Raw genomic sequence first — 72,089 nt, 5'->3', positions numbered from 1 at the left:
GGTCAATTTCTTTTGAGTCAGCCGAGTGCTGTCTCAGCTCAGGAGAGCAGGCATCAAAAATAGATTCTAGCAAAAAAGATCTCATTCCTTCAAAGGCGTGTACCCTGTATCCCTTAACCCAACCTACATTTTACAAACATTCACATACCCAGGTAGCCCATGGGGTACCATTAGTCTTTTTGAGGATCCTAAACCTCTTAAGGAACTGTCAGGAGTTTTCCCAAATCTGGCTATTAATGCCACTTTTACTGATTCATAATCCTTTCTCTCACTGGTACTAAATTCCATCACAGCCATTCAGGGGTAGTCTAGACATGAGCCATAGAATTAAATCATTCACACTTATTCCTTGAAGACCATAGGTGTATTCAAACGTACCCAGCCAATCCAACACATCAAGTTTAGGTTCATACATACTCACTGCTTCTTTAGGCAGACAAGGCCTCTTGGGAGCAGCAGACCTAGAAGACCCTGAAAGGGAAGCAGAATCAAGCGACATCTTTCTCATATCCATTTCATGTTGCATCTCTCTTGCTCTGTGTTTCACCTCTTGATGTTTGGTTTCAGGCTGGACATTTAGTTTCTTGAATTCCAACTCTAATATTATTCTCTCAAGAAAAATATATCCTGGGCTTACATGTGGACCTTGTGGGGTCTCAATGGGAAGTGACTGAGGTACAAAGGCAGGGTGTGGCAGAGGGGGTCTCTCTTCCTGAGACTCCTCTACCTCCTCTGATTCCTCTTGCAGATTGGAGCTTGACTCTAAACTAGCATCCCTGTCATTATCTTCCACATTATTCGGGTGAGTAGGGGTTAGAGGCCTACTACCCAAACGTTGGTGATTTAACAACTTTGTAATCAATTCACATTTTTTTCCTTTCAGAGTACGGCCCCTGGATTTACACATGTCTTTCAGTTGATCTGCTGTCAGGACAATCAGGGCTGCCTCATTAATGTTATCCATATTTGGCATGTTACAATTGCTTAACTTTTTGGTGGAGATTAGCCTTGTGGCTGGTTTACTTGGGCACAAGTACATCAAATAGTCAATGTAACCACTCTATACCAATCCCACCACCTGCCACCAGTGTTAGGCAAGAATTGATGTAGTAACACTGAGAGACTACACAACACTTGTCTACTTGGTATTAGGTAACCCACCTTTTGGTATAGGGCTGTATTACACAAGTTGGTAGTGTGACTGAGCAGCCAGGCCTATCTCAAGAGGGGTAAATGTGAGCTGTAGAGCTGTAGCAATGAAATGCGCAAATACAAGTAGCCAAGTAACACTTATACTCAAGGTTTCAGTTATAAACAGTTATTTATTTAACATCAATTTTTATATGAGCATTCTTTAAAAAGGGAAAGATATGTAACAATCAAATATACTTTAAAAATACTTTTCCAGAATCAGCACAAGTTAGTGGTATCCAGTCATTCCCGCGAATACAAAGCATTGAATGCACAACCATCGAATGCAAAAGCCTTGAAAAAATGCATTTTTTTTGTAGGTAAAAGGTTTCTATTTGAATTAAAATGGGTTTCAAGGGGTAAAAAACAGCGGTTGGGGGGACCCTCCCCCCATTAAAAAAAAATGCATTTTTTCAATGCATGTGTTTCGAGGCTTTTGCATTGGATGCTTTTGCATTCGATGCTATCACTATAAACCCAAGTTAGTGGATACTCTTTGGATATGCGTTTTATACATTTCCTAAACCTGGAGGTGACTTCATTCACAAGGACAGTAATGGCATTTATAGATCACTAGTTATACTTTTCAGATTCTGAGGTTGCAGAAAGGAAAGGTTTAAGGAAAGTGAAGGTTAAACAGGTTCTCAGTATATTTGAGGACAACTAAATCTTCCAAGGAAATCTAGACTATCCTTTTCCAGCAGTAACAGTCTAAAACAAGTTCCCCAGCGTGTATCGTATGCCGCTCGCCTATGCTTTAATATATGGATTGTGTAGTAATTCACTCATCTTTGCAAGATGTCTACTCCAGATTACATTTGAGGCAAATCCAGAATTATAGGTGAGCGTGGTTCTTAAGTCATAGCAGGATCCTTCCATAACAAATGAACATTTCATTTCTTTGTACTGTCTAAACAACTTTGTAAAAAAAAAAAAAAACGTTGCGCATTCATCATTTTTCTGGGCGGTAGGAGTATTCAAAACAGTATTTGAATCCTCTTTCCTCCGCACACGCCGAGGCCAAGCAGCGCACATAGCTGACAAGAGCTGCACTGCCTGAGCTGCGAACAACTTCTGAATCCTCTTGCCGACAGGCACTCCCGGGCCAAGCTGCAGGGACAGGCACTCGTAAGAGATCAGTATGTCTCCGAGAAGGCAAGGTAACTGGGAAGTAGAGGAATATTTTTTGCCACCGTTTCATTTTCTTCATGAGGGCTTTCTGATATTTGTAATAAGTTCCATGACTCGCTGTTGAAGCAAAGACATGGTGCACCGGAACTAAAAGTGCCCAAGTGTTACCACCTCCGGCCTCTGCAGCCGACAGCCATCGCAACCTACGATCTCAGACGGAGGGAGAGCTATATAGAGTCCCAGCCAGTGATTCATGACGTGTGCGTACGGCGGCAACCTCTATGGCACTTTACATATTACATGGCCCAACTGTAAAAAAAATGAAATGCACCAAGTTACTCCCTGTAGTGACCCTGGCGCGCAGCAGGCCTGCGGTGTCGCAGGAATGAAAAGGCAGACACGGATCTCTGCAATGAACGTCTTCTTTATTTCCTTTCTTCCCTGAACTCCCCGATCCCGCCCCCCCCCCATGAGTCACTTCCCTTCTCTTCCCTCCGCCCGCCCCAACGTCACGGAGACATCAACGTGACATCTCCCCCCTTTTTTAAACAGTTACCAGGTTCTTCGCAACAGGCGACGGCCTTGTGGGCTTCTAGTCCATTTCCTCTATCCACCTCCTAGGTCTGTTCCGAGCCCTTTGTGGTCGTACTTGCTTTCGCCCTGGTGATGGCCCACTCTCTTCCACTGCATCCCCTCCTTCATGTTCCGACTCAGTCGAGTCCCACTGATCAGCCTGATACGGATCATCCGATTCATAGGTGAGGGGGGCTTGAACTCGGCCACTCAGGCGCCAAGCTCCAGTCGGTGGGAGCTCTTTGAAATGGGATGAGTTCCTTGTGATTGATCCCTCGACCCCTTGAGCCATCACCATAGAGCCCTTCTTCTGAGTGACTAATAACGGTTCATCGCGAAATGCCGAGGTGTGCTTGTGTGTTGAAGGTTGGCGTACTGCCACGACGTCGCCTACCTCGAGGCGTGAGGGCTGCGCCTGCCGACGGGTGTCGGCATATTCTTTCATGCGAGCTTTTGCAGCTCCATCTTGTTCTCGTACCGCTTGATCCAGCATCGGTGGCGGAGAGATGTCATTGGTCTGGGGGATGCGTGTTTGTGTATTTCAACCGAACATCAGTTCTGCTGGGGTCATCCCAGTGGTGCTATGGGGAGTCCCTCTATAATCTCTCATCAGTTAGTTCAGGACTTGTTCATATGGCTGGCCGGTAAGCCTCGCTATCTGTAGGGCTCGCTTTAGGTTGGCCATAAACCGTTCGATCATTCCATTTGCCTGAGGCCACAAAGGGGTGACCTTCCTGTGATGAAACCCCAGATAGTCAGCAAATTGTGCGAATTGATGTCCACAGCAACAGAGCTCCATTATCTGTCTTCAACACCTTCGGCACTCCATAAGCTGAGAATATCTGATCTAATGCGGGGATGACATGGTGAGCAGCCGTCGACGATACTAGTCTCACATCGGTGTATCGTGAGTATTCGTCCATGACTGCCAGGACATATTTCCCCCCTTCGATGGGCCCAAAGAAATTGGCCGCCACTGCTTCCCATATCCTCTGTGGGAGTTCCGACATGAGTAGTGGCTCGGGATGGCGGTTTGGTGTGATCACACAGCACGTGGGGCACGCCTTCAGTGCAGCTTCAACCATGTTGTCCATGTGAGGGAACCACACCTTTTGGCGCAGCATGTGTTTCGTTGATACCATCCCTCAGTGCGTCTCGTGTGCCAGTTCGATGACTTTGGTTCTCATGGATTGGGGAATGACGAGCTTGCAGTCCTTGACGAGCAGGTGATCATCCGATATTGCGAGTTCCTCCTTTACCTGCAGTAGTCTTTCCACGTCCTCTCGCACCGTGCCCCCTGCAGCCCTCCCCCTTTCCTTTGCCCTTCGCCACAGCCCTGACTCCAGACCCTCACGAATGATGCTGCATGCTGCATCTTTCTCTTTTTCTGTGGCGAGCGCCTCCATGTTTATTCCTTCTGGCGCGGACTGATGGATTAAGTATCTTAAGTATCTGTCGGCTACGGACGGTTCCGGAACACTCTGCTCTCGAGGCCTCCTGGACAGGAAATCAGCTGGGTTTTCGCCCTTTCCTGGCCTGTGAACGATCTCAAACGCATAGTCTTGCAGTCTCAGACCCCATCTTGCAATGCACAGGGGCATTTTGGCCTGAGGGTTGCCGTACAGAAATAAGAGGGCCTGATGGTCCGTAACGACCTGGAATGGTTTGCCGTACAGAAACAGGTGGAAGTGCTCGCACGCCCATACCACCGCAAGCCCTTCCTTTTCTGCTTGCGAGTATGCTTGTTCCGTGGTGGATAGACTGCGACTGGCGTACGCTACGATGTGTTTCTGTGATGGATCTTTTGGATTAAGTTGTGCCAGAATAGCCCCAAGGCCCACTGGACTGGCGTCCACAGTAAGCTCAGTCTTTCTGTTGGGGTCATAATACAACATGTTCTCTGCTTTCGCAACTCGCTCTCTGATCACTTCGAACGATCTCTGGCAATCACTAGTCCATTCGAATTTTTCATCTTGATGGGTCAATCGCCGTAACGGTTCACTGACTGACGCAAAGTCCCGTATGTATCGGTTACAGTAACTGGCCAGGCCTAGAAAGGACCGAAGTTCCGACACATTAGATGGGGCAGCAGTGTCATTCAGCGCAGCCACTTTGTCCGGGTCCGGTGTCATGCCAGATTCAGAGAAAACATGGCCGAAGAATTTCAGTGTGGATTTCCGAAAATCGCACTTGTCTCTGTTCAGGGTGAGGTTGGCATCATGAAGGGCCTTCCATACTCTCATCAGGGTTTCATCGTGCTTGTTGACATCGGTCCCGAACACTAGTATGTCGTCCGAGTAGTTGAGGCAGTTTGGAATGTGCTTTATGATGTTATGCACTTCAGCCTGGAATGTCTCCGCTGCCGAGGATACCCCAAAGCTTAACCTTTTGTACCGAAACAGACCAACGTGTGTTACGAAGGTCGTAATGTTTCTGCTTTCAGGATGAAGAACTAGCTGGTGGTATCCTTTTTGCAAGTCAAGCTTCGAGAAAACTTTGGCTCCGTTTAGTAGGTGTATCATGTCGGCTATGCGTGGTGCAGGGTGCCTCTCTCTTCTGATGGCCTGATTCGGGCGTCGCATGTCAACACAAAGCCTGATTGCCTCAGAGCCCTTTTTGGGGACCGGAACAATCAGGGACACCCACGTGGTGGGGCCAGTGGCCTTCTCGATGATGTTTTGTTCTAATAATTTTTGAAGCTCATCTTCAACCTTCTTTTGGATGTTTACCGGGATCCCGCGGTATGGCTGGGCTACTGGCCGGATTGAATTGTCCACGTGGAGTTTTATTTGTCTGTTCCGAAGTTTTCCGATGCCTCTGAAGATTTTGGGGTACAGATTGTTTATCATGTCCACTGGATCTATGTATTTGTGGACCATGATGTTGTATAAGATGTGTATCAGTCCCATGTCAGCAGCCGCTTTGAAGCTGAGGACACACCCACTGTCCGTTTCCGTGGCCAAAACGTGAATGGGTATCCTCATTTCATGCCCTTTGTAGCGGCACAAACCACTGAATTGTCCCAGACACTTGAGCGGTGTTTTGGCTCCATATGCATATATGTCCACCGTCGCCGGGATCAGCTTCGGTTTTTGTAGTAGGTCAGTGTAGACTTTTTCGCTCACCACGTTGACCGTGGCTCCTGTGTCAATGAGAAATTATGTCGGCCTTTCTTGTAGCTTGATTATTAACATAGGGCTGTGTGCTGTCGCAGTGGGGTTGCCCAGAGCATACACGTAGGCCTTCTTTTTTTGGTCGCTTCCGGATGAGCTAGGGTCGGAGTCTGTGGGGGATTGCTCCACCAGGTATCGTACATGGCGTCGGGACCTGCGCTCTGGTTTTGCACGCATTACGAACCTCCTTCTGTCCTTCCTCCTCTGCCGATCTTCTCCCGAGTCGCGCTCTCGCTGATCACCTGTGGGCTGGTTCGAGGTGATTGACTTGTTGGGGGTTCGGTTGTTGCTGGATATTCCCCCGTATTGGCTTTTTGGGCGAGCCGTGCTGTCCCTGGGTCGGTCTCTCCCCCGGTCACGGAACAGCCTGCATACGGCTTTGAAGTGTCCCTCTTCACCGCAGGATGTGCATCGTTGTCCTATCGCAGGGCAGGTTCCTTCTTGTGGGTACTCAAATCCACATTTATAGCAGAAGAGTTCCTCTGATCTTTTCTCTAGTTGTAGTTAGTTTACACTTTCCCCGGCATTTGTGCTTCCAAAACTCTCTACCTGGGAGTCTATGGCTCTCTCGACTCTGGCCAGTGCTAGGATTTCCTCCAGCGTGCGCGATTTCTGCAACAGCTTCCGGCGGAAGGCCTGGGATTCGCATCCGGAGATAATTTGTGATCTTAAGGCCTCCGTATTCGAATAGTTCGTAAAATCACAATGTTTCAATTTGGTGCGCAGACGCATCACATATGCGTCCATGGTTTCCCCTTTGGCCTGCTTGGTGCTATGGAATAGATGTCTTTCGTAAACCACATTGGTATGTGGTGCGAAGTACGCAGCAAGCGCCTCTTTAAGGTCTTGAATTGAGTCGATCGAGTCTTGGGGCATTTCATCAATTATGTCTCGGGTGGCAGATCCTACAGCTAGTTTGAGTAGGCATACCTGTCTTGCATCGGCAATAGGTCCTGTGGCTCCCATGTATAGGTCAAAGTCTCTGATCCATTTGGTCCATCTCGGACCCATGTTGCTGGTGTCTGTTATGTCAAAAGCCCCCGGCATCTGGGCGGCCAGCGTGTCCGGCAGCTGGTAGGGTATGTGGTCTGTCGCTGGCACGCCTGGAACTGGCTGTGCATTTGCCTGCGGTTGTCCTCCTTGCCCACCATCTTGGCCTGACATGGCGCTGAGGGTGTTGCGTGCTGATAATGTTTCCTTGCGGGTCTCTGGTGGCGGTTACCTGCCTCCTCCTCTGGTTAATCTCTTCACTGGTCTGTGAGGGATAGCCGCCAATTTGGCACGAGCACCATCCGTTGGTCTTGCCCCTCCCCGGGTTCTAATGCCCCCTGCTGTTGCGGTCTTGGTGGGCCCGTTGGTCTGGGCTGCTGGACTGTGATGTTCCCTGGCCCTGCAGGGCGCGTGCAATGAGTGCCTCCCTCGCCGTGTCCCTTGCCGTGGGATATGAGGGCTTCTGAGGCACGCAGGCGATGTATGCCACAGCTGCGTGCTCAGCGCACGTGCGCTCGTGCTGCCGGCACCTATAGCTGCAGCCGGGAAAGCACGTGTTCTGTGGGCTCACCCGTTGGTTGTTCGGCGAGGTCTTCTCGCTCCCCACGTGTTTTCACCGCCGCGGCCCGAGCCGCGTAGTGGTCCAGCGTTCTTTGGGCCTTTTCGCGCTGCGTGCGCTCTCGCTCGTGGGGTCGGTGGGCGGGCTACAGCAGCTTCGTTGGGTGCTGCCGTGCCACCGATCCCATCCTCGTCGCCAGTGTAGTGACCCTGGCGCGCAGCAGGCCTGCGGTGTCACATGAATGAAAAGGCAGACACGGAGCTCTGCAATGAACGTCTTCTTTATTTCCTTTCTTCCCTGAACTCCCCGATCCCCGCCCCCCCCCATGCGTCACTTCCCTCCTCTTCCATCCACCCGCCCCCAACGTCACAGAGACGTCAACGTGACACTCCCTTTCACAGACTCGATTCTGGCACTATTTAACACAAAATACTTTGTTAGACAATAATATCAGGTTGGCCAGTCAGCATGGTAAATTCTTTTGCAATCATTCAGCGCTGTATGGAACGAATTTGCGATGGTCAGGGTGCAAGGGAAATGACTGTTTGTTTCACCTTGGGATATGATTACAAGGTGGCCTTGGCAATTCATCTTCTTCGTATGAGTGTGACAATTAGCACAAAGCTGGTAATTGTGTTACTGGTAAAAATTAATTTCCACACGTACTGACGGTTGCAGGTTGGGTTGTTACGTCTGCTTAGCTAGTGATAAAACGGAGTGTTGGCATAGCAGGAATTGTGCACTTGGATTACATCAATGCATGTGGGAGAATCTAGTTTTAGGCAGAATCCTCTGCAGTGCCCTTAAGGACCACTACACACAATTAAGACTACAGGTGGCAATACAAGTTGTATTACCTTTGGTACAAGCCTGTACTACTATGTTAAAGTGGTAGCAGTAGCGGAGCAGCTAGGCTTATCTCAAGAGTATATGAGCAGTAGCAGAGATTACACAAAGGGACCACAATTACTGTGACTCAAGCAAACACTGACTCAAGGTTTCAGGTAAAAAATATAAGTACATTTATTTTTAAACCATTTGTTATAAACACAACACTTCTATTAATTCGAAAACCACATGTAAAATACACTACAACTAAGCAATTCACTTTGTACGGTATACTTCAAGGTAAGTATCCTGTGTTTTAGCGGACCGGTGTTATGAAACAAAAGACGTTACCGGGAATACACTTGCAATCACTTTTTGACGGAAATGACAGTTCGGTCTTACTAAAGAAACGCATATAAGCGGCAAGAAATGTTACTGGGGCAAAAACACACTTAGCACCTGAGATACCCAGAGAGAGTTGGGGGCAAAAATCATAGGCAATACTTTTGTCACGCAGACAGAATCAGAGAACACTCGGACAGAAATTCAAGAGAGTCAATAGGCCGGAGCCAGTGTCAAGTGGAACCGGGTTCCTGTTATCGAGGATCACACAGTCAGATAGTTCACAATTCGGCGTAGCCAGGAGTACTTAGATATTATCAACATAGGACGCAAATGTTATAAGAAGGAGGGAAGACATGGGCAAGCCTTGGAGGCGAAGAAAAGGGATTCACCCAAATCCCTCGAGCAGAACACAGGACCTTAGTCAAGAAAGAAGCTGGTGCCACGGCAGTTGTTCCTGGTAGTTTCCTGCAGACCCTTGGTTCCTGGAGCTTCGATCCGAAGGACGACGTCTGGAGGGGTCTGCACCACGCAGGGCTGAAGCCGGCAGCAGCGGCAGTGAATAAAAGGTGCACTCCTTAAAAAAAGGAGAGGCTCTTCAGATGGCTATCCGGACCACTACAGCAGTGTGCAGCGATTTCGACCACGAAGAGGATCCTCTGGCTGTAGAAGAAGAGCTGGTTATCCCCACCAAGCTCAAGGGAAGAAGACTCCGGACTGGATCTTCTCTGGTCGTTGAAGGGTAGATAGCTTAGGACTGCAGCAGGGCTTCACCGGGACGGGATAGTTGCAGCAGTCGACTTCTTCTCTGCTTCTCTTCGGTTCCTTGTAGTTCCAGTGGCGACTCTTACTTTCAGACCAAGAGACCTGCCTTTTATGCGAAAATCCCCCATTCACACTTCCTGGCTGTCAATCAGGCAGCAGGGGTGTTGTCCGGCCCGGACAACCACCTCAGCCAATCATGGCAAAGTGTGACTTGGGTTTCCTAGGATACCCTGTGCAGGGGGTGACTACACCCTTCCCTCACATTCAGGCCACCTAGACACCCAGGCGCCTAGAGAAGGGCTTCTGGGCAGAAACCCGCCAAAAGACAGTGAACAAAGGAGACAAACCTGGTTTGCCGCGCAAAGTAAAACACAAGAAGGACTTTAACAAAAAGAAATGGCAAATAAACCCAACTGGAGCCAAAAGAAAAAGAATTTGGTCAAGCGGGTTTAAGTTCGAGGCTAATATAATAGCCTAAAACAATACTACGTTTATATAGTATAATCATGGTAGAAAAGTTAGGGTAGATACCACTGCCACCAGCCAAGTCTAAATGTTAAAAGAGCGAAACAATGCTCTAGGAGGTACAAATAACAAGGGCTAAGGATTAACCCTTTCCAGTACTCCATGTAAAATGGGGTGTACTGGATCTGTGGTTAAATGACCAAGTAAAGTTAATGGCAACTTTACCCTTTTCTGGGGGACAGTAGTCAGCCTCAGAAATGGAGTCGGTGGGAAGTCTAAAAGACAACCCTGTGTCACTGCACTGAAGGTGCTGTGTAACACACACAATAAGGGGGGTACTGAAGTGGTGTACTCCAGAGACCACAATCACAAAAACAGATGAAATACACATGGCAAAACACAGGTAAGAGTGGAAAGAAAGGGGTACACTCTTACCAAGTGGAAAAATGAACTCCAGAGATCCAGCAAAGCTGCCAGGGGACTCACTATGTAAGGGAAATTAGCCAATGAATGAGAATTCTCCCTAACATCTAGTTATGCTGCAATACCTGTTGTGCTAGTGTTAGCGATGGAATTGACACAGGCCCAATGATGCTTATTGTGCCAATCATAGATTTGGGGTAAAACTTCACAGTTCCAGGAAGGTAAGGGTGGGCACCAGCAAAAAGGTGAAAGCAAATTTGTCCTTCCCAATTTACATTGTCCAAACATATTGCATCTTTTCCTCACCTACTATGTTCAAATTGGCAATGCTGATAGTTACATTTTTGCGATGAATTGAGAGGTCAATGGATCCGTGGAGGAAGAAACGTGTCAGGGAATTCTCATGGGAATAAGGCCTCTGTGCACTAGAAATCAGGGGAGAGTGTTCTCAAGGAATGTACGGATTGATTAACAGTCTGAGCTCCGAGTCATCCTGTCTGGCTGAAGGAGGTATTTGTGTTAGTAAAAGTTACTTACTTGATTTAATTGGATGTGAATATGATTTAATTTGTTTGTCACATGGGACAATATGTTGGCCTGAAGAACATAATTGGTGTAGCAAAACAGCGTGCTAAATCCAGAATTAATGCTGTGTGGGTGTCTGGTTAAATGATAAAATGCATCGCAATGACTAGTTCTATAGAAGTGGCAAGTGGGTGATGCAGTCTAATGCAGCTAAGCTTTATCAAAACAGTTGTTTTGCCCTATCTGAGCAGTTAGCTGGAGACATGATGAATAATTTGATTTATTCACAGGAAATACCAGACTATTTAGTTAACTTTAGTTAATTATAGTTTAGGTCATCTTTAGTGCTATCATAGATGATGAGTAGTATATATAAAGTAAAAGTAACACTTACTATTTTCAATGCTGATTTAGTGGATTAGCTGAAGGTATGGGGGTTATAGAAAGGGGGCTTAAGGGAAGTGATTATATTTTAAGAAAAGGTTTGGCAATAAAATTCGATATATAGAGTTAATATACTATTTAATAACTGTGATGGATTTGGATCGCTTAAGCTCTCACCAATAACAAATTCAGTTTTTACTTTGAAAAGTGTTTTGCATAGACTTGAAGATGTGAAGAGGCACCTCATTGGTTAAAAGGCATGCATTGGTAATGGCCTATACTGGCGCCATAAATAAATAAAACAAAATCATAAATAAATAAGCTGGTTAGTATTGAAATAACAGTGGGAAAGTCACTAGTTGAACAGTAATAATAGAGGTGTGGACTAAAATGGTAATTGTGGGAAGTGGGTAAATTAGCCTAAAATGGGAGGAGGGAGATGTAGCGGGAATATAAGAGGTTGCGTTTACTCTTTGCAACTTTCAGATATCAATTGGGTGAACTATATATAGATTTTGGTATGAACTCAAGTGTGTGTAATATTAGCCAGATTATTAGGAAAAGGGGAATAAAGGGACTAATGAGTTGGTTCTATTAATGTAATATGAATAGTACAGGATGGATCAAAATATGTAGATATTCAGTAGGAAGAAAAGTATAGGTGAAATGGTGTGTTATGGGCACTGATAGTCGGGAGTCTAAGGTTCAGAATGGGAGTTTTTACATATCAGAGTGAAACCTTAATATGGGTCCGTCTGTGTTGGACTGACATGTGTCAAATCTGTAGCAATTCAAGAAATTGTGGGGCTTATTTGCAAAGTTGCTCACGCAGGCGACTCCTTACAATCCCTGTTGTTTACCACGTGTTGAAAAAGTAGATTCACTGATTCATGTTTAGTTGTCGCTGGTCACCAGATCGGACGGATATTAAGCCCATACCGTCCAAAAACATCAGAAAAACCACAAAAGATTCCAGGACTCAGCGCCAATAGTAAAGGTTGTTTACTAGCATGAACTGTATCAGTCGTAGCTATATATACAGAAAGAAGCCCTCTACTTGATAACGCATTTCAGCTCCCACGAGCCTTTGCCAAATCAGGGCTATGTCGGTTCAAACAAACATATTATTATATTGAAGTATTACCATTCACACCACAATTCAAAATTGCATATAGCATGTCAAGTTAGTAGTTTGCAAAAATGTATGCCATTGGCTTAGACAGAGAAACAAGGGTTGGTGAAGGGGAGGATTGATTGGGTTCAGAAAACATCACAGAAATCACAAAAATGAAAAAACAAACATGTATGGAGAAAGAAAATCGAAAAGTACCCATTAGTACAATTATAAAATTAAGGAGAATCCTGACTTAAAAAACTAAAAAACACATTTGAGAATCCGCTTACCCAATGTAATTCTGAAAAAATCTGTATGACTGTTGTCCGATATACAGTAATGGGGACAAATCCCAATGACAGAAACTCTAGAATTGAAGAGTTAAAAATAACCCCAAATTAGTCTAATAATATAATTGTCAAACGGTCACCCATAGTGATAGTAAGGCAACCTATATCAAATGTGGAGTGGATACCTATACGGGTCCTTTTAATACTGTGGGGTAGCTGCTAATATTATACTTTCATAGCCAAATGCTCTAACTTGAACGATACCAAAATCCGACATAAAAATAAAAATAAAATTGAGAAGTGACTATCCTCCATATGATCTAGTGCCCATTTTGTTTTGGTTAGCGCGGCATTCAAGCCCCGAATATTATACATGTAGGCACTCGAATAAGCGGTCCAATTTTAGAATGCCCAATCAAATTGCAGAATAGAGGACTGCCTTACCAAAGGCCAAATCTTGCCCATGGATAGAATCCAGGGAGTAGTGTTTGACAAAAGTATGGAAAGAGGCCCATGTGGCTGCTTCACAAATGTTACGAATAGGAACACCCCTCTGCAGAGCAGTGGAGGCAGCCACACCCCTAGTAGAATGGGCCCTCAAGCCTACCGGAGGGTCCTTACCCGCCAGACGGTAGCATTCCGAGATGGTCAAGATAATACATCTGGACAAGGTCTGCTTAGTAGCAGCTTCACCCAAACGCCTTCCAGCGTATCCTACAAAGAGTTGATCGTCCACTCTGACCCGGGACATGCGTGAGATGTAGACGCTTAACGCTCTCCTAGGATCCAACCTATGGAGCCTCTCCTCTTCCTTACCAGGTTGCGGAGGAGGATAGAATGCCGGAGGAATGACCTTCTGGCTTAAACGAAATTCCGACACAACCTTCGGAAGAAAAGGACAACGAACCCTAAGGACAACCCTGTCCTTATGGAACACTGTGAAGGGTGGCTTAGCGGATAGTGCCTGCAATTCACTCACTCTGCGAGCAGAAGTAACCGCAACTAAAAATACAGTTTTAAAGGTCAACAGTCTCAAAGGGTAAGAATGTAAAGGCTCAAATGGAGCTCCCATTAGGAATTTAAGAACCAGGTTCAAATCCCAACCGGGCACCAGGAAAGGTGACGGTGGGAACACATTAGTGAGCCTTTTCAGAAACTGAGAAATCAAAGGAATCTTAAAATAAGAACACTCCTCAGACGAGCGCTTAAATATGGACAGCGCCGCCAGGTAACCTTTAATGGTACCCACTTGCAGGCCCTTGGGGGCTAACGAAAGCAGAAAAGAGAGAACCACAGGAATTGCACATGAAAAAGGATCCACATTCTTAACCCTGCACCTGTCGCAGAACTTTGTCCAATGGCAACGGTACAGGGATTTTGTTGCGGGCCTTCTGGCCGAAAGCAACACCTCCATCACGTCAGGTCCCAATCCTTATACCTCAACCTTTCAGAAGCCAAGCATGAAGGTTGAGGGACTTGACCTCTGGATGGAGAACCTGACCCCCTCCCGTGAGAGCAGATAGTCTCAGTAGGGAAGACAGCGTGGAGGGCAGATGGACATGTCAAGAAGGTCCGGGTACCACATTCTCCTGGCCCATGACGGAGCAATGAGGATCATTCGGGAACCGAAACTCCGTAACTTCCGCAGCACTTGCCAAATGACAGGGACTGGAGCAAACTCGTACAGTAGCGGGAAGGACCACTCCACTACGAACGCGTCCCCTAAGGCTCCTCTTGGAGGAAATTCCCGCAAGCAGAACCTTTCGCCCTTCCGGTTGACACTGGTGGCGAAGAGATCCACTTGTGGGATCCCCCAAAGGGCAAAGATCTCCAGGAGAATCTACTGAGCCAGCTCCGTGCTCTGCCTGCTCAGGGCGTCCGCCGCCATGTTTTCGTCTCTGGCCAGATGAACTGCCGAGATCGAAATTTCCTGCTGGATGGCCCAGAAGAACCAGAGCTGCATCACCTCTCTGCACAGATGGAGAGAACCTGCCCCCCCCTTTTGTTGAGGTAGTGCATGGCCACTGTGTTGTCTGTCAGAATCAGGACATTCTTCACTCGCACAGACGGCAGAAAAGCCTTCAGGGCTAGCCTGTTGGCCCTCAGCTCCAACATATGGAGTCTGGACTCCGACAGAGACCAACGACCGGTGACTGTCAACTTGTTGGCATGAGGTCTCCATCCCGTGAGGGACGTGTTCCTCGTGATCGTTACCTCCGGCCAGGGTAGCCAAAATGGAGCCCCTTTCAACAGATTGCCTTTCGATGGCCCACCACAGAATATCCTGGGCGACCGAGGGCGGCACCTGAACGGGGTCCGACATCCTGCCGGAGGACTGCGACCGCTGGAGCTTGAGAGCCCATTACAGAGATCTCATCCGCAACCTGGCCTCTGGCACCAAAAAGAATGCAGGATGCCATGAGGCCGAGCAACCTCAAGAACTTGAACGCCGGGAGACTCTGGGCATGTTGAAACTTGTGCACCATCTGCAGAATGTGATGAGCCCTCACCTGGGGAGGCGAACACTGCCCCAGAGATGTGTGGAGCACTGCTCCGATGTACTGGAGCCGCTGGGTAGGTGTCAAGTGGGACTTCAAGTTGAGGGAGAAGCACAGCCTGTGAAGGAAGTGGCAGGTGACTGACAGATGATCCAGGACTTGCTCGGGAGAGCGTGCCCTGATCAACCAATCGTCCAGGTAGGGGTAGACGTGAATCAACCCTTTCCTGAGATACGCTGCCACCACCACCATGAGCTTGGTGAAGACCCTCGCGGGGCGGAGGTCAATCTGAAACTGAAAGTGCGAGTCGCCAACTGCAAACCCCAGGTACTTCTTGTGCTTGGAATGAATCGGCACATGAAAATAAGCGTCCTCGAGGTCAAGAGACACCAACCAGTCCTGAAGCTGAAGGGCCTGCGGGACTTGAGAGAGAGTAACCATCTTGAACTTGTCCTTCCTGAGGAGCTTGTTCAAACCGCGCAAGTCCATGATGGGACTCAATCCCCCGTCTTTCTTCGGGATCAAAAAATAAGGGGGAATACCATCCCTTGTTCCTCTCCGCTACAGGCACCAGTTCTATGGCGCCTTTCTCCAGCAGGGAATTGATTTCCTGCGCAAAGAGCGGATCCGGACTCTTCAAAGAGAGATTCCCTGGTGGATTGAGGTCTGCAACTTCTCAAGGCTCTAGTCAGCCTTGCTGCAAAAAAGATGTACACCATCAAAGGGCCTGTTGAGAAGCCGGGATTGTACGTCAGGAGCAAACCCCTACTTCCGCAACCCCGCAAATCTGCGCATTACGGTGCTCACCGCCATGGACCTGCTGACACAATCTGCCATGTCCAGACACGACTGAAAGGATTCACACATGGCATCCTTGCCATCCTGAACAAGAAAACCATCCTGTTCCTCCCCTTCGGGAATATGTTCAGCCGCCAAAGACACAAAAGTCCACAGAGTGTGAGTGAAACATGCTAAGGCACACACAGAGTTGGCTGCCTGTAAAGCCATACCCCCTGAAGAAAACACTTTCTTCGCCCAGCCATCTAAACATTTGTCGTTCCTATCCGGAGGGATGGTAGGGTACGACGCCTGCTTTGCTGGGGCCGTAGCCACCAGCACTACACCAAACTCTCCGGAGTGGGGTGCGTAGTCAAGTAGCAGGGGTCGCTACTGGCTGGACAGTATTTTTTCAGCAATGACTTGCTCACTGCCGGGAGACTCTCCGGAGCAGTCCAAGCCGCCGCCACCCTTCTCTGTAAAGCCATATGAAATGGCAGCACCGGGTCAGTGGGTGGACCTTGGTCAAGGATATTTGTCAGGTCATCCTGCAGAAAATCCACTGGTGGCGCAGACCACCACAAGTACTCCGTCACCCTCGACATGAGCCGCCGGTACTAAAGACTCAGCGTGCATGCCAGGCTCAGGCCTACCAAACTCAACCTCCGGAGAGGTGTCCAGACCACTGGCATCGTGCAAAGACTGACGCAGGTCTTCCAACTGGCTATGACCAGACAAGGGTTCGTCAGGAACCTCATCAGGAACCAAACCTTCATCAGACCCTCCATCCACCTTAGAGATGTAATCCAGAGGCTGGAATAAATCCCTGGATGATGGTACAGAAAAAGGTTCAAACACAGGCCTTACTGACTTCTTCAGGGCCTTCCTCTGAGTTTCCACCAATGCACGGGGTGTCTCCACAAAAGGCGTCGAGGGCATCGAAAGAATCGACGTCAAGCATGGTGCCGATGGCTTTGACACAGTCCTCGAAGGCGGTGCCCCGAGCGTGTCCTTCGACGGCCTCTGTGCCGATGACTTCCTCAGAGGCAGAGCCTCGAGAGTGTCCCTCGACGGACATCGCGCCGATGGCGTCGATGCCTTCTTAGAAGACCTCACAGGTTCCGCCGGTCTCGAGGGCGTTGAGGACCAGGACCTGGAGTGGGCATGGCTAGAGCGATCCACCTTGTCCGACCGGGACCTCGTTGGTTGCCGGTGATCGCGCTGACCGCCCAACCCCAAAGGCGTGCGAACGGTGGCCCTAGCGCTTTCCATCCGCGCCTTAGAGAGAAGCCGGCAAGGAACGGAGCCTTGCGACTCCAAAATCGCCATAATTTCCTTACGAAATTCATCCCATTCCGCAGAAGAGGAATGCTTGGTAGGACAAGCTACCCGCCGACTGGCGGAGTCCTCGGACGAGGAAGGCGATCAGTGACGGTGCTTCCGCGAATGCCTCGAGGAGGCAGAGGAATGGCGATAACCACTCCAGGACCGAGACCCCCTGTACTTACGCCGACGATGCGGAGAGTCGCCCCTCGAATCGTCGGTCAAAAGCCCAGCGGATTTTGACTTTCGGGGTTTAGAAACCCTACCTTCAGAAAGCTTCTTCCGCTCCTGCAAGGCCTTCGACGTTAACGACTGGCAATCGTCAGTCATCGGTGACGTGGTCCTCGCCGAGGCACCAGAGGCAGACGTCGTGCGGGTCCATAAGTGACATCTTGGAACCGCAGTCCTGACACTTCTTGAATCCCGACCGTGGGTTAGAAGACGACAAAGACATGATATTGTCACAAATAACCAAGTTCGAAGAACCGCTAGAATGAACAGAAGAACCGAGGCGCGCCGAGATCTCCAAAGCGAACACGTGTGCGGAAAAAACGGAATTGAGGCTACGGGCATTGTGCATCCTACTTATAACATCCGGTGACGTCGGCTCGACGGAGGCCCTCGAGGACAGTGTATCGACGTCATCGACGCAGATGCCGAAGATGTATTCCGAAGCAGCACAGCTGTGGTGATTATCTGTTATAATTGTGGAATACGTCAGAGATACCAATCCCCTCGAACAAGTTATTCTTTGAAACTGTTACAGAATTACTACGTGAAATGTAGGGGCATACAATTATAATTGGTGGAGACGTCAACTGTGTTCTTGACCATACCGTTGACCGCTCAGCGACATGTAGATTCACGAATCATGGCATAAGTAAGGAATTCCAATATTTTCATTAATAGATTTGACTTGGCAGATGTGTGGAGGTCCATGCATCCTTCTGAAAGTGAATACTCCTTTCATTCACCAATGCATAATTATTTTTCCCGTATTGATTATATATTGATTTCAGTTAGATTAATTGATAAACTTCTAACTACAAATATCAGGGAACGTCAAGCTTCTGATCATGCTTTAATGAATTCTTATCTAGCACTGGGAGGGAAAGGTCTAATTTTTTTAGTTGGCACTTGAAATCGTGTATATTAAAGGATGAGCATGAAATAACTCATCTCAAAGAATATATAGAGATGTTCTTTAAAGAAAATAAGGGCTCAGCAGATGTGGTTTGGGATAGTTCTAAAGAAACACTAAGGAGTGAATTAATCAATAGGACTTCTTACTCAAGGAAAGCTGGATTACAAGGGATACATAGGCTAGAGGGCGAACTGGCTGCATTACAGCGAAAGTATGCATGCACAAAAAGTTTGGAGCATTATCTGATGTCCCGGACACAGGAAAATCTGAAGAATAAAATGAATATGATGGCGGAAACGTTTTCTTTTTCATGAGACAAAAATACTGGGAGTATGGAGACAAGAGTGGTAGATTACTGGCTAATAGGTTAAGAGGGAAGATGAATCAATCATATGTACAATGCATTGAGAATGCGCAAGGTGGCATAGAAACTTAAAGTAAGGACATTTGCCAGTGCTTTCATTCTTACTATAAAACTTTGTATACCGAGGACACCTTTTCGTTAGCATCAGAGTTGGAGAATATTTTAAACACTTTAGATCTCCCTAGGTTAAAAGTAGAAGACAATATTGCATTAGATGCTAGTATCACATTGGGAGGGAGATTCACGAATCATGGCATAAGTAAGGAATTCAATATTTTCATTAATAGATTTGACTTGGCAGATGTGTGGAGGTCCATGCATCCTTCTGAAAGTGAATACTCCTTTCATTCACCAATGCATAATTATTTTTCCCGTATTGATTATATATTGATTTCAGTTAGATTAATTGATAAACTTCTAACTACAAATATCAGGGAACGTCAAGCTTCTGATCATGCTTTAATGAATTCTTATCTAGCACTGGGAGGGAAAGGTCTAATTTTTTTAGTTGGCACTTGAAATCGTGTATATTAAAGGATGAGCATGAAATAACTCATCTCAAAGAATATATAGAGATGTTCTTTAAAGAAAATAAGGGCTGCTCGATGATCTTAGAGACCATCGAGCAGCTTAGTGTTGGCAAATTGCCAGGATTGGATGGTTTGCCATCAGAATTCTATAGATCATTTGGTGCTATATTAGCCCTGTTTTATATGAGTTATTTCATGATTTTATATATAAAGGGACCATTTGTCATTCAATGCGTGAAGCTCTAATAACATTAATTCCGAAACCTGGTAAAGACTGAAAGAAATGTGGTAATTATAGACCCATATCATTGCGCAACAGGATGTTAAAATATTCTCAAACATGCTTGTGAATAGACTGGATAAATGTATTGGAGATCTAATTCATAAATCGCAAATGTGGGTTTTATGAAAAATAGATACGGCTATAACATCAGGACTATTATTGACACGCTGGGACTTCATGGGGATTTGATTCAAGAGACGGTATTAGTTTTCATTGACGCAGAGAAGGCTTTTGACAGAGTGAATTGGGTATTCTTGGAATTCACAATGCAGAGAATGGGGTTTGGGTTGCGTTCTTTACAGGCAATTAGATGCTTGTGCAATGGCAAGGATTTGGGTGAACAATGAGGCTTCTGACTCATTTACACTTGCAAGAGGCACGAGGCAAGGGTGCCCATTATCACCGTTTTTATTTAACATAGCTTCAGAATCCTTTATTGCATATATACATAGGGAGGAAGGAATGAAGGGCCTTAAATTTAGGGACACAGAAATTAAAGGTTTATCCTATGCTGATGATATGGTGATTATATTATCGAATCCAGGGGAGGGAATTAATGCTTTGAAAAGAGCATTTGAAAGGGTAAGTAAGCTCTCGGGGCATAAGGTAAACTGGGAAAAATCTGAGTTTTTTCCACTCGCAGAGAAGTGTAAAAGGAGTGATTTTGAAGAATGGAAGTGTAAATGGTCAAATTTGCAAGTCAAGTATTTAGGGATATACCTTGTTAGAGACCTGAAGAGAATTGTTGAGCTAAATGTGGAAGTTTTGATTGGGGACTTAATGAAATATGTTAGGAAATGGAGTGTTTAAATCTAGGAATTTGGGCAAAGGTCAATGCTATTAAAATGACTCTGCTACCAAAAGTATTATATTTAGTTCAATCACTTCCCTTGCTTTTCACCAATAAGCTATGAAAAATGATTGATAATATATTTAAGAGGTTTATGTGGGTTGAAAAAGGGAAAGCAAAAATTCCTAGATACATTATGATGCGTAGTATAAGGGGAGGGGTTTTTGGCTACCTAGACCTTGTTAAGTAACACAGGGGTTTTATCCTTAAGAAGTCAGCCCACCATATGATGTCAGCAGATAAATATGAGCCAATTTGGCTAACAATTGAAAGGGAGGTGTTTCATCCATTAGAATTGGATAACATCTACTTGATAGGAAAGATTCCTTTGAAACTAAAGAAACTACCAACTACGGATGTGACACGCATAACCCTTATAACCTGGTTGACTGATACTGACCAAAACATTTTTCTGCATTACAAGGCATCACTTTGGGGGAACCCCGGTCTTCAACTGGATAATAAAACTTTATGTTGGCGTAGTTGGATTCTAAAATGTATTTTGAAAATAGTGGATATTGTACGGGATGGACAAACTACAGAGGAAGTTTGGTTTAGAGAGGAGGGAGCTGGATACATTTAAAGAAATAAGGATACTATTACAACAAAGGCTGAGGATGCTGCCAGGCCCACTAGAAAAGGAACCCTCAGGATGTGCTATATTTAAGTCATCGCCACGCACAGTATCTACTTATGTTAATTTAATACCCCTTGAAGAACCTATTATTAAGTCATGGGATAGATTGAAAAATACTTGGGAGAATGAGTTACAATGCACTGCCTCGGAGGAAGAGTGAAGGAAGGTTGTGGAGGTGGGTTATAGGAGTAAATTAGATTTGAACTTGACTTACTCATCAGAAAATATTGGGTTGTTTGTATTGGACGCTTGTGCGTATGCATAGTTTTGACCTTCTGGACAATGAGGTGTGTTGGGGATGTGGGAACGAGAGGGGAACACTAACCCATATGATGCTGTGGAATTGTTCAAGATCAATGGGGTTTTCGGGTGATGTGTTAGATAGATTAGACATAGTATTGTCTATAGGTTTTCCGAGAACACCCTTTTCCACAATTCTCCTGTCCGATAGGGGAAGATGTGTGATAGCAAGGAGATATAGATGTTGGATTGATAAAGCCTTAATGGTGGCAGTGAAGCAAATATTAAGACTATGTAAGACTAGGAAAAAACCACAAGTAGAGGGTTGGGTTGGTGATATGCAATTGTTATCGGATTTTGAGAAATATTAATAGTTACTTACCGTAGTGACGAACGTACTCTTAGTTCATAGTCCCCTTTCCTCCATACTGTATGGGTGTCCCTCATGAGGGACAGGAGAGATAACCTTTTTCACCAGAAAAAATGTTCTTGCCCTATCGATGCGACTCCTCCGTCCCCATGGACGCGTCGACAATGTTCAGCATTGCCTAATGACACCAGTATTATTAGGGGGTAGGATGGTGGAACGTATGGAGGAAAGCAGACTGTGGAATAAGAGTATGTTGCTCACTACGGTGAGTAACTTTTAATTACTCTTACGTCCCGTCCCCTTTCCTCCATATGTTTAGGCGATTACAACTGAATGTAGCCCCAGGGTGGAGAGGAGCCCCTCCTTAAGCAACCAGGTTTCTTAGAACCGCCTGCACGAACGCCGCCTCTGACTTAGAGGTGGCGTTCAAACAGTGTTTACAGAAAGCCAAAAGGGGTAGCCCAGGTAGCCGCCCTGCTGATGACTTTACACGGCACCTGCCGTTGGAACGCGATGGCCATGGCCTTGGCTCTGACCGCATGGGCATGTAAGTTGGCTGGCACTGGTTTGTGCTGCCCCCATAGGCCTCCTTGATGGCCGCAACCATCCACCTTGCTATGGAGGCCTGATAACAGGCCTTGACCCACTGAAAGTGACAGACAAGGCATCCAACTTGCAGAAGTCTTTGGTCCTGGCCAGGTAGCATTTCAGCACACGTCTAACATCCAGACAGTGCAAAACTCTGAGGCTTATCCTTGGGGTCAGCGAAGAAAGTGGGTAAAACTATTTTCTCGTAGAGATGGAAGGAGGAGGTCGCCCTGGGTAGGAAAGCTGAGTGCGTCCGCAGGACGACCATGTCCTTGTGAAAAGTGGAGTGGGGTTCTGATGCCACCAGAGCCTGGATCTCGCTGACTGTGAGCTAAATTGAGGCCCACGAGTAGAGCTGTCCTTATGGTGACCAGCCTGATGTCCACGGGCGCCATAGGCTCTGTTAGGCAAGATCGTATGCAGTACCCTTTGGGTGCACTACAACAACCCTGACCTCCTGGCAAAAGAAACCCAAATTTTGGTATAAGTCTGCACTACACAGGTTGGAAGCGTGTGGAGCAGCCAGGCCTATCTCAAGAGGGGTCAATGTGAGCTGTAGGAGAGTTATACCTTAGTTAGGAGAGGAAAAAAAGAATACCTGGGCCATTTTGACAACAATGCCACCCATGGGTGCTTTACCGTGGCATGCGAAATCCCAAATGCGAGATTCACAGTGACAAGTATTCCAATAAACTCTTACACACAAGGTTTTTTGAATAAACAATTATTAATTTATTTATCAGTCTGTTAGAGTAAGTCTTCTTCAGAAGGGAGCAATATAAAGCAACACACAAATACACTCCAAAAATACACGCTCTTAAGTTTCTAAATCAGTAAGTACCCTTTTGGGATGGCCCACAGACACAACCTACACACTCAGGTGACTTCAGTAGCTAGGGTGCTGCGGACATTAATATATTACTGTTGCATTTGGAATAGCTTAAGAATAGGTCAAAGGAAAAGGTTATTAGATCACACAAGAGATCACAAATATTCTTAAGCAGGCAAATACTTTCAGATCCCCCAATAAGAGTTATTCAGTGGAACAGGCAAAGCCAAAGCCAACGGGCAAAAGTCTATATGAGCTGAAGCACTTCTTTGTAGGTAAGTAAAAATGTCTTTGAAATGTTTTAGAAGTCTTTGAAGAAAAAGAAGAATCAATGTAGGGCCACAAGCTGTTAGACTTGTGAGGGGTAGAAGATGCAAGCAACTTTACAACAAGAGGTAAGTTCTCTTCGACTTTACAGTACCTTTGGATTGAATAAAAAGTGCAGCAGATGACTTCTGTTCCTGGGGAGCTCTGCAGATCTCACTGTTCCTGGGCCTCAGTCGTGGGGACAAGAGGGAGGACTTCTGGGGACTCCTGCACTGCAATGGGACGGTCACCGCTCGCAACCGACAATCTTCAAACAATTGGCTGTTCGGTGTTTCAGCTCCTCGCGTCTACTGCAAATAGCAAGACTGTGGCTCTTGGTTGTCGAGATGGACTTTCGTTGCTTTTTGGGTCCCGCACTCTGTTGAAGGGGCTCAGGCTCGGTCAGTCCTGCTTCCTGGGACTCCAGAGGATCTTCCTGGAGCTCTGGGCTAGCTTAAAAGCAATGCCCACAAACTGGTGTTCCTCTCCCTGACTATTCGGTTTCCAGCAGCAACTCTGAAAATTCAACCAGCTCCGAGAGGATGTCCAGGTGGCTTACTTTGGAGTTGATTGGTCCTACCAACTCAAAGGGAGAAGTCGTCCTTGCAGGAGCTTCTCTGTCTATACGAATTTGGAGTTTCAGAACAGCAGCACGGCTTCACTGGGCAAACCAATGGTCCAGGAGTTGCAGCAGGCGTCCTCTTCAAGTTCTTCTTCGGATTCCTTTCGTCCACTGGCCGACTCTGCCTTCCATTACAAAAAGCCTCACCTTTTATGCCGCTTGCTCCCATTCATTCCAGCCTGTTAGTCACCCAGCAGGGTGGCCGTCCTTGCCGGACAACCAGATGGCCAAATGCCTAAGAGTGCATTCCTGTCTCCTAGGAGACTAAGCACAGGGAGTTTCGGGCACCCTCTTGCGTCCTGCCCCTCGCCAGACACCCTGGAGCCAGAGGCGGGTTTCACTCGAGAAGTCCGCCAAAGACAAAAGGAACAAAAGGACCAAACCTGGTTTGGCGCGCAGAGTAAATCTCAAGAAGGACCTTTCCACAAAGAAATGAGGAAAAAAAGAATACCTGGGCCATTTTGACAACAATGCCACCCATGGGTGCTTTACCGTGGCATGTGAAATCCCATAATGGTAGCAAAAAGTAAACAACTGCCACCAGCCATTCAGTGAGGAAAGGGTAACAAAATCTGAAAGACTGACCTGTGTCACTGCACTGAAGGTGCTGTGTGACACAATGTAAAAGATTATGCCTATGGAGTATGTCAGACTCTACAACCAAAAGAAACACAGAGTACAAAATCACCATTAAAATACATGAGAGAGTGGGAAAAAGGGTCTCACTCTATCCAGGTTAAAAAAAAAAACCTCAAAATCCAGCAAAGTTGCTTGGCGTCTCTAAGGTAGATGGAATTAGCACATTTCTGAGAATTCTCCCTAACAGGCTCAGAAAGTTTGTGCTCCAAGGCGCTCAAAAGAACATTAAGGTCGACACAGGGTGTGGCTTCTTTATAGGCGGGTAAAGCCCGTGGAGGCCCGCCAGATGTCGCTTGACCACCGTGTTGGAGGAGAAGAGGCCCTTCTCCGAATTCCTGTAAGCCCCTATGGCTGCCAGATAGGAGCGTCATGTATCCACCTGCACACCGGAGTGGGCGAGGTGTGCTTAAACGGAGAGCATGTCGTCCAAAGTGCACTTAAGACGGTCCATCTCCCTAGAGTCGGCCCAATGACAGAGTCTAGACCATTTACTCTTATACTGGCTCCTAGTAGCATTGCTTCTAGCACCCTGATGATCTCTAGGTTAGCCTGAGATAGGCTTAAGTGTTCCAGCGTGACCTACTCAGAGACCACACAGCGAGGGCTAGTTTGTGAGGAGCAGGGTGGAGTACCCTGCCCCCCTGCTGGGCCAGGAGGGGAGCTGGGCCCAGCGGTAGGCGAATGGGTGGTCTGTCCGATAAGCTGAGAAGCATGGAGAACCAATGTCTCACCGGCCACCAGCGAGCTATCAGAATGATGCTGAGGTACCGGGATTCCTTTATTTTGCAGATCCCCTGTGGACCAGAGGTGTGGGCAGGAAGGCATATGCCATCATGTCGTTCCATTGTATCTGGAATGCGTCACCGAGGGAGCCGGTGCCCTGCCCCTGCCAGGGGGCACACTGTTGGCTTTTCCTGTTGTCCCGGGAGGCAAAAAGATCCACCGGGGGATGCCCCTGCCTAAGGAAGATCTCCAGTACCAGGTAATTCAATTGCAATTCGTAATTGTCTGCCCCCTGTCTGCTGAGCCTGTCCGCTTCCGGGTTGGATTCCCCCGGGAGGTGGACAGCCATGAGGTAAATGTCGTTTTCCAGAGCCCATTCCCACATGCCGACTGCTAGGTTGCAAAGCAGAGGGGTCTGGTGCCCACCTGCTTGTTGACACAGTGCATGTTGTGCATGGTGGCTACCCAGCCCTCTAGGGAAGAGTCTGTAGTAACTGTGACCTGAGAGGCCTGTGTCAGAAGGGCTTGCCCTGCCGCAGGTTGAGGTCCGCAGACCCCCATTGGAGGTCCTAGAGGAGAAAGGGAGGAATGATGACTGGCTCCTCTTGGGAGCCCTTCTCCTGATTCCATGAGCATGCGAAGTTCAGCTGTGATCTCTGCATCCTAGGTCTTGTGTGGGAAACAGCCAAAATGACCGCTGCCATAAGACCCAGTAGATGTTGGTACCACCAGGACAAGGTCACGGGCCTGGAGAGGAAGTGAGCTGTAGCTCTCTTGATGGCCGCAATCTTGTCGTCCGAGGGAAAGACACTCACGGAGCCCGTGTCCCAGATGAGGCCCAAGAAGGTCAGACTCTGCGTGGGCTGCACTGAGACTTCTTGAGATTGATAGTGAATCCCAGGTCGTGGAGTGTGCTCATCAGTGCAGAGGCAGTATGCTGAACTGCTTCCGGAGAGGTGGCCCGGAACCCTCGGGCAGCCAGCCAGGTATGGGTGGCCCTGGGCCCTGAGGAGGGCTACCACTGCATTCATTAACCTGGTAAATACCTGGGGGCGCCGAGTTGTGGCCGAAGGGTAGCACTTTGTATGGGAAATGGAAGCCCATGATCCTGAAGCGCAGTAAGAAACGATGCGGCTGCCAAATCGGGACGTGTAGATAAGATCCAGGGAGCTCATCCAGTCTCCCATGTCCAGTGTCTTTGCAATAAGAGCTGGCGTAACCATCTTGGACCTTTACAGAGGAATGGAGAGATTGAGGGTGGAAAGGTTCAGCACAACTCTCAGGCCGCCTGGTTCTTCTTCTCCATGGCGAAAATCCTGGAATAGAAGCCAATCCTCGCTGGGAGGCTGGGACTTCTTCCACTGCCTGGCTTTCGACGAGCGACCGGATCTCCGCCAGCAGAGTTGTTGTCCCAATCTGTGGGAGAGGAGTGGAGGAGGGAGGAGAGGAAGGTACCTGTAGGCGATACCCCGTGGAGACTACAGAGAGTATCCAGGGGTCTGAAAAATTCTGGTGCCAAAAGTGCACGTGAAAAGCAAGCCTGCCCCCCCCACCGGAGACACGTGGACCTCTTTCCCTCTGAGGCTGTTGCCGCGGAGGAGGATTGTAAAAATACCTTGCTCCCCCCACACCTGCCACTTCTGTGGTTTCCTCCGATGCCGACTCAGAGAATGGTCAGGTTGTCTGGACCTCCCTTCCTGGAAGCCTTAGAACCCGCCAAACGTCCGCCCCTTGTCAGAGAGTAGCTGTGACTGGGTGTAGGCCTTGGGAGTGGCCTTCGTAAGTATAAAGACTTTGCGGTTTGCGAGCTCTTCTTTTCAACTAATTCCTCATCTGTAGTGGAGCGGAAGAAGTCACTACCCTCGAAGGGAAGATTCAATTTTCGTTCCTGGACCTCCGGATTAAACTTAGTAGCCCGGAGCCAGGCCGTCCTTCTCATGTCCGTGGTAATGCAGATGGCCCAGGCAGAGGTATTGATGTGGGCCTCTGTGGACTCCATTATGTCCTGTGCTACAAGCCTGGATACTCCTAGTCCTGCATTGAAGCGCGTTTGGCTCTGTGCCAGAAGTTCTGGGAGGAAGTCCGCAATTTCCCACCAGTGCCTTTGGTTAGCGGCTGCCAGCATGGCATATGCGTTGGCCTGATGCAGGTGCAAGGAGGCGTTGGAGTACAGCCTTTTCCCCTACTCCTCCAAGATCTTCTACTCCTTGCCTAGCAGCGTCGAGGATGAGGTGGCCGAGGACGACTGAGACTTGGAATAGTGACGCAGCAGCGATCACGGAAGAGTGCGGTTGAGGATGTGCCCGAAAGCAAGAGTGTGTCCCCCTCCATCTGCCTGTACTTGGCGTCCAGGCGCTGAGTGACAGCCTGGGCTGAGTGCTGCTTGAGCCACCCTTCTTGGCCACGCCAACTATGTCTTTCTGCTTCGGGATGCCCGTTTTGATAGGGGGTTTTAGGGTGCCAAGACCCCCTCTTCAGGCTGCTATACCTCGGGCTGAGGAAGGCCCAAATACTCTGCCAAACCTGCAAGGTTTTTGTGCAAGGCCCATACTGAAGATAGCATGTTGGGGTCCTCCTCCTCGTCAATGTCCACCAGGGTACTCGGGGGAGGGGGGTGTTTGGGGTGGGTCCAGAGCTGGTGGAGGAGTGCCGGGCACCGTGGCCTGCAGTGTGGAGACTGGAGCCAGTGGCGGCTGCGGAGGCTGGTGTGCAACCGCCTGTACTGTGGGAGACAGGGAAGCTGGAATCGGAGGAGCCGGCTGAGGCAGCGGCGGCTGCGCTGGGGCCTGTGGCACTGGAGCCATAGGAGGAATGACTATGGGTGCGGTGGGGTGACCTGGGGGAGCATGTCCCTGATAGCGTCCCAGAGGGTGGCCCCCCATCTGGGGAGTTGGCATCAGCCCTAGGAACCTTTCAAAGAACCTGTTTTAAGAGGCTGTAGAGGTGGCAGGTGATATTGATGGAGTGGCTGAAGGCAACTGGGGCTGGGACACACTCTTCCTGGGGTGCAGGGGAAACCTGCCCTGCGCTGCTGATGGAAAAACTGTAGGCCACGCACCTGGTTGACACCAGTCCCACCTTGTGACTCTTTCCTCCACCCTTCCACCACCCACTCCGCAAGAGGGGGGGGTATCGGACGAGTGGCCATCTTCTCTGTTGTGGGGGCCAAGTTGTCGAACTGCATGCCGAAGTCGTGGTGCCTGGCTCACTGGAACCAGCCCCCGTCCAAGACGCTTGGTGTTAGAACAAAAGGCCTATCCCGCAACTCAGGCCATGACCTGGAAGGTGTATTACCCTCGGCAGAGCTACCGGTAGTGCTGCATGAAGGCGCCCCCTCTGACCTAATGCCAGTACTAGGGCGTTGCCCCTCAGGAGTAATCCCGGTAATAGAACCTTGTGGTCTCCAGTCGACAAGGAAAATGGGACTGAGGAGTGGTGCCAGTGGGTGGATTCAGGCGAGCGCATGCTCCCAGGGCCGTGCCTCTAAATCTAAAGGGGAAGAAGACATTTTCTGGTAAAAAAGGTTCTGCCTCCCGTCCCTCGTGAGGGACGCCCATACAGTATGGAGGAAAGGGGACGGACGTAAGAGTACTATTTACTATGGGAGAAATCAGGAAGATTTATATTTAGATCTTTGGATGCCATTTAATGATTTATATGGTTCATAGGAATACATTGTATGAATATTGATTAGATTTAAAAACTTGTGATTGCATGTACGTACATTATGATGTATTTGTGTTGTCTAGGAATGTATATGTTATGTGAGTGTTTTGTGTGGTGTTTCCCCACCCTTTTTCCCCACTCTTTCTTTCATCGCTTTTACTTATCTTCTAAACCTTAGTTAATACATAGACACATTGGATTGGTTGTGATCAGAGGGGTGACAAATAACTGGGTTGGATATTTAAGGCCTTATAGGAATGGAGAATTTAACTAATCGATATATTTATTGTATATTAATGTTGAAACTAGATTCTTGAAAAATGGTACCAGTTACTGATTTTGTTGTATATCTATGAAAAATTATAAAGTTTTCAACAAAAAAAAAATCAAAGTATATACTTTAAAATGATTTTCCAGAATCAGCATAAGTTTAGTGGATACTCTTTAGAGATTGTTTTTACACAATTCCTACACCAGGAAGTGACTTCATTCACAAAGACAGTAATGGCATTTATATATTACTGGTACACTTAGCAGATTCTGAGGTTGCAGAAAGGAAAGGTTAAAGGAAGGGAAAAGGTTAAACAGGCTCTTAGGGCATGTGGGTATACTTAAATCTTCCAATGAAGTCTAGACAAAACCTTTCCCAGCAATAACAGTCTAAAAACAAGTTATGACCTCTGAGGGACAGAATATATCAAAGTCATTGGACTAGAAGAGTCTGCAGGGAGCCAGGACAGCCAAAGTCAATTGAAGCACAGTCTATGGACCTGAGGCACTTCGTAGTTAATAAAAGTCTTGCACAAAGTTAGAGTTTTGTAGAAATCACTTGTATGGTCACAAGCTGTTACACTTGTGGATAGCAGAGTTGAAATCAACTCTAACAAAAGGTAGCCCCTGCAAGTCACAAGTGAGAAGAGCAAAGCTAAAGACACTGAGGTAAGTACCCCAAGTCTGAACAGTACCTCTGGTTTGAAGAAGTGGTCCAGCTGGAATCTGTCCTATTGCAGCGATGCAGATCCTGGGTTCCTGAGCCTCAGTCGTCGGGACAAGAGGGAGGACATCTGGAAGGCTCCTGCAGCAGCAATTTTGAGGCCGTCGGCAGCTACGGGCTCTTTTCGGATCAGCAGCACTTGGCGGTTTCAGCGTGCGGTGAACAGCACCACTGCAGATCGTGGATACCGGTTGGGCTTCCTTCACTCCTTGAGTCCTGAACTCTGGTGAGGGGACTCTAGCTCTGGTCGTCCTGCTTCTGGAGGGTCCTTAGCAGAGTCCTGGAGCTTCTAGCCAGATTGCAGACGTTGCACTCGACTATGGATTTCTCGACCCCTGGCACTCTCTTCCTGCAGCATCAAAGAAGTACAGCCAGTCGGGGAAGATAGTCTAGTGGAGTTCATCTCGAGATTAGTTGGTCCCACTAACCCAAGGGAAGAATAAGTCGTCCCTTCCGGAGCTTCTCTTGTCGATCAGAAAAATTTGTTTCAGCACAGCAGCAGGGCAATTCAAAGGTCCAGGAGGATGCAGCAAGCTTCGTTCACAATTTCTTCGTCGGGGGTTCTTCCCAGTGGTCGACTCTGCCTCTAGTCCCAAAACCCTTGCCTTTTAAGCAGGTTTCTCCCATTCATGCACAGCCTAGGCTGCCATTCAAACAGCAGGGTGCGAACCTGAAAAGACAGCCAGTCAGCCAATCAGGACTGGTTGCATTCAGGCATTCCTAGAGACAAAGGACAGGGGAGTTTCGGGAACCTCCCTCACTTTCTGCCCTTCCAGACACACTGGAGCCAGAGGCAGGTTTCAGGACCGAAGCCCGCCAAAGGCAAAATGAACAAAGTTCCTCAAACCTGGCTTAGCGCACAGAGTAAAACCCAAGAAAGACCTCACAAACAGAAAATGGCAAAAAAAAGGAGACCGGGCAACTTTGACAGAAATGGTCACCCATGGGTGCTATACAGCAGCGAAGGATTCAGTCTGTGGTAGAAAAGCACAATGGTAGGAAATTTAAACCACTGCCACCAGCCCTTAAAAGTAGTGAGGGTAACAAAACAAAAAATGTTACATAAGAATGTAGGATAAGGGGCTACTAGGTAACCCCCAGCACTCCCCATAGGTTTGTCAGACTCCAAAAACAGAGGAAACATAATCCAAATCAGGTCAAAACACATGAGTGAGAAAAAGGGCTAACTTACTCTAGGCTTAAAATTAAAAAGTTCTAAAGTCCAGCAAAAGAGCTGGGGCTAGGTTGAAGGGAATTAGCACAGAAATTAGAATTCTCTGCTACACCGAGAACAAACGGTTGAACAAGGCACATCTTGTGAACCCTCCTGTGCCCGACATGCACCAGGAAAGGGAGGCGCCAGAGACTGGTGAGAATCTGTAAAAAGGGGATTGAAATTCCTTTAAAAAGATAAGGGGAGCTATCGCAAAGACAAACATTTTTTTTAAAAAAATAATAATTAAAAAAAAAAAAAAAGCTCTCTGCAAGTCACTGTAGGTCTGCTCCCATCCATGCAGAAAAAGGGACTGAGAAAGGTGCCAGAGGGTGGGGTTAGTGGACATTGTGCCACCCACACCTCCACACACTTGGTAAAAGGTTCCAGTCCCATCCCCATACCGAAGATATCCATACATGATGGAGGAAAGGGGACGGGACGTAGGAGTATGACTTATTGTAGAGTTGCCATTCTAAACTTTTGAGGTTTGACTTACGTATTTGCAGATCTTAGATTTAACACTGAGTGCTTTGTTTCTTCTTTCTTTGACACAAGGAAGTATACTGAATAGATACCCTTGTTTATCTCTGATGGAGGTTGGGGGGACAAGTTCTATGGCTCCCTTTTCCAGTAGCAATAATATCTGTGCTTGCAGGAGGAGTTGGTGTTTCAAGGACAGGTTGGTGGGTGATTGTGTGGCATTTATAAGAACTATGTAAAATCTGTTTTAAAATGTTGATAGTACCCACTGGTCTGTTATGATCCCGATTTTGGGAGTGATTGTTTGGATTCTACCACAACCTCACCTAAGCTGCCTTTGGAAATCTGTTTGGTAGGATGACAGCTGTCCCGACTGGTGTACCATGTGCTGGAACTACTTGGAGAATACAGTGACTGTGCTGTTCTAGCATACACTTGAGCAAAGAACGTGTGAAGATTGCCCTAAACCCCCCTTTGGTTATAAAGCTTGTTGGTGATTTGACCTAAAGTCTTGTCACCTTTTTTTGGAAGTTTCTAAAGCATCACCAACGGCTTTGCCAAAAAAGGACACTGTCTTGGATGGGCATATTAATAAGAGTGGCCTGAGTTTCTTAGCCATGCATGACATTTAAGAAGTATTCCCTCGACTACTACCCTGCTGGCTGTGTGTGCAGCATCTAAGGTCTTTTTAATAATGGTGTTAGCAACTCTTTTATCATCATGAAAGGTCTTTAGAATCTGTGAACGTAGAGGCTCTGGCACCCAGCTAACTTTTTCCTCCACTTGGTCCTAAAGTGCCCTTTTAAAGCTGTCCATAAGGGTAGTGTTGGCAATTTGCATCTGGTATGCAGCAGAATTTTACAACTTTTTGCCTAATGTGAAAGGTTTCCTGCTTTCCTTTTTTGTCGGGGCTTCCGAGGTAGCACCTACCCTTTTACGTGTCACCACTAAAGTGTCTGGTTTTAAGTGACCCCCTGATGAAAAGAAGGTCTGGCGTGCAGGTTTTAATCGCTTTCCAATGTATGAGTTAACAGCTTTAGTTAGAGCAGCAGTAGTTAATGAACCGAGAAGACGTTTAACATACTGCAATAGGGAGGGATGTACTACCCCATCTGGTTTCTTTCATTTAAAACATCTATGAAGTCAGTGTCTTCGGTCTCCTGAGTATCATTTTTAAAATGATCAGCAGCACTTTTTAAGAGATTATAAAGTATTTGGTCATCAATGGGCAAGTTGGCAGTTAGTATGTCTTCTGTCTGGGGACGGACTAGGGTAATCATCAGGTTCTGAGGCAGGCTGATTTGCTAAAAAGAAGTCATCCTCCTCTACTCCTCTATTTCAATTACAGACACCTCAGCGTTCAATTTGCTGGAGGTTCACCCTAACTCTGCAAAATGTGCCTGTGTCTAATGAGGAGTTTCTGTAGGAAATCTACAAAGCAAGCCATGTTATCTATGGTTTGTTTATTTTATTTGTATAGCGCTCCAGACCCGTTGGTAGATGTGCGCATAATGAGTTCAGTTACAGGAATGAGGTATGCATTATACATGGTGCAACAATTACAAACTACAGCAATTTACATTATTTACAAAACTTCAGCAGGTTCATAGGAGATTCAGAGGTGATCGCTACTCTTTGTTCAGTAGCCAGCGAATAACCTGTTTCCTAAAGATTGGGAAGGACTCAATGGTTTTGATATTGAGGGGTAGGGAGTTCCAGAGAAGTGAGGCAAGCACTGTGAAACTGGAGCCGCCTGCTCTATTTAACGTGAATCTAGGCACTATTTCATAGTGAATTTGTTGGTGAGATATGGTGGGGCTAGGTTGTTTAAGGCTTTGTAGGTGAGGCAGATGGTTTTGAGGTCAATATTTTGTTGTTATTGAGAGCCATTTGCATGCTTTCCTAGTTGTGGAAATGTGCTCTCGTCTTGGGATATTGAGTGCTGCGCGCAATGCGTTATTCTGGAGAACTTGGAGTTTGTTAATTATTGATTGGTTGGCACCTAGGTATAGGCTGTTACAATAGTCCAGTTTGGACTGTATGAGTGCTCTGGCAAGTGTGAGGCAGCTATGGGGCGAGAGGAAAGGTCTGCAGGCTCTTATCAGTTTGCCAGTGTAGGCGGTGGCTGATGCGGGCATATTAGTTTGTTTGGTGAGGTTGGTGTTGGCATCAAAGTAAAAGCCTGGGGTTTTCACACTATTAACAATGCGGATGGTGTTGCCATCGATAATAATGTTTTTGTAGTGAGGGCTGAGTTTGGACAGGTTGCTGGGAGAGCCGACTAGGAGAAGCTCTGTCTTCTCATCATTTAGACAGAGGCCGTGAGTGGCCATCCATGCCTGAATGATGGAGAAGATTTCATTGATTCGGGTGGCGTCTGTGTTGTAGTTGCCTGAGATAGTGAGGAGTATCTGGGTGTCATCTGCATAGTTAGTGTAGGTGACACCCAGACGGTCCAGTTTGTCGAACAGTGGCTTTGTAAATATGTTGTACAAAGTCGGGGAGACACAAGAGCCTTGTGGGACTCCACATGTGATGGGGATGGGGTCTGCTGCTGATGTGGTGGAGAAGACTTCATGGTTCTGTTCGCTAGGAAGGATTGTATCCAGGAGGTGGCGAAGGGGGAGAAAGGTGCTGCGCTAGATAGGTGGCTGCAAAGGATTTCATGATCGACTAAATCGAAGGCTGCCGAGAGGTCTAGTACGAGTAGGCTAGCGGCCTTGCCTTTGTCTTTAATTTCATCAATCTGGCTTTTGAGGTCCATAAGGGCAGTTTCTGTACCATGTAGAGGTCTGAAGCCAGATTGACGTATACCCAGGAGTTGGTTGGATTCTTGATGCTCCTGGATTTGGAGGTAAGCGACTTTGTCCAATATTTTTAGCAGGAATGGGACAGTTGTGATGGGTCTATAATTAGTGGGTATGGCTGGGTCGAGTGATTGTTTTTTTAGCAGGGGGAGAACCCAGGATTGTTTTAGGTTGCTAGGGGCTGAGTTATTAGCGAAGGAGAGGTTGATACGTTTAGTGATGAAAGGGGAGAGGTCTCTGGCTGCATCTTTTATTATCTGGGCGGGACAGCTGTCCCCTTTGCAATTAGATGGTTTTAAGGAGGAGATGATTTTTTGTACTTCTGTAGTAGTGACTTTTTTAAAGGTCAAGCCTGTATATTAAGGTGGTGGCTTCAAATGTGTCTCTGGTCCAGGGGCCAATAGATGGGAGTATCCTTTAAGGGTAATACCATTTATTCCTGTTGAGGCAGAGGCTTTTCCTTTTACTGTTTGTGATAAAAGGGTGATGGATTTAATGTAACGTAAACCTTGTGGAGTAGTATCCGCCAAAATGGTCTGTTGCGGCAGTTGTTTTGGGAGCTGTTTCGGTGGCTGTACCTGATCAGGGGCATGCGTTGGGATATTCAGCATGGAAAACATTGGTGTTTCAGAGGGCACCAAACTGCCTGCTGAAGGGCTAGGTTCTGCCGCCGGCTTTACACTTTTCCACAGATGCGCTGTAGCATGACAGGAAGGTGCAGTTTTTGGACATTTACATGTAGGTGCCTTATGGTGCAGCAACTTTTTCTTGCATTTGCTCTTGTCACCAGAGGAACCCTACATAGTACAGCATGACGCCTGCCTTTCCGGAGCTGGGAATGAGCACTGGAGTTTGTCTCCCGATCTGCATCTTCAGCATCACTTATGGCACTAGGGCTGTCTTATTCTGCCTCAGATTCCTCTTCACCGGCAGAGTATTCGGACAATGCTTTAGCTTGCATTGCATAAGCAGCCTAGCACTTCCACTGTCAGTATTTAAGTGTTTTCGGTCAAAATAGTTTACAGGCTTTACACAGAGTATTTTGATGGTCTTTAGGGAGACAATGGTTACACATTGTGTGTCCTTTCTGGAAACATTTGGTTGCAAGTTGGGCAAAATGTAAACACTTTTCTCCATTATATGCGCTGGAAGACAGCAAGACAAAAGAGTGAAAGGAGGCATAACCCAAATAAGAATTTAAAGGTTATTTCCCCCCCCCCCCACCCCCCATGGCTGACGGGCTGGATAATTGAAGTTTAGACAGCTGGGACTGGTCAAGCACCATTCTTGTGGAGGTGATAGTCAAAATCAGTCATCAAGATTGGCGGTAGCTAAATATATATAAGACAAAGTCATTATTAAGTCTAGTGATCAATGACCAGTATAGCAAGGATCCCCACGAAATTCAACCAACTCTGATGGCAGAAAAACAGTGAGGACCTCAACATGTGAAGTGTCAGGAGGCAGAGGGTCACACAGTCAAGAGCAATAGGGGGGCACATAAGCAGTCATGAATGGCAAGAGTATGCATGTAGTTAAGCCTAGAAAACATGCCACTCACAGCATTGGACACATTTGCCCTTTGTGTAGGTGTCATGAACTGGACCAGGACAAGAGACAACAGCAGCCACTTCCAAATGAGGCACAATGCTTCAGCCGTACCAGCTTCCAGCAGGAAGGATGTTCTTTGGGAAGAACTACACCTCCCAGAAGCCTGCACGAGGCCCACGAGCACAGTGAGACTCACCAGGCTACACCCACACCAGTGCACGCGCAAGCAAATTATGTCCGTGCTCAAGTTTCCAGACCGAACGGATGCACTTCAGCAAGCTTTGTCCCAGGCGAACATCCTGCGGGACCACGCTCTGCCTGAATCCACTCCCAGGCCACACGGACTAAGAGATAAGTACTGCGGTTTAGCTGCTCAGATGATCCATGGGAGAATTAATTACATGGGGACACCAACCTGGAAAATGCATGGGGAAAACTGAACTAACTTAGGAATGCCTTACTGACCCGTTAACTCAACCCTGGGAATGCTGATTTAACCCGTGATAGGACAAACGTTTGTGCTTAGAACTACTGCTCTGTAGAGCGATCCACACAGCCTAATCATATTGTTTTCTGCAGCCCTTTAGACACCGGCTCACCGCCTGCAGTCTGCACCAGTTTCTGCACTGCACAGAACGGAGGCAACAAGTCACAAGGCTAAGTGCAATTCTAATGATATTGTGCCATAACATATTTTGTAATGTTGGTACAAGCTAGCAAACTAGAGGTATAGGACCCGGCGAACAACACCCAGCAAATGGGATCGGTAGAGTCCGGTGAGGTAACTGGGCCAATGTGATGCCTATTGAAGCAACTGGGCAGTGCCGCCTTACTGGTGTCATTACAGTGAGGGGTTCGTTGTGATCATTGATATGATAGTTTATTTATATAGCGCCTATAGACAATGTGTTTCAAAGCGCTTCAAGGCAAGGAAGGGAACAAGGGAAAATACAATGACGTTCTTACAGGCCATGAACAGTAAGGATGTAAAATTAACTATTGTACACGACCGGATGACATTTCAGATAGTGCAAGTGCTAAAACATAGATAAGGAAGGGAGGGGGGAGGGTGGGAAGGAAAGGGAAACAGACAGGCGACTACCGTACTAGGCCTGATGACATTTCAGATAGTGCGGGGTGTGGGAGGGACAAGCAAAGGGAGGGGGGGATGAAACAGATACGGTTGCTATCATAGTATGTCCAGGGACAATTCTGATGGAGTAAGTGCATAGAAGAAAGTAAGGGGAGGAGGGGAGGATATTGGAAAGGGGAGAAAGGGAGAGGAGGAGAGAACAGAGATTAAGCAGTCAAAAAGAGTGGAGAAGCAAGAGGGGAGAGTGAATACAATTGCATAAGTCAGTAGTAACACATGATGTTGCAAGCCAGGATACATGAAGATGGGAACAGCATGATTCAAGGCCACCATGAGTACAAGGTGCAAAGGAAGTCCAGCATGAGAGTTGAGAAAGTGTGACACACCGTGAAACAATGAAGTCCATAAAAGTCGGTGATGGTCAAACCAGAATGTATCAGGACAGGCTCCTGCAGAAGTAGGCTGGAGGCAGAGGGAGGGAGAGCAGAGTAGAAGAATCAAGCAAAACAGGCAACACCTGTGTGCGAGAAGGGTGCAGGGCACAGGGAACATCACGCGTGGACCAGACAGAGTAAACACATGTTGGTGCATGCTTATCTACTGTCTGAGCAGGTATTCGGGCCATGGGGCCTCCTGGTCCCGCCCTTGATCTAAGAGTTAAGAGCAGGAAGGAAGAGGCAGGGCTAAGAAGGTGGGTGGTGCTTAGGCCAGGTGACCTAGATCCACTTGAACCTGCTCCCCATCTGCCAAGGAAAAGAGGCTGGAGGGCTCGTTAAGTAGGGGAAAAAGAGCAGAAACCAGGAAGGTGCCAGGTGGGAGGGGCTTAGGCCAGGTGACCTAGATCCACTTGCACCTGCTCTCCATTGTCTGGGGCAACCATTGGTTTCAGTGTGCATGAGTATGGTGCAGTATGCATGTGTAGTTATCAAGGCCACAGCGAGCAGAAGCACGAGCTAACAAGCATCACTTCACCAACAACCCTTTCCCCGTCCATAACCTCTACCTTACCCTCTACCCTGTTACCCTACATTCCCCTGCCCCACCCATCCAATTTGCGGACCCTAACCCTCTTTCCCCACGGGGGTTGCGGTTGCTCTGTGTTCGCTAACGGAGATGCCAAGAGACCCCTGGGAGGAGGTAGAAGTGAGTGCTACCTCTGCGTGCGACTGGGATCGGACATGAAGGACCATGGGTACAGTGCACATCACAGTAGGGATACCATTACAGAGACACCCTGTCAACATCCCTATCCGATATCGAAAACATGTCATGCAATGCTCTGCCCCAACCAGTAGATGGCCTATCCAAAGCATGCAAATCTAAGCCAATCTACAAGCCTCAGAAACAGGTTTATAGATTTGATTGAATAAGGTTACCTGTGACTTAAATTGCTTAGTCTGTTAAGGACGGATAGTGAAATGTTATACTTGCGGTCTATTTTGATTTATTTGAAAGTTACCAACACCAAATATCTCCTGAGGTCTAGGCCTTATCACTCAGCAACATTACCTTGATTGAGCTTGTCTCGACCCAAGTTTCTTCACTGTATTCACTAATAAGGGGGGCCTCAGAACCCACCACTGCTCCCTTCCCAGATGGTTTTGAAAATGAATCTTACTCGGTGCCCTGTGGTGAAAATACTTGTGTTTAGCGCAAGAGTCTCAAGAATCCTGGCAGGAAAAGGGCACAAGTTTCTAAGTCAGGCAATGCAGGCACAATCAGGAGCTTTAGGGAGAGCAGGAGGTAATCCAGTTGTCCCCACGAGAACAGAGGAAATGAGGGTCTCCCATTGTTTTCACAAAGTAAATTAAACTACTACTTTGTGGAAATAACTTCAAGTTCATGTATATATGTGCCGGTAAAAGGGAGGTGGGTGGTAGTGTAGGGGGAAGAAACAAGTTACTTACCTGTAAATGTTCTGCAGCATGGGTCTGGCATGGATTCACACGCTCATGAATATTCCCTGTCATCAGGCTCAGTAAAAGAAAAAAAGTGTTTCACTTTCACTTACAAACTGTCTCTCTCCTATGAACCTATCACTGAGCTCTGGGTCATACTGACCCCAGTCAATGACCGACCTCTTCGTAAGCCCCTCACTTGGCAGCCATCTTCAGATTTGGTAGCATGTAAAGTGGCAGTATGACAAAGAAGAGCCGCAGAGGGGCAGGAAGGAGGGTTCGCAAGTGAAATCATGCAGACCCGTACTGGAGAACAAGAGTTACAGATAAGTAACTTGTTCCTTCCCCAGCATGGGCTCTAGCATGGATTCACATGCTCATGAATAAAGAATACATATCAGTACATACATACACAACCATGGGGGGTGGGAAGGCTCAACCGAAGCAGTTACTCTTACCTCTGTACAAGGCTCAACTTATACAGAGGAACACCGCCGTCACACCAATCGCTCCGGTGGAGTGGGCTCTCGGACGGCCAGGCAGTGGTCGATTTGCCAACCGGTGACAGTACGGTATACAGCCGGAGAGTCACCTGGAAATGGAAGCCTTGGACAAAGCTTTCCCATGGCTCACAGGACCAAAGTTCTTGAAAAGTTGGCATTGACATCTTCCAGAAACTCTTTGTGCGTGCCACATAGAACTTCAGCGCTCGAGCCACACCCAGCAAGTGCAAAGCCCTTTCAGCCAGCGACAAAGGCGTGAAGGAGGGGTGCGTCTGCAGCACAACCCTCGTCTCGTAGAAAGTTAAATAAGGCCGCTTGCAGGACACGTCCTGGATCTCTCCCACCCTCCTGGCAGAGGTGATGGCCACGAGAAACACGGTCTTCCATGAAAGGCACTTGAGTGGAGCTTGATTCATAGGCTCGAAAGGTGCCCCCATGAGCCTCGTCAGCACCACGCTGAGTTCCCACGCTGGGGCAGGCGCCTTCACCGGCGAGAACGATAGACATTGGGCCTCATTACGACCCTGGCGCTAAGTGAAAAACGATGGCGGTAAATGGTTACCGCCATTGTTTTCCGCCTGGTCCGATCATGACCCGTGACCGTTAACTACGATGCCATTAGCGGCATCGTAGTTAACGCTGCCGCTAACTGCGCTAAGGGTGCGCGCACGCGACCGGCCACACCGTACTTAGCACCATGGCGGAAAGGTACGCAAATGCCGACCCAAGCGGACATGCACCTAACGCCATCACCCAGCCCGTTAAGTACCTTACCGCCATGGTGCTAATTACGCCATCGCGAACCAACCGTAAAGGGCCATGTAAAGTGAATGCAGCTGCCACAGGTGTACAGAAACAGCACAGGTGAAGGCAATACAGACTCAGGAAGTACAAAAAGAGCACACCCCACCCCTTCCCACACCCAGTCACACTCCACAATGATACCAATACGACTAGCAATGTTGGGGCTGGAGGACCTGATAGCAATGCATGTGCTACAACAGCAACAACAACAACAGGCAGCACAGAGGAGACGCAGGAGGAGAAGGAGGGCAAGGCAGGCCCAGCAAGCCCCACCAGCACAGCCAGTGCCACCACGCAGGCAGCCCCCAATCCCACGCATCAGAGCCAATCCATTCAACCTCACTGCTGAGCAGATCCACACCCTGTACCGTTTGGACCGGCACACCATCACCGCCATCGTAGACATGATACACAACGACATCGTCAGCATGATAGAAACTCCAACCGCCACCCCCCCCTACTGAAGGTAGTGTCTGTACTCCACTTCCTAGCCACAGGCACCTACCAGCACACAGTGGGGCACTTGCATGGCAGGGAGGTGGGTGGTAGTGTAGGGGGAAGAAACAAGTTACTTACCTGTAAATGTTCTGCAGCATGGGTCTGGCATGGATTCACACGCTCATGAATATTCCCTGTCATCAGGCTCAGTAAAAGAAAAAAAGTGTTTCACTTTCACTTACAAACTGTCTCTCTCCTATGAACCTATCACTGAGCTCTGGGTCATACTGACCCCAGTCAATGACCGACCTCTTCGTAAGCCCCTCACTTGGCAGCCATCTTCAGATTTGGTAGCATGTAAAGTGGCAGTATGACAAAGAAGAGCCGCAGAGGGGCAGGAAGGAGGGTTCGCAAGTGAAATCATGCAGACCCGTACTGGAGAACAAGAGTTACAGATAAGTAACTTGTTCCTTCCCCAGCATGGGCTCTAGCATGGATTCACATGCTCATGAATAAAGAATACATATCAGTACATACATACACAACCATGGGGGGTGGGAAGGCTCAACCGAAGCAGTTACTCTTACCTCTGTACAAGGCTCAACTTATACAGAGGAACACCGCCGTCACACCAATCGCTCCGGTGGAGTGGGCTCTCGGACGGCCAGGCAGTGGTCGATTTGCCAACCGGTGACAGTACGGTATACAGCCGGAGAGTCACCTGGAAATGGAAGCCTTGGACAAAGCTTTCCCATGGCTCACAGGACCAAAGTTCTTGAAAAGTTGGCATTGACATCTTCCAGAAACTCTTTGTGCGTGCCACATAGAACTTCAGCGCTCGAGCCACACCCAGCAAGTGCAAAGCCCTTTCAGCCAGCGACAAAGGCGTGAAGGAGGGGTGCGTCTGCAGCACAACCCTCGTCTCGTAGAAAGTTAAATAAGGCCGCTTGCAGGACACGTCCTGGATCTCTCCCACCCTCCTGGCAGAGGTGATGGCCACGAGAAACACGGTCTTCCATGAAAGGCACTTGAGTGGAGCTTGATTCATAGGCTCGAAAGGTGCCCCCATGAGCCTCGTCAGCACCACGCTGAGTTCCCACGCTGGGGCAGGCGCCTTCACCGGCGAGAACGATAGACATTGGGCCTCATTACGACCCTGGCGCTAAGTGAAAAACGATGGCGGTAAATGGTTACCGCCATTGTTTTCCGCCTGGTCCGATCATGACCCGTGACCGTTAACTACGATGCCATTAGCGGCATCGTAGTTAACGCTGCCGCTAACTGCGCTAAGGGTGCGCGCACGCGACCGGCCACACCGTACTTAGCACCATGGCGGAAAGGTACGCAAATGCCGACCCAAGCGGACATGCACCTAACGCCATCACCCAGCCCGTTAAGTACCTTACCGCCATGGTGCTAATTACGCCATCGCGAACCAACCGTAAAGGGCCATGTAAAGTGAATGCAGCTGCCACAGGTGTACAGAAACAGCACAGGTGAAGGCAATACAGACTCAGGAAGTACAAAAAGAGCACACCCCACCCCTTCCCACACCCAGTCACACTCCACAATGATACCAATACGACTAGCAATGTTGGGGCTGGAGGACCTGATAGCAATGCATGTGCTACAACAGCAACAACAACAACAGGCAGCACAGAGGAGACGCAGGAGGAGAAGGAGGGCAAGGCAGGCCCAGCAAGCCCCACCAGCACAGCCAGTGCCACCACGCAGGCAGCCCCCAATCCCACGCATCAGAGCCAATCCATTCAACCTCACTGCTGAGCAGATCCACACCCTGTACCGTTTGGACCGGGACACCATCACCGCCATCGTAGACATGATACACAACGACATCGTCAGCATGATAGAAACTCCAACCGCCACCCCCCCCCTACTGAAGGTAGTGTCTGTACTCCACTTCCTAGCCACAGGCACCTACCAGCACACAGTGGGGCACTTGCATGGCATTTCACAACCATTATTCTCACAAACACTCATCCAAGTACTCGATGCCCTCCTCAAGCACACAGACGACCACATCTCATTACCACGGACTACCCAGGACATTGCAAACACCATAGTGGGTTTCCATGCACTAGCCGGCATACCCGGTTGCATTGGTGCCATCGACTGCACCCATGTGGAATTGGTGGTTCCACGTGCCATGGAGGTACCGTACCGCAACCGGAAACAGTTCCACTCAATCAACGTGCAAATGGTCTGTGACTCCAACAAGATCATCACACATTGTTGTGCCCGATTCCCCGGATCAACCCATGATTCTATGGTCCTGAGGAACTCCACAATACCACGCTACATGGAGCGACATGCAGGCCCAAGATCCTGGCTACTCGGTGAGTCCAATGTCATGGAAGTGGGCAGGTGAATGACGTACCGATGCATACTCCACCTGGCTGAAAGGGGGGGGGTGATGCATACTCCACCTGGCTGAAAGGGGGGGGTGATGCATACTCCACCTGGCTGATAGGGGGGGGGGAATGATGCATACTCCACCTGGCTGAAAGGGGGGGGGGAATGATGCATACTCCACCTGGCTGAAAGGGGGGGTGATGCATACTCCACCTGGCTGATAGGGGGGGGGGGGTGATGCATACTCCACCTGGCTGAAAGGGGGGGGAATGATGCATACTCCACCTGGCTGAAAGTGGGGGGGAATGATGCATACTCCACCTGGCTGATAGGGGGGGGGATGATGCATACTCCACCTGGCTGTGAGTAACACAGAGAACGGAGACAGAGGATGGGCACTCACAATGCACTCAACCCCTCTGCATACATTGGGTGATGGCATGCAAAACAGGCCATGGGAGCCATGAGCATATACTGGTTGCATTGTGTGAATCAATTAGTGCATGTAGAAGTGAGCCGAAGTAACAGTTGGATGCAAGCCATGGTGGCACATCATGTTCTTGATCAGACGACATGACTGACACATACATTCTCGCCTACATACAGGTGATGCAGGCTATCCCCTGAAGAGGTGGCTCCTTACACCAGTCCGGAACCCGCAGAACCAGCACGAGGAGGACTTCAACCGTGCACATACACGTACTCGTGTGGTCATAGAGCAGACATTCGGCCTATTGAAGGCACGGTTCCGAAGCCTCAGCCGGTCTGGTGGGGCACTCCTGTACCACCATGAGAAGGTGGCAAAGATTGTCATGGCATGTGTCATGCTACACAATATGTGCGTCAGACGGAATGTGCCCCTGCCCCCTGACGCAGAACTGCAACCATCTGACGATGAGGATGAGGAGGGTGCAGATGGGGCGGCACCCCATGGAGGAGGCGACGCACAGGAGGGGCGTGCAATGCGCCAAAGTATCATCGACCACTGCTTCTAGCACACACGGCTGGTGTGAATCACAAGGAGACTGCACTTGGGGCACTGTGTGTCTCTGGGACATGCACACTGTGGCCTGTACACCAATAAAGCACACATACGCAATGAAAATGCCCACACATTTCATTTTGGGAAAGAAAAAAGTGTATTTAAACTATGAAACGTCGTGACAGACCCCCTCCCCCCTGCACACCCCAACACACCCCCTCCCCGCTTCCCCCAGCACACCCCAACACAACCATTGTAGGTGTCAACAGATGCCTGTGACAGTGGCCACAGGCTGTTACAAGCCCCCTCTCCCGGCCCCCGGGGCACCCCTGGCTGTGGAGCGCAGGTTACGTCCGGAACGTCGGACGGGGCTGCTCTGTGCAGAACTGGCAGTGGAGGATGTCCCTGCCTGCCCCGTGCATGCATGTCCTGTAGGGTGTGGGTGAGCTCAGTGAGCGCACGACGCAAGCCGGCAAGTTCAGCACAGATGTCCCTGGACATGGCCTGCATGGCATCCCTCAGGGTGGCAGTACTCTGCGCTACTTCGGCCCTTAGGGTCTCCGTGGCCTGTTCAATGGTTGCCCTAGACCCCACACATTCCGCGGCATGCTCAGCCAGCATCGTGGACAGTTGTTGCTGCCGTTCTCTGATGTCCTCGAGGGACTGCTGCCCCTGCTGGCCCATGGCCAGTGCTGGTGGTGTGATGGAGGGGCTGCTCCCCTCCTGTGGACTGAGGACTGGGAATGGGGTAGAAGGCCACTCCTCTACCTCTGTGTGCCCCTGTGTGTGATCCTCATGGGGGCTGGCGTCTGACAAACAGGGGGAATGTAGTAGGTCAGTGGGGCTTCTGACTTCATGCTCCTCAATGTCTGAGTCTGAACATGCAGCTATTGCAGCTGTCTCACCCATGTTGCTGCTGGCCGCTGACCCGGTGCCTTCTGTGGCAGGCAATGTTGCTAGAGGTGGAGCAGCTGCTGCTGGCCTGCTGACTACAGGGGTGCTTGCCGGTGGGACGTCCGGTATGCTTGCAGTGGGTCCTGCTTGTTGTGGGGTCTGCCTCACTGCAGCTGAGGTTGAGGGTGCGGGGATGGTATTATTGGCCTTCTTGGCTCTCTTCGTCGCAGGGGTGTCCTGGTCCTCGGGGTGTGAATCTGTGCTTGTGGTGGAGCAAAGGAGGGAGGGCGTTATTGATGGGTCTGCGGACTTTGGAATGACAATGATAGACATTATTCTGGTCAGTAGATGAGGCAGATTTCAGGCAGGGCCATGCATGTTGTCTCCTTTTAGTGTGGAATGTGGATGCAGGTATGCGGGTGCCAGCAGTGTATACAGGGTGGTGCTCGCATGTGGCTATGGGCAGTGTGGAAATGTGTTGCATTTACACTCTAGGGCAACCTTGTGCTACACATGAATGGACTGCAGTGACTATGGCATGTCTTGTTTGAGGCACCTACCTTCTTCGCCTGATGTCGAAGCTCCCCTTTCCATCCCTCCGACGCCTTCAATGGCTTCCATGCCAATCGTGGTTGCACAAATCTCCTCCCACGGTTGGGGTTTTAGTGGGGATTCCGACCCTCCACCGGTACCCAGGGCAAGGTTGCGGTTCGCAGAGATGACGGCTCTGACCCGTATGCGAAGGTCGTCCCAGCGCTTCCTGCACTGCTGTGGGGTGCGGGGTACGGCCCCACCGCGCTGACGCGCTCGGCCACCAGGGCCCAGATGGCCTTCTTTTTCCCTATCGCTGTCCTGGTCATTTCCGGGGAGAAAACGACAGCTGCGTTGTCTTGCAGGGTCTCCGAAAGCATGCAGAGTTCCTCCCGGCTGAATCTTTCCTGGCGCTGGCGGTCACATGCCTTCTTAACGGCTTTAGGCATTTTTGGGTAGTTGGATGGGTGGGTGATTGGTTGGGACAGGTGTCAGGGTTGGATCTGGTGTTGTTCGGTAGTATGGCAATGGATTGTGTTTTTAAAGATGGCCGACGTGCTGTTTCCCGTTCCGGCGCGATGACGCTATTTCTGGTTCTGCTTTTTACGGCCACCGCAAATTACGGTGGCCGCTAATTACGGTGGCGGAAGTGCACCTTGCTCGCTTTACGATGCCGGTAGGGGCCTTTTCCGCCATGGCGTTAATTGCATTACCGCCATGGCGTAATGCTCGTGCGCGATGGGTCGTAATGTGGCGCTCTTTACGCCATCGGCCCTCGGCGTAAACACTCATTACGCCATGGCGGTAATGACGGAAGATTACCGCCTGGGTCGTAATGAGGCCCATTGTCCTTTAAGGAACTCATTCACAAGACAGTGTTACCAAAGAGAAGACCGCGCGGGAGACCTGGTGTAGCGGGAGAAAGCCACCCGATGCACTTTGATAGAGGCGCTGATCTTCTGTTACCGGCACCAAGTCGTGAACCGCTTCCACTTGTGACCATAGCAATTAAGAGAATCGAAGATGCCCTGGCCCGGACTAGAATTTCCATGCAGTCCGCCGGTAGCTTGTACCCACCGAACTCTGAGGCTGCAGGAGCCAGGCCTTCAGGTTCAGAGATCATGGGTCGTGGTACAGGATTGCGCCACCTTCTGTGGCAAGCAGATCCGTGTAGATTGACTGGAGGTGATGTCGACAGGCTGAGAAGGTACAAAATCTGCCTCGACTACGTCGGGGCAACGAGGATCATCCTGCACCGGCACCGCTTGAGTTGACTCATTACTCGTAGTAGCAGAGGCAATGGCGGGAACGCATACAGGAACAGGCCTTCCCACAGGAAGGACAACGCGTCCCCCATGCTCCCCGGCTGGTGAAACCTGCTGGCGAACCTCTGGCACTTGGTGTTCACAGCCATCACAAACAGATCGATCTGGGGTCTGGCCTAGCTGAGGAAGAGGTTGCCCACTTGATTTTGACAAAGCTCCGACTCTTGGCAAGAGCGCAGCTCCCTGCTGAGACAGTCGGCGACTGTGTTCTTGACTCCCACCAGGTGAAAAGGAATGAGAAACATCCCCTGGGCAACAGCCCAGTGCCACAAGTCCTGCGCCTCCCTGGAGAAGACCCTCACTACTTAGCCCTTGAGGGATGGAAGAAATGACTTGAGGGCCCAGAACACTGCCCGCAGGACATTGATGTGTAGATCCCTCTGCTCACGTAGCCACAGGCCTCTGGCGTGGAGACATCTAGTGTGGGCTCCCCACCCCTCCAGGGAAGCATCTGTGTTGACCGTCTCCTGGTATGGGGAGCTCTGGAAGTCTGTGCCCCTGGCGATGTTGGAGCGCACGCCCCACCACCTCATCACTCGACAGAACTCCTCGTCGAGAACAATCATGTCCTTGAAGCGTCCGGACACCAGGAATTCCTGGAGGGGTTGCATCCGCAGCCTGCAGAGTCTGATCAGGTAGATACACAACATCATGCCGAGCAGTGACTTGATGGTCCGCACTGTGGCGATCTTGTGCCTTGCCCAAAATAGCCACAATCCTTTCTTCTGAGGGGGCCGCCAGGCAGGAGACCCTATTGAGCCTGGCCCCCAGGAACAGAGCGTCCTGTGATGGAACCAAGCATGAATTTGAATAATTCACATAGAATCCCAGACCAGTCAGCAGCCGGATGGTCCTCTCTGTGTGGTCGACGGTGATGTACCTTGACTTGGCCCGGATGAGCCAGTCATCGAGGAATGGGTACACATGAATCCCTTGCAGACATAGATGGGCCGCCACTGGTGCCAGGCACTTCGTAATCACCCTGGGCGCTGACTTCAGTCTGAAGGGAAGGGCCTTGAATTGGTAGTGTGTTCCCTGTAAAACAAAGGGCAGGACCTACCGATGCTTCTCGTGAACGTATAAGTAAGCGTCCTCCAGATCCAGCAATGTTAGGAAGTCCCCTTCCTCCAGTTGGTCCAGCACGTGTTGCAAAGTGACCATCCTGAATTTTTGGTACTTAAGGAACTTGTTTAGTCGCCATTGGTCGAGAATAGGCCTCCAGCCCCCGGTCTTCTTTCTTACTAAGTAGTATCTGGAGTAAAATCCAGCGCCCCTGAGTCACTTTGTAATGCTCTCGATCGCCCCTTTTCTTAGCCTGGCCCATACCTCCTGCAAGAGCTGAGGGATGTGCTACTCCTGCCGGCCCACCAGTGGTATCTGCGGACACTTCTGCTGGAACTCTAGTGTGTGTCCGTGGGCGAGAGCGTCCAGCACCCATCGGCCGGTGGAGATCTTCCACTTGCTGATGAAGCCCACCAGCTGGCCTGCGTGCCACTTTGGGAGCGACGACGGCCACCTCCGAAAGCCTTGGAACAACCCCTGTAGGCCTCCTGGGTCGTGGAACGGGGGATTGACTGTAAGAGGACAATCCACCACCAAAACCCTTTGATGATCTTCCAGATTTGCTTCCTGAGGCACGAAAGGAAGGGCAGTGTTGCTGAAGCGTGGCTAGGGCCCGGGCCGTCTCTGTGTCGGTCTTGATGGCTTGCAACGAGTCATTAACAGCCTTCCCAAAGAGATTGTTCCCGTCAAACGGCATGTCCAGGACCCTCGTCTGAACTTCCTGCTGAATGTTGGTGGCTTTCAACCAGCCACAACGACTGAGGCAGACACCGTTCCCCATCTGGCGGAACCCTGTGTCCGCGATGTCCAGGGCTACGGTGATGGCATGGTCCGATGCCCCTTTGCCCTCCTGTAGGATCTCCAGAGCCTCGACCCGCTTGTCGTCGGGGAAAAATTCCAGCAACAGGGCCATCTTGTACCACAGTTCGCTGTTGTACCAGGCCAGGATCGCAAGAACGTTCACCGCCTTGACCATCGTTGCCGACGAGTATATCACCTTTCGGTCCATTGTGTCCAACTTCTTCCCCTCGCTGTCTGGGGGAACGGAGGCTGACGATGGATTTGAGTACGTCTACCTTGCAGCTGCCGATACAACCGAGTCTGGGGAAGGATGCAATCACAGGCACTTGGGTGCAGACTCTGGCACCCAGTACTTCTCCAACCGGTCTCTTTTCACCGGGGCCGAGGCAAGATTCTTCATCAGTGCCAGTCCCTCATCACAAACGTCGTCCAGGAGAGGCATTGCTAGAACGGTCTTCCTTTAGCCGCAGCTGGAGCAGAGCTTGAGGAGAGCTTGAGGAGAGAACCTCCGTCATGGTCCAGCGTGCAGTGTAAGCCCGATGGCCTTCTGGAATCTTAATTGAAAACTCAACAATTCCTGCCCTTGACGGCCAATGAGACATTGACAAACGGGTCCCCTGCTTGCCGATCCAAAGCACAAAAGAGCACAGGCTCCATTTAACAAAATCTGTAAATTTTTATGAAAAAACTCGAAAACGCAGACAAATTCTACAGAGAAAAACACGAGGACTCCCAACACTTGAATATGCTGTAAAAATCTGAAGATGGTTGCCAGAGGAGGGGCTTAGGGAGAGGGCAGTCAGACCCAGAGCTCAGTGATTGGTTTATAGGAGAAAGACAGTTTTTGTAAACTTTTTTTTTTAAAGTTTTTTTTTGTAAAAGTTTGTAAAAGTTAAGCTTTTACAGATGGCCACCTCTTTACACAGAGGGGCAAGGGATAGTCATGTGCTCCCCAAGGCCTTGGAGGCAAATAACTGAAATGCTAACGCAGACAGGAATGTCGAACTGTGCAGAAATACATTTACATCTAATCAGTAGCTCAGGTGCAGGTTTGTCTTGCAAACCCTGTTGTAAAAGGCATTTAAACATGAATTATATTCTCCTAGTGGTGCTCTTCTGCGAAGAGTGGTATTCTCCGCTTCAGAACTATCTGACCCTTAGCTCATGAGCCGTAACACACAAATAACTTAGTATGTAATGTTTCTCTGCTAAAAACAAGATATCCTTACCGAGCCAGAGCTCCATGTTCCCCATAACAGAAAGCTGCCTCTGCTGCGTTTGCTAGAATAACTATGTTTAGACTGAATGAAGACTTGTCATAACGCGTCATAATTGTCAATCACTGAACCCTAGCCTGTATGACATGTATGAGGGCGGGTTGAATTGCCTTAACAAAAGATAAGCGCTGTTCACTCTCTCGCTTCTCACAGTGTTTGGGAACACACGTCGTGAGGCGTTGAGAACCAGTTGGCCTGCTGAGAAAACTATGAAATAAACCAGACTTGTTTGGAAAACGAACTTCGCGTCTGACGTGTCATTATAGTATATGGTTATTGTGCCTTAGTTTCCATATACGGTCTTTATGGCCTAGCAAATATGGGTCCCGAATAGGGACCCTCCCATTAATGCCCCATCGTATACGTTGAAGTTAAAGGAAGGCAAAAACAAGTTGAGGACGAAGCCGTTGAACCAGGATCAGAAAGTGTTCGGGGCGCCCCTTTAGAAGTGATGAGACTCCTCCTCAGATCTGTACACAGCCGATCCCTGATCGACAAGCAGCGCCCAGAGAACTTCAAGGGAAGGGTCCTGGAACGAGGCAGATGAACAAGTTACTCTCTTACCTGGTAACGTTCTTTCGATGGGATGGTCCGACGACGTATTCCATATCTATGACAGTAATCACCACAGCTGTGCTGCTTCGGAAAATCTTTCGGCGTCTGCGTCCTGCGTCGATGAAGTCGATACACCGCCCTCGAGGACCTCCTCCGACGGCCGACATCACTTGATGTTATAAGTAGGACGCACCACGCCCGTAGCCTCAGTTGTAGTTTTTTCCCAGAACGTGTGGCACCAGTCTTTTGCCAGTCTGACCAGGCAAAGCCTTGCATAAACGTAAGCTGCAATCACATGAGAAATTCTGTAGCGGGGAAGGCACGGAGGGAGCGATATGGAATACATCGTCGGACCATCCCATCGAAAGAACGTTACCAGGTAAGAGAGTAACTTGTTCTTCGAGGGGATTGGGTCCTCCAACGTATTCCATATCTATGACAGACTCCCAAAGCAGTACCAATGCAAGGAGGTGGGAAAAGAATTTAGAAAACAGAAATTTAGAATGCCCAATCAAATTGCAGAGTAAAGGACCGCCTTGCCAAAGGCCAGATCCTGTCCCCGGATGGAATCGAGGGAGTAGTGACGTACAAAAGTATGTACCAAAGCCCAGGTGGCTGCATCACAGATGTTACAAATAGGAACACCCCTCTGTAGGGCAGTAGAGGCAGCCATACCCCTGGTAGAATGGGCCCGTAAGCTGACCGGTGGGTCCTTACCCGCCGAGCGGTAACACTCAGAGATAGCCAAAATAATCCAGCGAGACAAAGTCTGTTTCGTCACAGCTTGTCCCAAACGCTTTCCAGCGTAACCAATGAAGAGTTGATCGTCCACTCTGACCCGGGACATGCGTGAAATATAAAAGCTTAACGCTGTCCTAGGATCAAGCCTATGGAGCCTCTCCTCTTCCTTAACAGGATGTGGAGGAGGATAAAACGCCGGAAGAACAACCTTCTGGCCTAAATGAAATTCCAACACCACCTTCGGAAGAAAGGAAGGACGAACTCTAAGGACAACCCTGTCCTTGTGAAACACAGTGAAGGTTGCTTTAACTGAAAGTGCCTGTAACTCACTCACTCTGCGAGCAGAAGTGACCGCAACCAAAAATACAGTTTTAAGAGTTAACAGTCTGAAAGGGCATGAATGCAAAGGCTCAAACGGAGCACCCATCAGAAACTTGAGAACAAGGTTCAAATCCCAACCGGGCACCTGGAAAGGTGACGGAGGGAACACATTAGTGAGCCCTTTCAGAAACTGAGAAATTAAAGGAATTTTATAATAGGAACACTTCAGACGAGCGCTTAAATATGGACAGCGCCGCCAGGTAACCTTTAACGGTACCCACTTGCAGGCCCCTGTGGGCCAAAGAAAGCAAAAAAGACAGAACTACAGGAATGTCATATGAAAAAGGATCCACATTCTTAACCCACACCAGTCGCAGAACTTACGGCAATGGCAACAGTACAGGGACTTTTGTTGCTGGCCGTCTGGCCGAGAGCAACACCTCCATCACGTCTTGAGGGAGGTCCCAATCCTTATACCTCAACCTTTCAGAAACCAAGCGTGAAGGTAGAGGGATCTGATCTCTGGATGGAGAACCTGACCCCCCTCCTGTGAGAGCAGATCGTCTCGGTAGGGAAGACGACGTGGAGGGCAGATGGACAAGTCGAGAAGGTCCGTGTACCACGTCCTCCGGGCCCACGCCGGAGCAATGAGGATCATCCGGGAACCGAACCTACGTAACCTCTGCAGCAGTTGCGGAATGACGGGGACTGGAGGAAACGCGTACAGCAGTGGGAATGACCACTCCACCACAAACGCGTCTCCTAATGCTCCTTTTGGAGGAAATTCCAGCGAGCAGAACCTCTCGCACTTCCAGTTGACACTGGAGGCGAAGAGATCCACTTGAGAGGTCCCCCAAAGGGCGAAGATCTCCAGGAGAATCTCGTGAGGCAACTCCCACTCGTGAGCGATCGCGCTCTGCCTGCTCAGAGCGTCCGCCGTCTCATTTTTCGTCTCTGGCCAGATGAACTGCAGAGATCGAAACTTCCTGCTGGATTGCCCAGAACCAGAGCTGCATCGCCTCCCTGCACATAGGAAGTGACCCTGCCCCCCCCCTTTTTTGTTGAGGTAGTGCATGGCCACCATGTTGTCTGTCAGGATCAGGACATTCTTTCCTCGCACAGTCGGCAGGAAAGCCTTCAGGGCTAGCCTGACGGCCCTCAGCTCCAACAGATTGATATGGAGTCTGGACTCCGACGGAGACCAACGACCACTGACTGTCAACTCGTTGGCATGAGCTCCCCATCCCGTGAGGGATGCGTCCGTCACGATCGTCAGCTCCGGCCAGGGCAGCCAAAATGGAGCCCCCCTTTATCAGATTGTCTTAGACGGCCCACCACAGAAGGTCCTGGGCGACCGAGGACGGCACCTGAACAGGGTCTGACATCCTGCCGGAGGACTGAGACCACTGGAGCTTGAGTGCCCATTGCAAATATCTCATCCGCAACCTGGCCTCCGGCACCAGAAGAATGCAGGATGCCATGAGGCCGAGCAATTTCAAGAACTCGAACGCTGGGAGACTCTGGGCAAGCTGAAACTTGTGCACCATCTGCTGAATGTGATGAGCCCTCACCTGGGGAGGAAAACACTGCCCCAGGGACATGTCTAGCACTGCTCCGATGTACTGGAGCCTCAGAGTTGGTGTCAAACGGGACTTCTCTAAGTTGAGGGAGAAGCCCAGCTTGTGGAGGGAGTGGCAGGTGACTGACAGATGATCCAGGACTTGCTCTGGAGAGCGTGCCCTGATCAACCAATTGTCCAGGTAGGGGTAGACGTGAATCCCCCCTTTCTGGAGGTGCGATGCCACCACTACCATGAGCATGGTGAAGACCATCGGGGCGGAGGTCAATCCGAACGGCAGGACCCGAAACTGAAAGTGCGAGACGCCAACCGCGAACCTCAGGTACTTCTTGTGCTTTGGATGTATCGGCACATGAAAATAAGCGTCCTTGAGGTCGAGAGACACCAACCAGTCCTGAAGTTGAAGGGCCTGGAGGACTTGAGAGAGAGTAACCATCTTGAACTTGTCCTTCCTGAGGAGTTTGTTCAAACCTTGCAAGTCCATGATGGGTCTCAATCCCCCATCTTTCTTGAAAATCAAAAAATAAGGGGAATACCATCCCTTGTTCCTCTCCGCTACAGGCACCAGTTCTATGGCGCCTTTCTCCAGCAGGGATTGAATTTCCTGCGCAAGGAGCGGATCCGGACTCTTCAAAGAGAGATTCCCCGGTGGATTGTCTTGAGGCCTCTGCCAGAAAGGAAGACAGTAGCCGTGGGTTATGATCTCCAGAACCCACACATCTGAAGTAATGGCGCGCCACTCTGCAAGATGCTGCGCTAGCCTTCCCCCAACCGGCGAACCATGGACATGGCCTCATGACTGAGCTGAAGCGGCTGGGGCTTTGCCTGAGGGCAAAGAGGCAACACCCCGAGCGGCCTTGGCACCTCGCACCTTGAGTACCTTGTTTTTCACCTCTGGCACTCCTATGGTGGCCCCTTTGACTGGCAGCTCCTCTCGCTTTACCAAAGGATGAGTAATAACAAAAGGAACCTCCCCTCCATTGCTGTCCACTAGGACGAAAAGGCGGAGGTTGTCAAACTGCAGTTCCCAACAACTTCGCTGCAGCATTTGAGGTCTGCAACCTCTCAAGGCTCTCGTCAGCCTTGCTGCCAAAAAGATGTTCCCCGTCAAAGGGCATGTTGAGGAGCCGGGGCTGCACATCAGGAGCAAACCTCGACTTCCGCAACCACGCAAACCTGCGTATCACGGTGCTCGCCACCATGGACCGGCTGACGCAATCTGCCATGTCCAAACCGGACTGAACGGCCTCATACATGGCATCCTTGCCATCCTGAACCATGGCAAGGAAACCATCCCGTTCGTCCCAATCAGGAATATGTTCAGCCGCTAAGGAAACAGTTCCACAGAGTGTGCGTGAAACGTGACAAGGCACATACGGAGTTGGCCGCCTGAAGCGCCATACCCCCTGAAGAAAACACTTTCTTCGCCCAGCCATCAAAACGCTTGTCGTCCCTATACAACGCCTGCTTTGCCGGGGCCGTAGCCGCCTGCACCACCAAACTCTCTGGAGTGGGGTGCTACGAACAAGTAGCAGGGGTCACTACTGGCTGGGCGGTATTTTCACAGCAAAGACTTACCCACTGCTGGCAGAAGCCCGGAGCAGTCCAAGCCGCCGCCACCCTCCTCTGTAGAGCCATATGAAACGGCAGTACCGGGTCAGTTGGTGGACAAAGGTCGAGGATATCCATAAGGTCATCCTGAAGAAACTCCCCCGGGGGAGCAGACCATCCCAAGTACTCTGTGACCCTCGACATAAGGCGCCGGTACGAGGAGTCGGCATGAGTGCCAGGCTCAGGCCTACACAGCTCCACCTCCGGAGAGGTGTGCAGCCCACTAGCATCGTGCAAGGACTGCCTCAGGTCCTCAAATTGGCTATGGCCCGAGAGAATCTCGTCTGGCACCGTATTAGGAACCATGCCATCATCAGAGCCCTCATCCACCTCTGAAATAAACTCAAGATGGCGGTAAGAAGGCACAGAATGTGAACCAAAGCCATGCTCGACCTTGGCCAGAGCCTTTCTAGGGGGTTCCACTGAGCCTCGGGGTACCCCCGTCGACACATCCTCGAAAGGCGTTGAGGTCATCGAGTGAATCAGCATCGACGCTGAACGCGGCGCCGACAGCATCCATGGCGTCGACACAGGCCTCGAGGCCGGAGCCCCGAGCGTGTTCTTCGACAGCCTGGGCGCCGATGGCGCCGACGACTTCTTCAGAGGCGGGGCCTCGAAAGAGTCTGTCGACGACCTCGGCGCCAATGGCGTCGACGTCTTCCTCGAAGACATCACAGGTTCACACGGTCTCAAGTGCGTCGAGGACCGGGACTTGGACCGGGCATGAAGAGAACGATTCCCCTTGTCCGAGCGGGACCTCTCCCGCGAATCGTGCTGACCACCCAAGCCCGAAGGCGTGCAAGCGGTGTCTCTCGACCGATCACAACCGACCCCACTCGGAGGTGCCGACGGACCGGTGCCATGCGATTCGAGAATCGCTAACATTTTCTTCCCGAAGGAAGCCCATTCCTCCGGCGTCGCCTGCTTGGTAGGGTAAGTGACCCGCCGACGGGCGGAGTCCTCGGAAGAGGACGGGGAAGGCGACCGATGACGGCGCTTCTGGGAGTGCCTCGAAGAGGCATAAGAGTGGCAGGACCAACTTTGGGACCGAGACCCACTGGACTTCCGACGACGACGCGGAGAGTCGCCTCTCGAATCGTCCGTCGAAAAAGCCCCGCAGACCTCGACTTTCGTGGCTTAGACACCTTACCTACCGATAACTTCTTGCGCTCCCGCAAGGCTTTAGATGTGAGCGACTGGCAGTCGACACAGTCATCCGTGTTATGGTCTTCCCCGAGGCACCAAAGGCAGGCGTCGTGCGAGTCCGTAACCGACATCTTGGACCCACAGTCCCCGCACTTCAATCCCAGACGCGGGGTGGAAGACGAGGTAGACATCCTTCACGAAGAAGAAACTTAACAAAACGAACAGGTTCGAAGAACCGAGAAACAACAGAAACTCCAAAGAGTTGAGGCGCGCCGAGATCCCTGAAGCGAACACGTTCGCGGAAAAAACAGAACTGAGGCTACGGGCGTTGTGCGTCCTACTTATAACATCCAGTGACGTCGGCCGTCGGAGGAGGTCCTCGAGGGCGGCATATCGACGTCATCGACGCAGGACGTAGAAAGATATTCCGAAGCAGCACAGCTGTGGTGATTACTGTCATAGATATGGAATACGTTGGAGGACCCAATCCCCTCGAATGAGCCAGACATGCGGTCGCAACGATTCTTGGTTGCATCTGTATACAGGCGAATTGTGTCCTGAGTGACGAATTGATTGTTCAGGTGAGTCGTGCCCCGATTCATAAACGTCCAGATATTGGTTGAGTGTTGCTCTTGCGGTTTTTCACTGCGGTAGACAATCTTTGGAAACTGGCCAGGTCGCGCCACCCGAAGGGTCGCCGGCACATGAAATGTATATCAAGTATGGTATAGGGGAAATAGTATTTACTGCGATTTGGCATAGGCAGACCAGACGTGTATCAGACCTTCATTGGCCTAATAATGGGAGTTTTGAATTAGCACGTATTGAACACCTAGAATCAGTATTGCTACGCGAAAAGGCCAGATCTGTAGGGTTCGACGTTGTAAGAGACTGGAGGAAGGAAGCTAATCTCCGTTTGAGAAGTAAGGAGAAACGTGCATGTAGACATAAAACAAATTTAGAGAAAGCGCTAGAGCATGATCAGCATCAGCAGACAGAAGCCATTAGGAACATGGACAGGGCTTTTCAATTAGATGTACAGAAAATATATCCATCACAAGATTTGCATACATCAGATGAACTAACAAAATATTAAATGAGCGAAGAAATGAACATCAAAATACTGACCCAGTTGCACCTCCTTATGTACCTCCTATTCCTGTGATTCCATCCGCACCTGCAGTAAGCAGTTCATCTTCCCCTGTGCCTGTGACATAATTTCCTCCACCGCCTTCAGAGCATGAGTTAGCCGCTTTAGCAGGCAGTTCTACAGAGATGGGGCCTGCGCAAGGAAGTATTAGACAGACTCGTAGTACGATTAGCAAAGGAAGGAAAGAAGAACTGAAAGAATGGGCTGAAACGTATATTGATGATGACAATGAAGTGGCTGTGCAAAGTTCCATATCTGATCATAGAGGGCCTGGTGAACAACAGGTATTGTTAGAATGTATGATTTGGTTGTTCTTTCTAACTTGCGAGATAATGCGGCGAAAGTACGAGAACATGTAGGCCGAATATTTGTGTTTAAGCGAGAACTTGATCAATTGCACAAAGAAATATTGAAAAAAGATAAACCGCATATGTCGTACGTTCAGCAACGGTTTTTAACGCTGTTGAAACCTGTTAGTGAAGAAATGCAAATTTGTACGCGAGATGCGCTTAGATGGATTACGGATGCCGCCATTTTCCCAATTGAAGTGCATGATACGTTTAGTCAGTATACACCAGAAATGCAGAGAAAGGTATTACAAGTTATGGTGGAGTATTTACAGGATGAATGTATGAAGAATAAGATATGTTGTCCCGCTGATTTAATGACAATTTATAAAAGAGCATTTTCGCCTGAAACTGGAACGACTGCTTTTTCACTTGATCTAGTTTGTTGCTTAATAGACGAACAAATGTAGAATCACCAAGTTTGCAATTACGCATGAGGGAGGTGCCTCCCACGTTTGTCCCGAAAGTAGAGGTTGCTGCCGACGGAGCGGCTCCAGCATGAACGATAGAAGCTCATTATATTGCACAGTTTGTACATGTCCCTTTTTCTAGGCAAGAAGTAAATACCATAAAGCAGACGATCCCTGATATTAGGAAAAACCCGGCAGGATTCTATAAGGAATCATATCGACTCCTAAGGAGGAGCACAAAATAGAGCCATGCACTCAGTTAGGCTTGCAATTAAGCCTGACTGGGAGAAAAACAAGTCAACCGCAAAAACCTATCAAAAGATACAGGGGGGCTATCAGGGGTTTGCTCCCACAGGGACCTCAGCTAGCATCTATCGCCCAGTGAGCCTAGTCCACCTCCTCCAACAAGCCTCTGCAATCTTCTGGTGTCTGTCTGGTTTCCCCATGACACAAAATAAGCACTCCCATCATGATGATGATGGCAGGCGCACTGGCACAAAAATGAAGTCCAAAGACCCCCCTCTGGAGCATGAATGGCTGGTGAAAATGTAGAACTTTACAGCCCTGGAGTGGCTCACCTACTCCCTCCAGGGGGAACATAGAAGGTTTTGCACAGACTGGTCGAGGTTACTGGACTTTCTACATGAGGGGGCAAGGGGAGCATGGTGCTCAAGGAGAATGTGCCTACTGGGCATAGCGGAATAGCTCCTGAGGGAACCAGAGTAAGGGGGATATCCCAGTGGGAGGAGCGGGGGTTTGCAGCTGGAAATGGACCCCAGACACTAAGGACTAGATCGCTTCAAAGAGACTTGTCCCCAACGCGGCTTACCATTGGATCAAGTTGGGGGGAGGGCACATCTATGGTCGAAATGTTTTGTTTAAAAATGCCAATAAAAAGTTACATAACAAAAATAAAATAAGCCCTCTATACAGCACCTATCCTTCATGGTCAGCAAGCTTCACAATTTTTGCCAGCATGGAAAGACCATATGTAGCAGTAATGGGTGTCCATGATGGATGTAGACCAAGCCCTAGATGGCACAATTGTTTCTCAATCTGGACAATGAAACACTTAAAACTCAAATGTTAAGCATTCAAAAATTTGGAGCAGAGTTCCAAAGCCCCACTGACATCAGCAGGCAGCACCACCCAGATATAGAGGACTCCACACAAGCAGGAATACCAACCTGGCAGCAGGACATTTCATAGTAAGCAACCTGCACAAGAGATGGCACCAACAGAAATAACATGCTTCCTGGAGGTCAAATGTCCAGGTACAGCTGGATTGCTGGGAATTTACTTTACGGAAACTGTGCAAGCAGTAGACCATGGCTCCCACTTTTACCTTCTTGCGACCCCAGAATGGAGACTAGTTTGAAAATGCAATCTCCAGTAAACTACTTTCTTGCCCTTGTATGATCTGGAATAGACCATAAAGGACCATGCATGGCCATTCCTGACATGAGCCCCCGACGGGCAGTCACAAGGCACTTCGGTGGGTGTGCATGGGAACAGCAATCCCAATAGGTGTCAGGTGCAGAAAGTGAAAAGTAGGAGTCAGAAATATTCCCGTTGATCAAATGACACATAGTTTTTACCTGACAAAACTAATGTGTAGTCTGTTTAATTTCCAACATGCCTGTTCTTCCCTTGGGAACTGTTACTGTGTGGGGTCTTGTGGAAGCAGGAATGTTTAGTCTTCTTGCAAAGAGCCAAACAGCATGTAGGAATGCAAGTAATCTCCAACAGTCTAGGAAAAGTGTAGCTAGTATACATGCTTCCTTGTCAAGAGGGATAGAATGATGTAGCAAAGTCTAACATTTTCTAAAAGCCACCCTCTGATAGTCCCTTAAATTTATAAACAGTGGCCTAGGGACTTGCATGTTGGTTTAAAAAGGGTAGTTGACACCGAAATGGTGAAATCAGCCTGGGACACCTACAAAGTAGCTTTGAACCAAGTCTGAAGGCCCCAGAAGCAATTTAAGCAACAAAGTCGTGAGACTGTATGGAACCTTCTGAGAGTGAGCCCTTCAATTTCAGAGTAGCCTGAGCAATATAAAGTGAAAACTGGTACCAAAGCAGTTTCCTTCACCTGTTTTCACTTCTGCTTGCTAAGAGGTCATGTACCGGTCATGAAGCTGCAAGCAGGGTTACATTCCTCAGCACTGACCTACCAACAAACGATGCAATGATGCAGAGAGGACATCCAGCTGGAAGACTAGTAGCTTTCCCATTAGAAGGTAGTAGTTTGCCTAGATGGACTATTTAATGCCTCAGAATAAGTGGAGGAATCCCTCATACTGGCACCAGGAGGTGAACCGTTTTGATACCACCTGGAATTAAACCCACTCTTACTTGTATTGTATGACCCTTGGCAAACACCAGGTGGTACTGGACCATAGAGCCATTCACTCAGACCTGCCAAACTTGCACAGGAACTCTGGGCATATACTGAAGGTTCAGATGTATACTGATTGACCTTTTCACAATTGACCTTGGGAGAATTGACCTAATTTAAAAGGTTAATTAGGACATATATATATGGGGGAAACCCCCCTGTAATCCCCAACCCAATCCAAAAGACCCTGCAACACCCCACCCAATCCCCTTATATTATTTATAATCCAAAACCAACCCAATACATATATAAAATAACTAAAATAATATAAAGGTCAATTGTGCAGAAGGTCAATTAGAACCACTATAATTAGGTCAATTAGGACAAAAGGTCAATTGTAAAAGGTCAATTTGGGTAATACCAAAGGTTCATCATGGAGATATGGGAGAGCTGCGGGCAAGGTCTGCTGCAACAAAGCATTTCTTGAAACTGGTCGTGAATGCCATGAGAAGGTAGGCAGCTTCTGAAATCAATGGCAAATTGTAAGAAGACTGAAGGGGTTACACTGAAGTCATGACAACAAAATAAGTGTGCTGCATAATGACATTTTGTAACCATTGTTGGCAGACGACAGTAAGTGACACCCATTTGTTAGGGGCCATGCACGTGCATGAAGGGATGTACAGCCCCATTAAAAAGCATAGCACCCTTTCAATGAGCTGCTTTCCAGGCCGTCTTCAGCATCACATCATTAAATTCTCAAACATAGGGAAACCCAAATTGCCACTGGGTAAGATATTTTAATGGTCAATGCTGCTTCTGCTAGGAGGTAGAAGCAGTCCAAAGTTGATTTGCAAGTGTTCTGCGTAGATCCGAACAAACCATCCCGAGTGCACAGGAAGAGTTTTTTTGGCACAGTGGTGGGACAATGAGCAGTGCCAGTATATTTCAGTAGTCCGTTATGGTACCCTTCAGCATTAAGGTTTGGGGGGTTGTCAGTCAAGAATCCAGTGAATGCAGTTCACTACAGAAATCCCCACAGAGGACACTACACAACAGGGCATTGGCCTCCAAGGACTAGCAGGGATGAAAACACCCAGATACAGTACATTGCAGTCATCAATGTTGAGCTGAATATTGACTGTGAGGGAAGAAAGGCACAGTAATCGGATTACTTGCAAATCATTTGAAATGGCTTCCTCTTGCAAGCACCAGCCTTTGACCAGAGCCATATGGTATTGCCACTAGATTAATGCATGCAACCCCTAACTGGTGCGACCGCTCTCAGACCCACAAGCTCTTTATCAAGGTGGCTTTTGGTACCACCAGGCCAGAAGCTACTTCAGAGCACTTAGTAAAACCCAGTCTTCCTATCTGTCACCAATGCTGGTAGACTGCACCTGCAGAAAGGCATCAACAGTAAGGCGGACCTAAGGCCCAAAATCCATAAACTCAGATGCATCAGGAAGGCAGCGTGATATACCAACTAGGGTAATGCCATCACCCTGGATTTTGCTGTCAGACCCAACCTGGAGCTCACAAGAACGTATGCATCAGCTTGAAGGTAGATTGCTCTAGGTTTACAGACTATGCTCAGCCAATACAGTCAATCCACTGACCTGCATAGCTTCTCTGCCCTTTTCTGAATGCCAAGCTAATCAGCCAATTGTTAATGTACCCCCACTTCAAGTGAACCACGATCAGAGTAAAGGATTTTCTGGAAATGCTCAGAGTCCATCTGGTGCCAAGGGGGAACCTTCTATTGGTAGCGCTCCCCTTGAACTGCAGAATTGAAGGATGAGCAGATGGACAGAAAGTCAAGAGCACATAGAAACGCCCCTCTTTTGTACCAGATAGGTGACATGTCCAAGAGTCCCATTTTGGAAGGTCTTGGAATGTCTTTTAAAGCTTGTGGTCAAGTTCCCCATTTGCTGGGCAGGGAGGATGCTATGAAACTCCTAAAGGCGACTGCACCGTGCACTCTGGCACCCAGATCGACTGCTACAATGGTGGCCAGCAAAACTTCCTCCCAGTGGGATGCAGTGCCAAGTAAGGGATGTTGCCCCCAACTCCAGATATGTGGTCATCACATAGCAATGGGATATGTGGAGCCCACGTACCTAGACCCCTCCAACACTATTGCTCAAACTTTAGAGCAGAAAAATTGTGCTAAGGCAGATTCCTCAGGAAGGAACATCATCAACCCTGCAATATAGTTCCAACATAGCTGCAGTTAATAGTGGGTTTATGATTAGCCTGTACCTCAGACCTATACCCTCTTTGGCTTCAGCAATGAATACCATCTTAGTAGTAGGATATTTCAAAGAAGGCATCCATTTGATCTCCAGTTAGCCAATGCAAGGACAACCTCCAGATTGTGCACTTCAAGCTGCTTCTATAGGAGAAGCAGAGTGGACCTTCAATGCAGCCACAAGTTTATTTATAGAAATTGCAGGAAAGCAAATGCATTTGCGACAAAAACAGAGGTTAAACACTAAGAACAGAAGAAAGCAGTCTTGCTTTAAAAAGCTTGAACACTGCCTTTCTCTCATTATCCAATCACTGGAGACTGGGTCACACTGCACCCGTCCAATGACGACCATCTCCAAGAGTACCACACCTTGCAGCAATCTTCAAATTCAAAGCATGTGAAGTACCAGTATGAACCCAGAAGAGCACAGCAGGGAAGGAGGGGTGGTTTGCATGTGAATCCATGCTGGAGAACAGTTACAGGTAAGTAAGTTGTTCCTTCTTCAGCATAGGGTCTGGAATGGAGTCACATGCTCATGAATACGATTGTACAGCAGTACATGCATAACCACGGGCGGTGGCAAAGCTCAACAGAAGTACAAACACTTACCCCTGAAACAGACGCACCTCAAGCAAACTGGTTGCGTAGTACCGCTTGGCCGACTCTGGACTCCTCCCTGGAATCCCGGCCGACACAGTAGAACTGGTTTAGAGTCATAAAATCGAATACAATAATGTTGAAAGTCAAAAAATCAAAGAAATAATGTCGAAAAAAAAAGTTGAATTTCTTTTTTATTACATTTTTTATTCGAAATGGGGGGGTTCCCCCCCCTCCCCAAGACCCTTCATTTATTTTTTTGTTTTGACTTTTATTTACATGCGGAACCCAAAAAAAATATAGAAATAAAAAAATAAAACATTCAACCTTTTTTTTTCGACATTCTTTTTTTTAATTCTTTTGTAATTCGACATTATTTATTCGATTTTATGACTGCACACCAGTAGAACCTTGTGAAGATGTGTTAGGCCTCCATGTAGCAGCCCTGCAGATGTCCAGCAGGGGAACCCCAGAGAGAGACACTTGTTGCAGCGATGGCTCTGTTGGAATGAGCTCTAGGCCGACCCAGGAGTGGTCTGTTGGACAGACGACGAAAGTGCATAATGCAGCCGGAGAGCCACCTGGATATGGAAGCCTTTGACAGGGCATTTCCCTGATTCACAGGACCAAAGTTCACAAAAAGTTGAGAAGTCTTCCGGAAATCCTTTGTGCAAGCCACATAGAACTTCAAGGCCCAAACAACATCCAGCATATGAAGTGACAGTTCAGCAGCTGAAGCAGGATTCAGGAAGAAGACAGGCAGCACCAAGGGTTAGTTAAGGCGGAATGCAGATGAAACTTTAGGCATAAAGGAAGGGTGGGTCTGAAGCACCACCCTTACAGCATAAAACAGGTATGGGTGTTTGCAGGAAAGCGCTTCAATCTCCCCAACGTGCCTGGCCGAGGTGATAGCTACCAGGAATACCATTTTCCAAGAAAGAAATTTCAGGGTGGTCTGATGCAATGGCTTAAATGGTGGCTCCTTGAGTCTGGTGGGGACGACATTGAGCTCCCACACTGGGGCAGGGGTCGTTCACTGGAAGGAATGATCCAAAGAGGCCCTTCATGAATTCTTTGATGAGCCTGTGGGACCACAAAGATGGTCTGCCCGGCGAGCGGGTGTATCGCGATATAGTGGCCAGATGCACCCTGATGGAGGCGTGGGCCAATCCAGCCTTGGTTAGCGACAGTAGGTACGGCACGAGCTGCAGTGCCATGACGCGCCGAGGCGTGATCCTCCGGGACCTGCATCACACCATGAAGCGCTTCCCCTTGTTGTGCCTGTTGCACGATAGTGTAGATGACGCCCTGGCCTTGGCAAGAACAGTCTTACATTCCATAGGAAGATCATAGTGGCCAAACTCTAGGGCTGCAGGAGCAAAGCCGTGAGGTTCAAGGATGCCAGCTGGTGATGCAGAATTGTCCCCCCTTCTCTGGAGAGTAGGTCGGGAAGAGGTAGACTGATGGCTGGAGCCACCGACAAGTAGAGCAGGTCCAGGAACCAGATCTGGCGGTGGCACGCTGGGGCGAGGAGTACCATCTTGCAATGACAGAGTTTGAGTGTTTTGATGACATGCAGTAGAAGTGGAATTGGGGAGATGGCATACAGAAACCACCCTGCCCGTCGCAGCGAGAAGGCATTCCCAAGGCTCCCCGGCTGTGGGAAACATGCTGGCAAACTCCTTGCATTTGGAATTTGCTGCTGTGGTGAAGAGGCTGCTCTGGGGACGGCCCCATTTGCTGAAGAGGAAAGACACCTGCTCCTGTTGCATCTCCCATTCGTGGTAGGTTCACAGCTCCCTGCTGAAGGCATCCGGTACAGTGTTCTTGATGCCTGCCAGGTGAAACAGGACGAGGAACATGCCTTGAAGAATCGCCCAATGCAACAGGGTATGAGCCTATAGTAAAAGAGCAGGGGATTGGGTCCCGCCCTGCTTTGTGATGTAGAACATTGTGGTGGTGTTGTTTGGGAAGATCCTTACTACCAGGCCCCTCAGAAGAGGCAAGAATAAGAGCCCAGAATACAGCCCGTAATTCCAGCACATTGATGTGCAGATTCTTCTTTTCCGGCCGCCAGAGATCCTTGGCATGGAACTGCCCCGGGTGAGCACACCCCCCCTAACCACCAGCCCAGAGCCCTGCAATCCGTCCAGAGGCATCTGTGGTGACTAGCCTGGAAAGGTGGGAACCTCGAGTGAGGTGTGAACGCACCCCCCACCATTGTATGGACTGTCTGAATTGCAGGTTGAGGAGAATCTTGTCCATCCATTTCCATGTGACTTGACGCCAACCTGGTGTCCATAAACTCTTGAAGCAGCCTCATTTTCAGCCTGCAGAACACGACCAGGTGGATGCAAGAGGACATCAGGCCAAGTAGTGACTTGATTGCTAGGATGGCTCACTGATAGCATATGGACCGTCGATGTACCTTCCCCAGAATGTGCACCACCATTTCCTCCATGAGGTAACACAAAGATGCCACCTTGTTGAGGCTGGCACCCAGAAACAGAGAGACCTACAATGGCACTAGGAAGGAATTTGGATAATTGATGGAGAATCCAAGCTCCATCAGTAGGCCCATGGTTTCTTCCTGAGAACACAACCGGATGAGGTTATACATGTATGCCCTTGAGGCGTAGATGAGCTGCCACTGCCGCCAAGCATTTTGTGAAAACCCTTGGTGCCGATTTTAGGCCCAACAGAAGGCTTTCAACTGATCGGAACGTCCCAGAACTACAAAGCGCAGGAACGTTCCATGCCTTATGTGTATGTGGACATGAAAGTAAGCATCCTCCAGGTCCAGCGTTGTCATGTAACCCCCTTCCTCCAGTTGGCAGAGCCCTTGCTGCAATGCAACCATCCTGAACTTTTTTGATTTTAGGTATTTGTTGAGGCATCGCAAATCCAGGATCGGGCGTCGCCCTCCTGATTTAGACTCCAAGCCCCGGAGGCACAGAGGGACGGCTTCTATTGCCCCTTTTGTCAACATGGCTTGCACTGCTTATAGCAGCTGGGCCATGTGTAGCTCCTTCCTCACTACAGGGGTAATACGAGGGCACTAGTGTTCAAACTCTATCCCTACCAAAGTATCTCCAGCACCCATTCCTCGGTGGTGATGTCCTTACACACAGATGAAATTTAGACGACCGTCTCCCCCATCCCCACACCTCACCCCAACAGGTTACGAAAGTGGGGGTCCCGGCCTTGGGCCGAGTCAGGCTTGCTTGGGTGTTTGCGTTTTGCCTTGCGGGTGCCGGCAACGCTGCAACCTCCTCTAAAGGCTTGCAACCAGCCACTGCATGCTTCCTGCACCATGGAGCGGGCGAGCTGACGGTAGGTGGTAGAGGTGTATCCTCTGGAAGATATGCTGAACTTTCCCCTTGAAGATAAAAAAAAGGAAGAGGACCGATGCTGTTGCAGGGTCCCTAAAGATATTGCCGTCTCAGTCTATTGCATGCAGCATCTGGATATCCGGTCTAAAGTTGGTGGCTTTTAGCCAGCCTTGGTGCCCAAGTGCCACGCTATTACCCATCCGACGAAAACTGGAATCTGCAACATCCATGGCTACTGTAATGGCATGGTCCGAGGCCACCTCTCGTTCCTTTCTCTCATTATCAAAACACTGGAGACTGAATCAGACTATACTGATTTAAATACAGTCTTCCTGAGTCCAACCCCCACAGCCATCTTCAGATTTTCCCTGCACAACTGGCCTCATGAGTTGCTCTTCAAGCAAATTTGTCATGATTGTTGTTTTTTCGACGGAAGAAATTTCCTATTTCTGTCCTAAATCTCTCATCCGTTGACTCTTAGTACCAGTAGCGGTGATCAATTGTTGGTGAAAATCGACAACTACACTGTCAGATCTTTGTGTCAAGTTTTGGAAGGCTTAGAGGCCTACTTCGCGACTCACTATGTCGGAGCAAGGCGAGGAAGGGGCAGTTTTCAAGCTTTTTAAAGCAAGACCGCTTTCTTTTCATACCGAGGATTCCCGGCATGTCCAGGGAATATTCATGAGCATGTGAATCCATAACAGGCCCCATGCTGGAGAAAAAGCAGGTACTGGGCAGGAAATGCTGAAAGGAGGGCTTTGAGAGTAGTGGTACGGAGAGGGACGAGTATTCCAAAGTAGAGGAGTGAGGAGTGGAAACTAGAGGCAGCACAGGGGGGGCTTTGCTGTAGTGGTGAGGTTAGCAGAGGGCAAACTGTGTGAGGTGGTTGGGGGAAGAGTGCAAGATGAGAAGAGAGGTAGGATGGGGCAAGTCCATGAATAGTTTTAAATAGGCCAAGTTTGTATTTAGCCCTTTGTTTTATAGGCAAAAGCATGCACTCTGCAAGGTTAATTTAAGAGGTAAAAAAGCAGTTAGGAAGGCCGTAGGAGACTTGCACAGTAGTCATAGAAAGGAGATCAGTCGTTTAGTATTATTGAAGGGTAAAATATGTCATTATTCCGATGTTAAGGAGGTTGAGTGGCAGGTTTGGAGAGGAACAGTGAGGAGTTGAGAGGAGTCAAAAACTCCTAGGTTGCAAGCAGACAGCCAGGAAAAACATCTGTAGAAAAAAATAGCGTGAGGGGAGGAGTGTTTTTGGACAGAAAGTAAAGAGCTTTGGTTTTAGCGGAGTTAGCATGAGTGAATACCCATCCAATATGATTGATTGCGGCCAGACAGATTTTGGAAATTATTTCAGATAGAGAAAGAAAATGCATCATCCGCAAAGAGTCTCTAAGAGAAGCCAAAGAGAAGGGAACCAAGAGTCCAAGTATACAGGGTAAAGAGGATCCAGGACAGATCCTTGGGGTACTCCAACAGTAAGCGGGATGGACAGATGAGGTTGTTCTAGAACACTTAGAAGTGCCTAGAAGCCAGATAGGAGGTAAACCAGGCTAGAGCCTAGTCTGATGCCAAGGAGAGAGAGCAGGACAGAATGGTTGACAGTATCGAAAGCAGCCGAGATGTCAAGAATAAGAATGGTAGAAAGGTTGGCGTGACTAGCAGGAGAGATGTGGTTGCTGATGTTGCATAACGCAGTTTTCAAATTGAAGAGCATCCCGAAGGTTGTGTGTATCACGGTACTCATTGAGTTGAAAATATGCTCAGAAATTTGGGAGTAGTGTGGTAGAAGGGCAAACCTTTGCTGTACATTATGGATCCAAGCCAGGTTCCTTGAGGATAGGGACGACATTCACACACTTGTAAGAAGTTAGAAAGGTGGCCTGAAGGTGTTGAAGAAAGAAATGCATCAACATTGGAAGCTACAAGTTTAACTAGGTGGTGGGAATACTGGGTCATTGGGGCACAGAATGACATTGCATAAAGACCCCCTGCCACACACCCAAGGAGGAAGAATTTCTTCATGGTTTGTGGGGATAACGAAAGCCGATGTGGGGCAATAAGCGAATGGATGTAGGTAAAACAGGAAGGAACAGATGTGGCAAGGGTGTATTTGGTAGAATTTTAAGAGGCAAAGTAGGCAGCAAGATCTTTGGCAGAAAGTAGGAGGGTTGAGAAGAAAATAGAGTGGAGGGATTTCTGGTGTTGCTTGGGTTAAGCAGATTGAGACGAAACGAGGGAGTTAAAAATAATTTTTGATGATCTACTCTACATCACTATTCTTAAAAGCTTCTCCTCTTGACATTGCCAGAGTGGCATCTATTCTTTGGCCAAGTGTGAAGGTTCTCATTTTAGTTTAAGGTGCGGATGGAAGGTGTAATCCAAGGATGTGGAGCGGAGGTTTAGGAGTGAGTGTAGCAAGAGGGAAGTGTGAGAAGGGTGAGTTGCCCGCTTTCAAATTTATTTTTATTCACTAAATCATTGGGAATCCATTTTTAGCACAAAAACCCAGAATTTACCATCGATAGCAGAGGACATTGGTCCTTTACAATGGGGTGAGGGAATGTGACTTGAAGACCAGAGGTTGCTGGGGAAGGCGGAAACAAACCAGCGACTAGGTCAGAATGACCCAGGAACGAGATGGCGAGAAATTGCTGAATTAAGGATTGCTGGTGACGGAAAAGTGCTGTAGTGTTGTCCATGAATGGTAGGAAGAGGAAAACAGTGTGATGCAGTAGCATAATGTGCTAGGAAACAGGATCTTCAGAAAGGAGAGGTTGGATTTAAATAGTGGTAGAGCTGGTTTAAGTTACTTACCTATAACACCTCTTCTCTAGCATGGGTCTGGTATGGATTCACATGCTAATAATATTCCCCATGGTCAGACTGGGAATCCTCTGTAAAAGAAAAAAGTTTCAATTTAGCTTTAAAACTGTATTTCTGGAGACCACCAGGGGGCGCAGACGCGATGGTCGCTTGAGTCACCGTCTCCCTCTTCAAGCCCGATAAAATCGCTTTTTCGAGCAGTGCAGGGGAAACTAAAGCACGGAAAAACCAGCAGACGAAGAAGATAAGGCGTCCTGGCACCCACCCAGCCATAACCCAGGTGACGAGGCTGCGGGGAAAAGCAGAAATCAGCCTCCGATCGGAAGCCCCCGGGCAGCACAGAAGGCCCGTACTCAGAAAAGCGAGGAGAGGGGAGAAGAAAAAAAAAATGGCCGCCGTCATCTGAGATACGCGCCGCGCGCGTACGAAGAAACCCGACAAGGACTGAAACTAGCCCACCAGTAGCATCCTGCGCCCAGCGAACGGGAGAACTCCAGCCCTACAACGAGGTGCGGCAGCCACAGCGGTCCGTAGCGCCCGGCTTACCGGAGGAGGTTGAGCGACCGGCCAGGCAGGCAGCAACCGGAGTGAGCGGCCCGGTGCGGGTAAGCAGTGCCCCAAGCGGGCCTTTCCGCTCGGGAGCCAACCCCCCCCCCCCATCGGAGCCAACTCCTAAGACTCTGCAGTCCCACTCTACAGCGCGAACCGCAAGCGAGGGTCATATCCCTCCACCCACGCCTCACCTCAACACTTGCATGCTCGGGCCACGCCGCACCTCCGTTCAGCAACTCTCGAGGGCCCAGGCACACAGCCACTATACGTTTTCTCCTAGGGGGCCGTACACGGCAGTAGGCCACAGACACCAAGCCGCCTGCGGAAGGAGGCCCGTGTTTCCTCCGCCCAACCGAGGTTCCCCCCCTCCTCACCAAGCATCAAGAGCGCAGAGCGGCCATTCCCGCAATCCCAAACACAGAGTGACCACAAAGTCTACCCCAACAGCTCCGATCCGCCGCTCCTACATCACGGACCCCCACGAGTACCATACCCTGTGGTAGCTCGTCACCACTAGCGGAGCCTCGCAGCCAACCTAAGGACCATCAAGGGCCCTCCACGCACCTTGCGGGGCGCAGAGACAGCCGTACAGCGAGGCACCCGACCCACCCTAGCAGTGCTTTTGGGGGGTGGGGGCGATACTGAGTCCGTACCGGAGTCACTTAGGGCAAAAACGCAGGCAACGTGCCACGAAGTCCAGGGCTGCCCACCACGGAGCTGAGAGTGTCTCCACCCGAAGATCCAACCAACCACAGAAACACGATCGGGGGTATAAGCACACCTCGGCACAGCAGTCCTTGCTCACTGCAACAATAACCTGGAGCCTCCATAGCTATCAAAGCTGGATCCACGAACCTTGGCAACCCTGAGAAAGTTCAGACGTAATAACGCAACCATGGAAGCGGAAGAAGCCCAAAGCACTTCAGATATTCCAGGCAATGACGGCGACAGCGCAACAAAGTCGGACATCCGTCTGCTGCTTGGGGAGATTAGATCAATGAGAAATAACCTAACTGAAATAGTATCAGACCTACAAACGAAAGTGGCCAAAGTTGAGGACCGCCTGGAAGCGGTTGAAAATAACCAACAATCAGGAGACATCGCCACCATGCAATACGAGGCTAGACTACTGGACCTCGAGCAGAAGGAAAGGGACATGAAATCAAAAGTGGACGACCTTGAAAATCGGGAGCGACGCTCCAACATCCGCATAATCGGTTTGGAAGAAGAGCGAGGAGAGACACAGTCAAGCCTGGAGAGCACGGTGAAATCCCTAATCTTGTCTCTCTATGATGAATCCACCCCCCCGACCCTCGAGTTCGACAGGGTGCACAGGGCAGGGGGCTCAGCGAGAGGCCCTCGATCGGTCCTAATCAAATGTCATTACTATATGCAAAGGCAGGACATCCTACAAAAAGCAAGAACGAAGGACACGATCAATTTCCGTGGCTCAACAGTCCAGATATACCAAAACCTCTCAGCGATGACCCTCGCAAAAAGAAGAGGGTGTCGTCTCCTCACGATCTGGCTCCGAGAGAAAGGCGTTAAGTACCGATGGGGCCACCCATTCTCCCTCACATTTGAGTTCGACAGCGAAGAATACAGGCTTACCTCGGTGGAAGAGGCGGAACGAGCTCGTCGCCACCTACAAGGTCCAGCAAGAGACTCAGACGCAGAGGGCCGAAGGGAACCAAAGGGCCCGCGCCGAGATCCAACTGAAAAGCCCTCGAGAAGAGGCCGTGCGCAACAGAAATGGAAATTCAAACGTTTGAACAATCCTTGAACTGCCTACACTGCACCTTGTGTCTGTACACTGTTTAGGGGCTCTAACTCGGGCCGAAATGGTCGCTATGAAGCTCCATGGAAGTTTTTTCTTTCTTTTTCTCTTTAAAGTTTGTTTGCCTAGACGGGTTTAGGGGCTGGGAGACACTCTAGGCCTATGTCCACCATTACGATCTCCTATGCATTCTATCCCTGCACAAAGAACAAAGTTACACCCAGGGCTTGAAGAGGGGTTCTCCTAAAGTGGCCCTCTTTGAACAAGGGCGTCTCCTTTCTTTTTTTCTTAACTCTCTTCCCTTTCCGTGGGGTGAGGATGTCCCGTATAGCACTCCACACTAGGGAAGGGGCGGAGGGGACGGGGGGGATCCAATTAACCACTC

Source organism: Ambystoma mexicanum, chromosome 2q (genome assembly GCF_040938575.1).
Source record: "Ambystoma mexicanum isolate Mex_15411 chromosome 2q, UKY_AmexF1_1, whole genome shotgun sequence".
Classification (NCBI taxonomy): domain Eukaryota; kingdom Metazoa; phylum Chordata; class Amphibia; order Caudata; family Ambystomatidae; genus Ambystoma; species Ambystoma mexicanum.
This window is presented reverse-complemented; position numbering follows the sequence as displayed.